The sequence below is a fragment of the Notothenia rossii genome (genome assembly GCF_949606895.1).
Source record: "Notothenia rossii genome assembly, chromosome: 7".
Taxonomy (NCBI): Eukaryota; Metazoa; Chordata; class Actinopteri; order Perciformes; family Nototheniidae; genus Notothenia; species Notothenia rossii.
Window position 1 is genome coordinate 17988997 of NC_136905.1, and position 70345 is coordinate 18059341.

The 70345-nt window shown below is 41.1% G+C and overlaps 7 protein-coding genes and 1 long non-coding RNA gene across 10 annotated transcripts; 1 reads left to right on the top strand and 7 right to left on the bottom strand.

The window, feature by feature from the left end:
* Nucleotides 1–6261: 6261 nt before the first annotated feature.
* Nucleotides 6262–7263, bottom strand: LOC307045473. The gene is made up of 3 exons (XR_013809933.1): nt 7150–7263; nt 6630–6772; nt 6262–6520 (listed from the first exon to the last, which is right to left on the bottom strand). It is a non-coding gene; the product is annotated as an uncharacterized lncRNA (long non-coding RNA).
* A 4900-nt stretch (nt 7264–12163) lies between these two features.
* On the bottom strand, nt 12164–14776 carry s100w (S100 calcium binding protein W). The gene is made up of 4 exons (XM_079693447.1): nt 14630–14776; nt 13350–13442; nt 12856–13004; nt 12164–12724 (listed from the first exon to the last, which is right to left on the bottom strand). The coding sequence occupies exons 3-4, from the start codon at nt 12994–12996 to the stop codon at nt 12536–12538; spliced, it is 330 nt and encodes a 109-aa protein (XP_079549573.1). The 5' UTR covers nt 12997–13004; nt 13350–13442; nt 14630–14776; the 3' UTR covers nt 12164–12535.
* A 2848-nt stretch (nt 14777–17624) lies between these two features.
* On the bottom strand, nt 17625–19267 carry s100a10b (S100 calcium binding protein A10b). Its single transcript, XM_079693448.1, has 3 exons — nt 19162–19267; nt 18003–18157; nt 17625–17886 (listed from the first exon to the last, which is right to left on the bottom strand). The coding sequence occupies exons 2-3, from the start codon at nt 18138–18140 to the stop codon at nt 17725–17727; spliced, it is 300 nt and encodes a 99-aa protein (XP_079549574.1). The 5' UTR covers nt 18141–18157; nt 19162–19267; the 3' UTR covers nt 17625–17724.
* Nucleotides 19268–20590: 1323 nt separating this feature from the next.
* Nucleotides 20591–22627, bottom strand: krtcap2 (keratinocyte associated protein 2). The gene is made up of 5 exons (XM_079693446.1): nt 22470–22627; nt 21706–21860; nt 21431–21494; nt 21225–21291; nt 20591–21107 (listed from the first exon to the last, which is right to left on the bottom strand). The coding sequence occupies exons 1-5, from the start codon at nt 22471–22473 to the stop codon at nt 20987–20989; spliced, it is 411 nt and encodes a 136-aa protein (XP_079549572.1). The 5' UTR covers nt 22474–22627; the 3' UTR covers nt 20591–20986.
* Nucleotides 22628–23217: 590 nt separating this feature from the next.
* Nucleotides 23218–25951, bottom strand: tmem107l (transmembrane protein 107 like). Of its 3 annotated transcripts, none has more exons than XM_079693443.1 (6): nt 25441–25951; nt 24860–24953; nt 24613–24680; nt 24425–24525; nt 23783–23879; nt 23218–23630 (listed from the first exon to the last, which is right to left on the bottom strand). In XM_079693443.1, exons 1-6 carry the CDS (start codon nt 25542–25544, stop codon nt 23561–23563), a joined length of 534 nt encoding a protein of 177 aa, XP_079549569.1. In that variant the 5' UTR covers nt 25545–25951; the 3' UTR covers nt 23218–23560. The 3 variants fall into 3 exon arrangements, with proteins under 3 accessions (XP_079549569.1, XP_079549571.1, XP_079549570.1); XM_079693445.1 differs by lacking the exon at nt 23783–23879 and adding an exon at nt 23944–24040 and having other exon boundaries at nt 25441–25498; XM_079693444.1 differs by lacking the exons at nt 23783–23879; nt 25441–25951 and adding an exon at nt 23944–24040 and having other exon boundaries at nt 24860–25273.
* On the top strand, nt 25282–33703 carry trim46a (tripartite motif containing 46a). Its single transcript, XM_079693442.1, has 14 exons — nt 25282–25381; nt 25942–26014; nt 26913–27171; nt 27676–27826; nt 28697–28895; nt 28980–29126; nt 29202–29297; nt 29776–30029; nt 30119–30240; nt 30338–30667; nt 31511–31740; nt 31855–31922; nt 32409–32817; nt 33218–33703. The coding sequence occupies exons 2-14, from the start codon at nt 25955–25957 to the stop codon at nt 33281–33283; spliced, it is 2391 nt and encodes a 796-aa protein (XP_079549568.1). The 5' UTR covers nt 25282–25381; nt 25942–25954; the 3' UTR covers nt 33284–33703.
* A 6353-nt stretch (nt 33704–40056) lies between these two features.
* On the bottom strand, nt 40057–44574 carry slc50a1 (solute carrier family 50 member 1). Its single transcript, XM_079692044.1, has 6 exons — nt 44341–44574; nt 44069–44146; nt 43844–43967; nt 43574–43735; nt 41231–41350; nt 40057–41115 (listed from the first exon to the last, which is right to left on the bottom strand). Exons 1-6 carry the CDS (start codon nt 44406–44408, stop codon nt 41014–41016), a joined length of 654 nt encoding a protein of 217 aa, XP_079548170.1. The 5' UTR covers nt 44409–44574; the 3' UTR covers nt 40057–41013.
* A 2164-nt stretch (nt 44575–46738) lies between these two features.
* On the bottom strand, nt 46739–57696 carry efna1b (ephrin-A1b). Its single transcript, XM_079641016.1, has 4 exons — nt 57393–57696; nt 48420–48715; nt 48140–48325; nt 46739–47996 (listed from the first exon to the last, which is right to left on the bottom strand). The coding sequence occupies exons 1-4, from the start codon at nt 57488–57490 to the stop codon at nt 47875–47877; spliced, it is 702 nt and encodes a 233-aa protein (XP_079497142.1). The 5' UTR covers nt 57491–57696; the 3' UTR covers nt 46739–47874.
* Nucleotides 57697–70345: the final 12649 nt, after the last annotated feature.

Here is a 70345-nt window from a genome sequence, read left to right on the forward strand (position 1 = left end):
TAAGGTTTTGATCCTTTGTAAAAAGTTATATTATTGGTCATACAGCTTCCCAATTCACATCAATTTTGTCATTATCTGTTGTTGTTTCAATTTGTTTTTTATTCAGAACACGCAACATATATTGCCTGTCAGCCCGACCTTGGAGCTGTTGCTCTCCCTGAAGTTCTGCCATTTTTGCCACTTTTGGTGTATTTTGTGGAGGTTTTTTCATATGCGCTACAATAATCTAAGCACTGAGGGTGTGCGCTGTACAAATTGTAAAGAGACGAATGTGTCTTTTGTATTCTTCTGCTTTGTAAATAACATTTCCTTGATTTAAATAAAAATGTTCTGATTATAGGCCCACAGCGCAGATCAGTAATCACAATACTACACAATAATGCATGAACCATGATACACTTTTTGTATTGAGTATTTCATTTGTATGGCACAAAAGGACAAGGGAAGCTGCTTTGTGGTGCGTAAGTCAGAGTTTTATTCCATGAATCACTGTTTTTTTCTTTGTACAATAGGTGTCGACAGATGTCAGACATTGTGCGTCTGCTTTTGAAAAAAAAAGGAGTTCTCATTGAGTTAGGGTTGTGGGTAAAAAATGCTGAGTCATACAATGGGAATTGCAACTGGAACTGGACACACACAAGCAAGAGGTCTGACCATTAGACAATGCTAACATTTTGGCAACAACAATTTTCTGGTCATTATCTGCATTTGAACATTAACATCACCCTGAAAATGAAGTTAGAAACTCAATACCATCATAATATGTAAAATTAAAATGTAGAAACTGCATTTATGATACTGTCTCACATCCACACAAGCCGGTTAGAGTTTATTTGCATCAATTTGTTTGTAAGCACCAGGGTGGTGCTTTCAAACAAATTGATGCAAATAGGAGCAAACGTACCCTTCACTGAACTGAAGGGTACGTTTATTCATACACAATTTTTAGCTGGACAGCAGTTATTGTGAGACCTGCAGACGCAATGATGTCCAACCGGTCCTGTACGACTCTCTTTTTCTTTCTTACTATGAGCTATATATTTGCTCAGGTTCCCACTGTTTCTGTGCTTTGTCAGTTTTTATTATTACTGCTATTGTAAAGCTTTTGTGGATAATATGCTCTAAAACAAACACATTTTGTATTGGACTGTTTGCAGTGTATTATTGAGTCCTACCTGTATTTTTCCTCCAACAAAGCACCATTCATGCCAGGGCTCTGTTGTGGATGTACCTATTGAGTTTAGAGCTTTTCATTACTCCAGAAGTCAATTACAAATGGACACCTGTCATGTAGCTGTTTCCTTTGCAATATTTTAAAGTTTTTTGGGTGGAAAACCCTTAAAAAAAGAGTGAAAGCTGATTATATTGAGGTGTAATGTGTGATGGAGGGATCAGTAATGTCAGTCAAGCAGGGTTTATTTCCAAATTTGTAATGGATCATAACAAAAAGCAGTTTTTCAGATGCAGCAGTTTCCAGCAGCTGCCTTTCGCCCTGGCACTTAACCAGCACCATTACATCACATCTTAACCTGAATATTATTTATACATATACAAAATACAAATGCATTTTGCCTGATATGTTAGGGTTAGTGAAACAGGCAGGACCCAAATGCAGATTGACTAGGGCCAGCAGTGTGGTTGTAGGGGGTCTGGAAGACGGGTTTTGGGCTGACAGCCCAGGAGCACAGCGGAGGGCCCGGAAGGGATCTCGGGCGGACGGCCCGGGGGCAAGGCAGAAGCCGAGAAGGGGGACTCGGGCGGACGGCCCGGGGGCAAGGCAGAGTCCATGGTGGGGGTCTCGGGCGGACGGCCCGGGGGCAAGGCACAGTCCATGGTGGGGGTCTCGGGCGGACGGCCCGGGGGCAAGGCAGAGTCCATGGTGGGGGTCTCGGGTGGACGGCCCGGGGGCAAGGCACAGTCCATGGTGGGGGTCTCGGGCGGACGGCCCGTGGGCAAGGCAGAGACCATGGAGGGGGTCTCGGGCGGACGGCCCGTGGGCAAGGCAGAGACCATGGAGGGGGTCTCGGGCGGACGGCCCGGGGGCAAATGGAGAGTCCATGGAGGGGCGAAGACCACAGCGGGCGAACTCAGGGGTCCGGGCTCGAGGGCGAAGACCACGGCACTCAGGGGGCCGGGCTCGAAGGCGAAGACCACGGCTCTCAGGGGGCCGGGCTCGAGGGCAAAGCAGGCGGCGACAGAACAACTCCGGAGGACTGGCAGGAAGGCGCTGACGGGACAGCTCCGGAGGCCGGGGAGGACCCGGTGTCAGCCGGACAGGAACCGGAGCTGGTGGGACACGCTTCGGTAGGATCCCCCACGGAAGAGGACCAGGAGTTGGCAGGATCCCCGGCGAGACAGGTGACGGCGGGACCGCCAACGGAACAAGACATGGGATTTGCAGGACTCTAAGTGGGACCTCCAATGGAGCAGGACATAGGGTTGGCAGGACCCCCGGCAGAAGAGTAGTCGGCGGAACCCCCAACGGGACAGGACATAGAGTTGGCAGGACCCCCAGCGGAACATCCGGCACTTGATAAGGGACTTGAGTGGAGACTGGAGAGGGGATTTGAGAGGGAACACGAGAGGAGACTCGAAAGGAGACTTGAGAGGGAACTCGAGAGGTGACCTGAGAGGGAACTCGAGAGGTGACCTGAGAGGGAACTCGAGAGTTGATCTGAGAGGAGACTCGAGAGGTGACCTGAGAGGGGACTCGAGAGGTGACTTGAGAGGTGACTCGAGAGGTGACAGGAGAGGGGGCTCGAGAGGGGACTCAAGAGGGAACTTGAGCGGGAACTCGAGAGGAGACTTGAGAGGTGACTTGAGAGGGGACTTGAAAGGAAACTGGAGAGGGGGCTCGAGAGGGGATTCGAGAGGGAACTCGAGCGGGAACTCGAGAGGGAACTCGAGCGGGAACTCAAGAGGGAACTCGAGAGGAGACTCGAGAGGTGACTTGAGAGGGGACTCGAGAGGGAACTGGAGAGGTGACTGGAGAGGGGACTAGAGAGGGGACTAGAGAGCGGACTAGAGAAGGGACTAGAGAAGGGACTAGAGAAGGGACTAAGAAGGGACTTGAAAAGGGACTAGAGGAGGGTCTTGAGAAGGGACTAGAGGAGGGACTAGAGAAGGGACTAGAGGAGAGAGGAGGGACTAGAGGAGGGACTATGGCTGCTGGGGCCGGAACCAAGGCCGGAACCATGGCTGCTGGGGCCAGAACCGGGGCCGGAACCCTGGCTGCTGGGGCCAGAACTGGGGCCGGAACCATGGCTGCTGGGGCCAGGACTGAGGCTGGAACCATGGCTGCTGGGGCCAGAACTTGGGCCGGAACCATGGCTGCTGGGGCCAGGACTGAGGCTGGAACCATGGCTGCTGGAGCCAGAACTGGGGCCGGAACCATGGCTCTTGGGGCTCAGGCTGCTAGCCTGGACTTGCGACCCCCTCTCTTAGGAGCCTTTTGGAGGCTCCGTGGACCTCCAAAAGCCAGACGAGTTCCAGAGAACGGCTCCTGGACAGGAGCAGGAACTGGGGAAGAAGCAGAGGTTGACTCCAGACGGAACATGCCGAGACGTATGGTGTCAGGCTGGGAACCGGGAGGCAGGGGGACAGCACGTCTGGGGCTAACAGGCCGGGAATCACACACCGAGAGGAAGTCCAAAATCTCTGTTAGGGTTAGTGAAACAGGCAGGACCCAAATGCAGATTGAACAGAGTAAAATACCTTTATTTCAAGGTTGTAGGTGACAAAAAACAGAACACTAACCCGAGAACACAGTCTCAGACAAACGAGGAACCAACAAATAAAGACAACAAAAACAGAACTTAAATACACACAAGATTAATCAACGAAACAAGAGATAGGTGAGGAGGGAGGAGAAAACACAGGGGCACCAGGTGAACACAATCAAGTAAACAGGTAGGAGGGAACAGGCAGGAGGGAACACACACAAGAGGCTTCTCAATACTCAAATTTCCCCTCCTCGACTCCTCGGTCCTCCGGTAGTGACCCGGAAATGAATTTCAGCGCGCCATTTTGAAGGACATCTCATTTCTCTAAATGTACACCGAGGACCGAGGATCGAGCGTCGAGGAGGCTCTCTGGAGGAGCTATAACCGAGGATACACTGATGGTTCCTCCACGGTTCCTCCGCGGATGCATTTCCGGGAACGGTGGAGGCGTGGCGCACGGCCGGACTTATCTCAGCCAATGACAGCTCTGCATGCATTCCCTGGATATTATTTTAGAAACTGCTTTCATCGCGTCGCAATCATAGGTCGCGATATTTCCAGAGAGAACATCTGTGAGGTCCGTGCAGAAAGCAGAGCAGTGTACAATATATATCACTCAGTATAACAGGCCTATACTCTCTTTATTTGCTTTAGTTTAGTAGATAACTACAAACAAAGAGTCGATATTTTTCTAAGACCATTTAGTGCTTCACATAACAAAACGGCTGTAGCCTGATTATGCTTTAGGAGCTGTACTGTAGGTGTGTGTGGTACAGTGTGTAGGTGTGTGTGTGGTACAGTGTATAGGTGTGTGTGTTGTACAGTGCGTAGATGCGGCGGACAGACGGGTCTCAGTTGGTTTGGTGTCCTGCTTACTTTTAATACTTGTAAATACAACTTTTGCCCGTAATTTCAATTCCCCATTTCAGCGACCAGAGAGAGGGGCGGATATATCCAGTCTCTGATTGTGTAACGTTATTATGAGAGTGCTCTCATACTTTAAATTGTATTATTTATATAAATATATTTGTGTGTGTGTGTCCGCATCTGTAGCCTGTTATTGTCTCATTAGACCGCACTCTCAATGAATTCAAAGTAAATATATAAGTCGTTATGAACACATCTGTCCATCAGACAGAGTGCTGCTGTGCCTCCTGTCATCATTAATGGACTTCTCTTTAAAATGACCGCTCAGAGGAGAGGAGTTCTCATTTCTCTAACTGCCTGCTGCTTCCCCTCCTCTCTCCTCGGTTCCCCTCCTCAGTCCTTCGCTCGCATCTCATGTGGGCGGGACTAAGTCTCGAGGATAGGAGTCGAGGAGGGGAAATTTAAGAATTGAGAAGCCTCTACAGACAGGAAACCAAGGACAGATCTAAACAAGACAAAACACAACGCAGACAGAAAACAAAAGACAGATCTAGACAAGAAAAAACACAGATCGTGACATGATAAGGATTAAATCAAATACGTAGTTATAGAAAGATATACATAACAATAATTTTTTCTCACCATGATATTCCATGTTATGACTTTTAGGGATAACCTCATGTTTGCATGTTATATTATTTTTGACATCAGCTTCATGAAATTAATCACATGAGAAATATGATGACTAATGTAATGCATAAATATATATTATTAATATAGTTACTGTTATTCAGTGTAATCCCTCACCTTCTTCTATCCCTATATTGGAGGGATGTAACCCTCTTTAAAGGTCACACATGCAGAGCACACAGCACACAGTGACATTTGGCCTCTGCATTTAACCCATCCTAGTACTAGGAGCAGTGGGCAGCTATTGTACTGCGCCCGTGGAGCAATGGGAGTGGGGGGGGGGGTGTCCGGTGCCTTGCTCAAGGGCACTACGGCAGGGCCCAGGAAGTGAACTGCGACCTCTCCAAGTAGCAGTCCACACTCTATTTAGGTCTGGTCGGGGACTTGAACCGACCAGTTGAACCGGCGACCCTACGGCTCAAAGTCCAAGCCCCTACTGACTGAGCGACTGCCGAACACACGATACGCCAGTGTTGGGCATAATTTATTATTCTATTGTTGACATTTTACAACAACCAGGGCCAACTTATGTAGGCCTCTTTGTTCACGTTTTACTTCAGAATGCCTTCTGTGTTTTTTTTCTCTCCATAATTTACATGAAGTAATTCATCCTGTGTGCATCTGTTTGTTGAGGATTCCATTTTGTTTAATAAAAGCTTATGAAAAGGCGAATAAGAGTTGGTTTTATATCATGCTTTTGTTCGGAATAACATACTTGATATTTGGACAAATTTCAGACCAGCTGTGTTATTATTGTGCATTAAAACTAATTGTTGCAAATAGGAAAAAATAAATGGTTTTGCAATTATGGAAACTAACACAGAAAGTTAGAGAGTTGTGAAGACTTAAATTGAAAAAAATGATTCAAAAATGTATTGTTGACCGCTCAAATGTATGGTAGATGTCAATCATTAAATGTCAATTGATGACATTATAAACTACAACAGTATGCAAGTGATACAAATGAAGACACCCATGTTGATTTAAACTCAATAATTTTTATTTTTTATTTGCCAGTATTGAAGGGCCTTTGAAAACCAATTGACAGTGAGACAATAAACATCACATTCTCGTGTAGGGAGTGTAACATTATGCCATTAGCACTTTTTTGAGCAGTCTTCCCAGTCTTGGCCCTTGCCAGTCTTCTTTTGGTAGCAGCAAACGGCCGCTTGTCCCAGACAACAAGAAAAGTCTCTGAAGTCGCAGGGATTCTTGTCGCATTTTTTAGCTTTGAGCTTTTCCTGGGGAAAATAATATTACTGTTAAAAGCAAGTAGTGAAGAAGAAGCAGGATAGTAAGGGAATGTGTTGGGGCTTGTTCATTGTAACTGTGTGTAAGGGAGGTTCTTACTTTCATCTCAGCGCATTCAATTTCTTTATCCATCATCTTCATCATCTGCTCCTTGCTGATCTTGCCCTCAGCGTCAGAGTACTCCACGAACAACTCCACCATGCTTTTAATGATGTCTTGCAGACGATGAGCCATGGTTGTATCTGAAAAAAAAGGTATATTTTTTGGGTAATTATATAAGAAACAATAGACTTTCTATCATTTTAAAACTGAGAGGATGAACAGAAAATCAAAGGTGTCAGGATTTGTGTAGTGGCAATATCGTCAAGTATTGTGAAACTATTGATATTGTCAAATTAGATTCAATTTAAGTACACATAAAAACAATTTCAAGCCAGAAGTTCAAATGCAAGCACTCTAAAGTCTAAGATTATATAATTACATAGCCAGTTTACAGACTATACAATGTTATGTTCTGTTGTGTCAGGCTACTTGGTACTCGTCATGATCAATATGTGAACATGTGACTCTTACATACAAAACACACTCGCTCTATATATTGCTTGATATCAAGACTCACCTTAGAGTTGAGGTTCCCAGGTAGAGAGAGTTCACTGACTTGGTCCCAGATGAGAGTGATGTTAGACTGAGGGGAAAGCTTACTTTTATAAGGGACTACACACCATGAATGATTTGGCAAAAATCATGCAGCATGCAGGATTTTGCCAAGTCATTCATGTACTGAAAATCTGACCCACTCCCGCCAAACCAGTTCCAGAGCTTTTGTGCAATACTGAGCCAAGATCCATCATTTATCATGTTTGAAAGGGTGAATAAATGTTTGTGTTGGTTTGCATTTGTTGACATTGCTCAAATGGGTGTATAGGTGCGCTACAATGATGTGAAGTGTTTTGGTTACAGATGGAGTTCACCTCACATTACCCTGACAACGATAGAGATACTCTGAAGTAAATGATGTGTTTGAGCAAGTTTTCATTCATTATAAAACCTATTATTGACCATTCAGTTGTCAAATGACATATGATCATTATACTTATTTATGTTGTAATTTTATTTTGTGATTTATTCTGTATACAACATCTGTTGCACTTCTGTCCGACCCGGCAGCCGTTGATTGTGGTGTTTCTTCAGGGAATTTCCAAATAAAAAAAGGGGGCGTATGCTACAGTATACCAAATGTTAATCCCCCTGAGACAGTTAGGCTATATAAATCTAAATTGATTAATTCAAAAATGTTCTCAAGAATAGGCCCCACATGGCAGCTACTCAATAGAAAGAAGGATTTTATATTCTGAAATGATGTAATCTGCCTGTAACCAAAACACTTCACACATGAATGCATGAACTTTCATACAGGATTGTTACAATGTTATAGTCTATCCCTTAATCTCTATGGCATAAAAGGACAGGCCAAGCCGGTTTGTGGGGAGTAGGTCAGAGTTTTATTTATACTTGAATCGGCTGATATTTTTTTATTTAATTTTACAATATGTGTGTACAGATGTCAGACATTCTGTTAAAACAAGATTTTTAGGTTAAAAAAAAGGCTGATTCATGACATGATTTTGCAAAATGTTGTATGTAACATGGCAACAGTTATTAATCTAGAATTTGAGAGTAATTCCTTAAATGTAAGCTTTATTCTGTGCTACTGCAGACACTAAAGATACATCCTGTAATTTACTTATGTTAGATTAGATGGATTTATTTCTGTATAGTATTGAATATAGTATTGAGTATAGGTACTGAGACAACAAACTGGATATAAACACATGCACGTTGTGTTGTCTTCATTCTCTGTTCATTCACTTTGTTTTAAATTACATTACGTTTTCTTTAAACTTTTTAAAATCAATCAACACTGTCGATATGTTTCAGGAATCTGCTATCGTTAAAGCTGTTGCATAAAGAAATCCCTTAAAATTAAGGAAGAACCTCAAAACCATCATAATGTGTCGAACTAAAATAAACAAATGGCATTTATGAACCGGCCTTCACTGACAGTTGCTACTGCTACATCCACTCAAGCATGTTTCAGTTTAAAAGTTGTTTGCAAAAAAGAGTCCATCCAAAAATGGCCGAGACAAATTATAATATAAATGTTTATGTTTTATGATCTTCTTTGTCTTTTAATGGCAATTGCTGCATGTGTAAACGTATTTGCTCTCACTCATTTCCCATTTATTTGCAGGGAAACCCCTGTTTTATCCTATATGCTTTCATTTGTTTGAAAGCACCACCTTAATGAACCGAAGGATTAGTTAATTCTTACAAAATGTATAACCATACACACAAGGAATATCTTTACTTCCTCAGCCAACAATATAGAAACCATGTGTTCTACTTCTAAAACGTCTTGGAAACATACTACATTTGAATTTTGAAATAAATGTTTACATTTAAACTCACTGACAGTTCAAGAGGACAGGACCCAAGATATGGGTCCTGTCACAACTTGAAGTGATTCAAAGGTTATACTTCATATAAATACAACAATACTGAATCACTGAATGTCCCCTATGTTTACATTACACTCTGCAGCTATCAAAGGCTTTGGAACACACATTTTTGTAAATATTAAAATAACTTATATTGAGAAAGTATGATTTAACTTTGTCACAACATGCGTTAAATAATTAAAAACCTATTTGGATCAGTTGTTGTTGATTTGTTGTCAGCCATCATTTTATAAGCTAATCACATAAATGATCAGGTGGTTTTATGAAGTCACTATTTGAACAAATTCCCTTTTGAGATTTAATTTCTACACGTTATTGTTTGTCTATTTGTTTTGCTTTTGGATGTTGCTAGGCTCTGTTGGACACTAATAGTAAACCTGCATTGCCTGTTTTGATCGCTCAACTGTTTTATTCCGGCAGCCAAGTGAACCTGTTGAACCATTGTGCCAAAGCCTGCACTAGGTTCTGTAAACCGCCTTTTTTTTAACCAATCACAAGAGCCTCATGGAAACAAATGAGAACCAATAGAAAGGTGTGTTTGCTGATAAACCAGATGGGAGTGAGTTAACACTTTGTGGAGACAGGACTATTTGATTTAAAATAAGGTAAGGACACATTCCCATTGCAGAGCAAATGTTCGAATATAACCTCTAAAGACATTATTGGGAAATAACAAAACTTAAAAACAATGCTTCCCAAGAATATAATTGTGTGGATACATACAAAAATACAATTAGTGCCCCTTGTCTTTTGCTTATAATACATAATAATCTCTATGTGCAGTGATGGGTTGGGAATTATGCAAATTGACATGATACATGTTGGGATTAGACCATGTTAATTGACATAAACACATCCAAAGAGAGAAAGACGGAAAGACAAAGAGATATATTCTATCAATGATATTTATGAAACAGTCAGAACAAATCTGATATGGGAGAATAATCAATAGTATTGGAAATAATAGACATAACATTTCTATTTAGGAAGCACTGACAGTGATATGTGCCCCGGAAAACATAGCAGGTGATGTCTGTTGAATGTTTGATGATCCCATGAGTGTTTCCTTCAGCAGAAGTGACATCTGATACCTGCAGCTACTTGTACAGTGATTGCCATAAACCGTAAAGGATCTTACAACAACGGAGACTTTTGGAAGTTGCTTTCCAGGAAGGAAATGTTATTTGCAAACAGTTGACAGAGGCATGAAGGCAGTGCATTTCATATTTTGCATGCAAATGTTATACACAAATAACAAGCATGAGATTCATAATGGCTCTGCACATAGCTTAATAGCAGAAGCATCTGTTTTCAGGATCAGGTGTGTCAGAAATAACACAAACCTATTGTGGCCTGAAGGCAATTTAAATGTCATCTTAAAGGCTATTGTTTGGTTTTTCTTCAGGGTGTTGGTGCCTTCTGTTAGACATTAAGGGTTAACCTGCATTATCTGTCATTGCCCAACCTTTCTCTGGCAGCCAAGTAAAAAACTGTCTCATTTTGCTGCCTACGGCAGGTATTTCTTTAAACAGCTTTTATCCAATCACAAGAGCCTTATGGAAACAAACAAGAACCAACAGAAAGTATATTTGTTGATAAACCAGATGGAAGTGATTGAACACTTTATGGAGGGGAAACAAATCCATATAGAATGAAGCTAAATCAATTAATCTTGATATTTAAAGTGGTATGAAAACATTCACACTGAGCAAAGCGTCTTTTAATCAAACTTCTAAAGGCATCAACAACAAAACAAAACCCTAAAACAATGCTTGCTAAGAGCTTAAGGTGCAGCTAAAGATAATATGCAAATACTGCCCCCTGTGTTTCGTTAATCATAAATAATAAGTCATTTTCTAAATGTTTATTTATGGGTTGGAATTTTGTAATTTGACAAGATAAATGTTGGGTTTGATTTATGTTCATTTACACAAATACATCCAAACAGAGAAAGACAGAAAACAGAGAGATATATTCTTAACTCCTTTTATGGCGTAAAAGGATTCTGATATACAAGAAGTCCTTAACCTGTGAGGTACTCCAGACAGTATTGTTGGAAAATAATACAGCAGATACAGCATTTCCATTTAGGAAGCACTGACTGTGATATGTGCACCGTAAAACATAGCAGGTGATGTTGAATGTTTGTTGAATGTTTGATGATCCTATGTTTCCACAGCAGTGACATTAGATATCTATCAACTATATACAGTGATTGCCATAAACCGTAAAGGATTTTACAACAAACCAAACTACATTTTTGGAAGTTTATTTTCAAGAATAAAAGTTATCCGAAACTCAGTGGACAGAGGTGGGAAAGCAGTGAATCTCACATTTTGCATGCAACATAATGGACCAATAACAAGCTTGAGTTTCACAATGGATGTGCATTTAGCTTAATAGCAGCCACAAATGTGTTAAGGGTCAGTTATGTCACACATAACATTAACCTACTGTGGGCTGAATGTCATTTGCAAATAAATAATGGTGCTACAATCAATTCATAATTAAAACATGTTAAAGTTATTGATATTTGATTTTCTTTGGGGTGTTGTTGCCCTCTGTTGGACACTAAAGGTAAACCTGCATTACCTGTTGCTGCGTAATTACCCAACCGTTGTTCTCCCACAGCCAAGTTAAGCACTGGCTATGCTGTTGAATAGCCTGCAGCAGGTATTATTTTGGAAACCGCTTTTCAGCCAATCACAAGAGCCTTATGCGAAAAAACTAGAACAGATAAAAATGGGTGGTTGCTGATAAACTGAATGGGAGTTAACACTTTGTGGAGTGGAAGAAAATCCATATAAAATGAAGCAAAATCAAACAATCTTGATATTAAAAGTAATATGAACACCTTTATATATACAGTCTATGATGAACACCCATCACTCCCATTGATTACACCCAAGTCATTAGTTTTGGAAATAATAGAGCTAACATTTATATTGATGAAGCACTGACAGTGATGAGTGCACTGCAACATAGCAGGTGATGTCTGTTGAATGTTTGATGATCCTATGCATGTTTCCACAGCAGTGACATCAGATACCTATCAGCTACGTGTACAGTGATTGCTATAAACCAATACAAAAATAAAAACACAACAAACCAAACTTAACTTATGGAAGTTTATTTTCTGGAATGAAACTTCCTTTGAAAACAGATGACTTAGGTATGAAGGCAGTGACTCTCAAATTTCGCATGCAACTTTAATACACAAGCTTGAGTTTATAATGTAAGTGCACAAAGCTAATACCAGCCACACCTGATTTCAGGTTAAGTTGTGTTACATAAAATATATGCATATTGTGACCTAAATATTATAATGGATGTGCAAATAATGGATGTGCAAATAGCTTAATAGCAGCAGCATCTGTTTTCAGGGTCAGTTGTGTCACACATAACATAAACATACTGCGGCCTAGATGCCATTTGTAAATATATTATGCATATTATACAAACATTTGTAGGTTTTGCAGGTAATATTCAGTCTTCTTGTTCAGCTTCTGGTTCTTTGCCCTTGACTTTCTTGCCACCCTTCCCTGTCTTCTTCTGGTAGTAGCATCTGGCTAGGACACACACACACCGACAAAACTCTCGGAAGTTGACCTCTCCATCGTGGTTTTTATCCAACATCTCCATTGCCTCCCCGATATCATCTGCATTGATTTTATCCTGGAGGACACATCATAATAGTTAAATAACAACATGAAATGCACAGAAGCCCACCTGAATGGTTTGTCTACAGTATCACTTTTATCTTATGAATAGCATGTCATGCAAAGTAGGTGTTTAAAGTCTCTTACCTTTAACTCTGGGCTTTGTATCTCTAGCTCCAACACCTTCTTCAACTCTTCAATGTTTAACTGGGGTTTTTTGCCATCATCATCAGCATACTCCAGAAATACGTCAACAATGTTTGTAATGACCTGTTCCAGACGAGCCATGGCTGTAGCTGGAGAGAAAGATTGTAAGTAATTAGCAGAGGAAGGAGGAAATACCTTGACAACATAGACAATAAAATGAACAAAATAAACATTGTAGTAGACACTGTATTGCCAAGACTATGAAGCGTTGTGAGTTCGTAAGAGATATGTCATAAGACCAATGTTTATAGACAAATCAGAGGATGCTTAAAGTACTGGCTAAAGAGTAAAAAAATGGGATGAAACCTGAATTAACATGATGAATGAATTTATAACAGTAATGCCATTTATTGACTCTTCCATTGTGCCTTGCATTATCATCATCTAAATGAAATGCTACTGTGTTCTAACAATTAGCTTTAATCAGTACTTACCTTCGAGTTCAAGTTCCCCGGATGAAGAGAGATCACGTCTGTGTTGCCGGCTGTCCCAAGTGAGAATGTTTCAGACTGAGGGGAAAGCCTCCTCTTAAAGAGAAGACACACACACACACACACACACACACACACACACACACACACACACACACACACACACACACACACACACACACACACACACACACACACACACACACACACACACACACACACATACACACATACACACACACACACACACACACACACACACACACACACACACACACACACACACACACACACACACACACACACAGACAGGGGCTTATACACCCACACCAGCAGTGATTCATGCACTGGAAATGTTCCCCCTTTCCAACCAAAATAGTGTTACCATGTCTTTCTCTGAGTATTTCCATAATAAATACAAGACAGTGTTTATGTTTGTGTTTTATAGAGCAAATGTTACCCATGTTGACATGGGTATGTTTGTGGGGCTATGTGTGCATTGGTGAACAGTGGGAGTAGATAATCTAAAGCGACGCTCTTCATTGAGGAGCTGCTCGGTGAAGCCTTCTAGAGAAAATATGTCAGTGAATGGAAAGTTACAGTCAGCACCCTGCCCAAAGTGGTGAGTGGGAAGTCATAGCTGTGTGTGTGTGTGTGTGTGTGTGTGTGTGTGTGTGTGTGTGTGTGTGTGTGTGTGTGTGTGTGTGTGTGTGCGTGTGCGTGTGTGTGCGTGCGTGTGTGCGTAATTTGCCTCCATTTCCTGTTTGCCCAGGAGTTTTTTTTTTCTAAATCTAAGAAGTTTTGCAAATATCGGCAGTGATAACACTATCAAAGAAAAATGCTTCATTTAGGGCTAATTTGTTTTTCAATATGCAATGTGTGGAACCACCAAATGATGTCATGGTTGTATAGTTTAGTCAATTATATAACTCACAAAGAACATGACAGAACAGAACAACAACAGTAGTAGTATTATTCCTGTAGTTCTACTGCAGCTACAAAGTGATTTCTTTTATTTTCTTAAAACTCTTTCTTTTGAAAAGTTAAGAAGTGAAAAAGAGCTATGAGAGCCAGTTTTAAACTTGGCAGCAGTCATAATCATACATCTGCTTGATTAGAGTCTTCAAGTATCTCAATGTGAGTGCCTCGGCTGTCTGTTTTAACATGTTGGATTTCTGGAGCCACTCCCCGCTCATCCTGCTGAACTTTTGCAAAACTCAGCCTCCATTTTCCACTCGTCTGTACACAGGCGGCAGAAGAGAAACATTTCCCTCCTCTCTTACCTGTTTTGCCCCATGCCAAGTCCCTTTTAGATTAAACCATTCAGCACCAGTCTGCTCTTCACTTTGGCCGTATTACTTTCACTTATTGAATACGATCAGATTCTCCTTGCAGGGGAGGAAAAGAAAATAGAGACGTAGGATCATGTGGTGTTAATTACAAAAAAGTTCATCTCTCCACACTCTGCTGGCTGGAGTTACAGTTTCCCTGCTGGAGCCTTTCTGTACCTCTGCAGTCTGCACCATGAACGTGAGCACATGATCTTAAATGAAAGACAAATAGCTTAGAACTACCTTCTAAATATTAGTTTTACCATTAAGTCACATATGTAAATGTTTTCAAGACTTAATCTAAATTATTTATTACAATCTATATGCTGCTATGGCTCTCTTCATTTGAAATAAAACCCACCAGTTAAGCAGAAAGGCAAGCCTCCACCTTTGCAAGTGAAAAAACAACAGCAAAAAGTCGTAAAATATACACTTAAACATAATAGCCATGAATCATACAGCAATGGATGGAATTTCTCAAAATTACCAGATGTGTATACAGGTTTCTCTACATTGTAGTATATACAAACAAAAGGTCCAAAGGAGGTACTTTTGAAAACATTAACCAACTATTTCAACCCACAGAAACAGCATACCCAAAATGCCTTTTCCACATTTACAGACAGACATTGCGACAGATAGCAAGATAAGTCTCCGACACTGCATAGGATGTATCGGAGTTGTTAGGAACACTGTGTTCCTAACAACTCCTATCCTATACATCATCTGTAAACACCACTCTCTGTAAAAAAAAATATATTTTATGTATGATGTCCATTCAACTGATGTTTTGTGTCTTAAGATAACACAACCTTGACTTAAGCTGCATTTTCTTATAAAACTCAAGAGGTGGAATTAGAAAAAACAGTGGAGCAATATCTGAGTTAAAAAGATTGTTTTTAAAAAAGAGTATTCTGACATCTAGTGGCGTGATAAAGTCCATACTTCCTGCTTAAAATACCAAATCCCAGTGATGTTAAAGGCTGATAGACGAGTTGTGACTATCCCCTCGCCAGAAATATATTGAGTACATTTAGCTGTAACTGTCTTTTTGATATCTAACTTCTTATTATATATTGTGACATACTTACTTACTTGAAATAACTTACATAATTGATGAAAACTATACTTATACATTTACAGGGATAGAAAGAGTGACATGATCAAGTAAAAGTACTGACACCTTTTGGCAATTATACTCAGGTACAGTTAATTTACTGGCATGTATACAAATATGTCTATATAATGTCAAGAGCAGGCCATTTAAATTTGGGAAAAGGGAAGAAATGGAAGAACATTTTTTTATATGAGATGAAGTATGAAACTACTATCAAATCAAGATAACCTAAATGACAACATCACAACACAGAGGTCACATTTTTTTGCCAAAAATGTCATGTGGAAACATTTAGTTCATCCTGAAATAATCATTACAAAAGTATTTATTGTTGATTAATAAGTAATTTGCTGATACATGACTCACTGTGATCTGGGGAATAGCGTTAACCTCTGCTCATGCTATGACCTGTAAATAAGTTCCTTGTTTGCATGTTAACAGAAGGGCTGGTGACTCTACCCTGATAGGTAAGGTCATTTTAGAAGTCGCTTATGCTGTTTTTATTGACAAAGAAGTGAGGTTAAATTCGGCTTTGTATACCTTTTAAAAATGTAACGTGACCCACCAGATCACAGTGAATACTTATTTATCATTTATAAAGATTTGTTTTTGAATATTTCATCAAGTATGTTCACTTTCCACTTATTGGTATGTTAATGAGTTCATTATTTAGCCCTATTAAAGGCCTATAAATGACTTATGACCGATTCTATTAAAAAAGTTTCTGGAAAAGCATCGGTGTCACTTATAACAGTAACGATCACATTATCACATTATAGACCCTGCAATCAAAACAGCTAAACAGCCTTCAGCCATCATTACTTTTACCTGTGCTTTTCCTCCAAGTGACAAATACTGCTTTTATTTATTTTCTTGCCAGACTCTCATGACAATGTTATTGAGATACTGCAGCACAGGTGTGACACCTACAATAATTAAAGGCATGTTTCCTTCCCTCTGAAATGTATTTGAGAGTCTGGGTGTGTTCAACAGTGAGATCTCTCTGCTGGTGATGCCAATGTTCCAAAGAACCAGGCAGAAAAGACAGAGAGTGTTTTTGTAATCATTAACCAAAGGCTTTGAAATATTCTTTCCTTGAAAAACTTGGATCACGATTACCTGCTATTCAAATCTCCCTTATACTCCTCACACAAGGTCTATGGTCGATGTGCAATTCCATTTGACCTTCCTTTTAGCTAATACTTATTTTAGAATTCTGTGTTGGTTGGTGCAATGTTGTTTTCAAGGACGTCCATTTAAGTGTGTGTGTGTGTGTGTGTGTGTGTGTGTGTGTGTGTGTGTGTGTGTGTGTGTGTGTGTGTGTGTGTGTGTGTGTGGGTGGGTGGGTGTGTGTGTGTGTGTGTGTGTGTGTGTGTGTGTGTGTGTGTGTGTGTGTGTGTGTGTGTGTGTGTGTGTGTGTGAGAAAAATATAACCAAAGAATGTGCAAGAAAGGAAACAGGATCATGAATTTGGAATCTAAATTAAAGAAGCATGCTTGCAAAACCCTAACTCATTCCAAAACGGAATGTGGTGCTGCACCCAAGTTCATCTGAGCAACATCTGAGTACAGCACATTCCCGTATTGAACCATTTAAATACTGTATAAAATCTGCTGCCTCAAGGGAACATTGATATTTATGGTTAAAATGATGTATCTGAGATGTGAACTCCTCAATATTCTCTGGACTTTCTGAGGTATATGTATCTGGCATTGGGAGAGCTCTTTTTGACTGTAATGTTTTCCATGTATAACCATAAGAGAGATTCCATGAATAAGGTTGGAAAAGTGCTTTGTTCACGACATGCTCAAAAACAGACAGGAGGTAACGTCTTGTAAAAGGTTTTTACTTGGGGATTATGTCCCACATTAGTGATTCATGTTCTACTCTAAAAACGTTCAACATCATAATTCTTCCTTATATTTTCCCATCACTTCTTGGTCTTCTTCTTTTCGTGGAGCATGTAACACTTCTCACAAGCCATTGAGAGGCCGACGACAAGGGGAAGAAACTCTTCAAAGTCCAACTTATCATCTTTGTTTTGGTCCAAATCTTTCAAAATGAAATCCACAGTTTTGGGGTTCTGCTGGGTCTGAAAAAACATTAGCAAAAGAGACACGTTCAGGGTGCAAAGTTAAAGTGAGTACAGTTACATAGGACTACACCAGGGATATAGATGAGATTTGATATGAGGAAGAGGATTCTTACCTTCAGAAAGGTTGGCAACTCATTCTCCATCAGTTTTTTTAGTTCTTTCTTGCTCAAGGTCTTTGCATCACCATCTTCAATAGAATAGCGGTGGAACACCTTGATCAGACTCTCCATGCAGTTCTCTAATTCAGTCATGGCTGCGGAAGTGTGGGCTGAAAGGAGGAAAGATGATACACATTTTGACATTGCACATGAACTTCAATGAAGGATAAGACTGCAGTAAAGCAGTACACTTAATTACATTGTAGGCCTACTTTAACTAAGTATTACATGTTATGCTACGTCACACCCTTCACTACAATTTAAGATGTTATAATGGATCAATATAAGACTGTATTGACCCCTTGTTCAACTTCTCTGCAGTATGTAAAAATAAAACCACACCCCTTTTCCAGCTGCGACATAGTAATGTTCATATTAATGTATCAATTATTATAATTCGGCAATACAGCATTATTCTGAAATGGGCTATTCTGCATTAAGAGTTACATTACATTACATGTCATTTGTTAGACGCTTTTATCCAAAGCGACTTACATACATTCAGTACAAGAGTTATTGTCCTTACTGTTCTTCTAACTAGGATTTTGAATACAGGACTTTTAACAGAGGATTTCTACAGTGTGCTACCTTTGCTTAGAGAAATATATGAAATCTTTGTCCACCACTGAGGTTACTTAAGCCAAAACTAACATATTGGTAAGTGGAAAAGTGGGCGTTGGTCTTACTGGAACTCAGAGCAAATTCTTCAACCATTAGACAATATTTTCTGGCACATAAGCCAAAATCCTTATCTCAAGCCTCCCACTCTTCCTCTCCCCTTCCTTCAATTGAACCATTTCTGGCTGAGTTCCAAAAACAAACGAAACCCCGAAGATCTTAAGAATAGACGAAAAAGAAAAAGGAAAGTCGTGCATAATGCGCCAACAACGCCCAAGCTCACCAATGAAATATGTTGAAATAACAGACTAAACTTAAAGAAAACTAGTTTTATGTAGCCACATTTAAACATAGCCTTAAAAGACATGGGCAACCGAGAAGAATAATCTTTAATCTTCATAAAAGATTTTGAGATTTCGTCAAAACTAGCAATTTAAGAACACGAACAACAGTGGAAGCAGATAAGTACGTTTTTGAGCAATTAAAACAAACTTACCAGGAAATCAAGAGGCAGAAAGTGTAGTTTGAGAGTCAGTGAAGAGTGCAGACGCTCACTGGATATGTGTTCAACAATTTATAGTCCGCTGGGCAACGCCCAATATGATGGGAGGGACAGAGAGAAAGAGGCAGAGAGAAAGAGGGAGCTAACTTAAAAAGCCATGAGCAAATACTATCCAAGTGTTCCCACAACTCTCGCCACAAGAAATACAGAGATGCATCTAGTAATGCTACTTACTGTTCATATATATATTTCCTTTAGATTTTTCAAGATAATGTTATCTTTAGAAAAGTTCAAGTCCAATTCCCAAATCAGGAAATCTGCGTAAGACAATCAGTTATTCAAAGTTGTTGTTGTTTGAATCATGTTTAAGGTGGGTAAAGCACAGCGCAATGACGCAGTTCTGCTGAATGGCACACACATATACTATATTTGCTGGGACATGCTGTGTACGAACAAGCCCGAGCCTCTCCTGCGATGAGTCTTGATCTGTTATTGGCAACATAACGGTATTACGCATTTAAAAAAGACTTACTCGTACTTGTTCTCCTCTGCTTTCGAACAGCCAATTCGCATGAATTAATTTGTGATGACATTGATTAAAACAAGGTAGAAAGTGATGTCTTTAACCATCTCTATCTAAAGCCTTCCGTTTATATAAGGAAGATCCTTCATCAGGCACGCCCTGTTCACACAGTCCAGAAGCACCATCCTACGGTCTGATGGCAACTGAGCAGCTTTACTAGAATTGTTCTTTAGTATAACTTGAGATCCTCAGTGATTTCATCTTTTTTAATTTTATCTTGTCAATCTAATATTTTGTCTAACCTTTTGGCATTGATGGCATGTTGTACTTTTCACCACCCTAAAGAATACCACTTCAATGTTCAACGTCATCACTTACCTGTCTTTGAGCAAACAGTGAAGTCACTGACAAGTAACTACCTGTCCACATGCCAGGGTGTTACACTGTCCCCACCATGGCCATATCATTTCAAATCACAAGTTAGCATTCTCAGTGAAAACATTAACTTTTGATAGACTAAACCATATGCTGTGTCAGCCTGTGTGCATTACAATTACACATTCCATATTTATATTTTGTAATAATACAATTACTCTAAGACTTTTGTGAATCATGGCAGTCCTGACATTAGACATTCACACACATGACAATCATAACCGGTTTACTTATCATCATCAAGCATCGATGGTATGGTTACTTTGTGGAACACTGTTGGCAGAAGACCAAGACAAACTGAATATGTGTCTCTCCCTCCCCTGCCTTTTCTTAAACAGCATGTCAGCTCACAGATGTTTTAGGATACCACCACACCCACCTGAATACATACACTACACTACATACAATACACAGCCATTTTCTAAGTGCACAAATGTGGTTTGACAAAATTAAAACACCTTAAAAGTCTTTTTACAGAGTTTAATTACAAAATGAATTAAACAAAAGAAGCAACTTGATGTGCTGATGAATACACAGGTTGGGATTTTTCAATCTCTTTGCAATCAGTGTAAAACGAGTGCTGAGGAAAAGGTTATCAATGGAATGTTGACAGCTGTTTGGCTTTTTGTTATGACCCTAAGCACGAGATCATTGTAAAAAAAATAAGGACTATGACTGACTTGAAGTCATGGGACTGTTTGTTGATTTCCAAATAATCTTTAAAGATTCTGCTGAAATACACAAAGGGTTATGGATTGAAGACAATACTACAAAATGTGCAACTTCTTTGTTGCACTGGGCCATCAGCACCTGGGTAATATTAACTGATTCACTGGATGCAAGTCGGATCCAACAGATTCATCAGTTCTTCCTTTTACCCTTGCTGGCAGCCTTGGCTGCTGTTACCGCGGGAACAGCGGCTTGGTAGAGGGCAGCAGATACTTTGTTGATGTAGTACACGGCAAAGAGGGAGAATATCAGGCTAGAAGAGAAATAAGAAGAAAAAGCAATATAATCAAATTAATTTAGAGACTACTTTTAACTGTGTTTTATAAAGCTGATTATGGTCTTTGTGATCTGCAGAGGTATTGTCACATACCATGTGGTGACACAGACGCGGTGTACCAGTCCAGAGGCAAACAGCGATAGGCACAGGCACACCAGAACTGGAAGAGATAACACATAACCAGTTAGGATATATGAAAAGAGAAATATTTGGATATGTATTATGTCAGCAAAATAGAAATAGAGAAAGACACACTGGAGTGACGACAGGAGTCTGATTTAAGTGTTGTCATTACTTACTCTCTGGGAATATCTTGGCTTGGAATCCTTTCCCAAAAATCAGATTTTCCAGATTATTAAATGCCTGGATATAAAGTTAAGGGGAATCTCCTCAGTGGTATCTGTGTATGTACATGCATACAGAAAACATGGAACTCAGAGAAATGGTGTACGTTTTTGCTCCAATAGTATTGGGTGATGATTACAAAAAGTTACATTTAAACAAAGCATGAAGTAATAAAGATTGTTGCAGATTAGTCATTGACAACAGGGATTGAAACAGGTCAATAGGATACAGTGAGGGAGCAGATGAAGAGGACTGAGCCCAGGAAACCCCCCACGATGGTGAGCCACTCAGTGGATCCCAGCTGCTTACTGAACATCTGCATGCCAGCAAATACCAGCACTGACAGCAGACTGGACAGCACTAGAGAGGTGCCTGTGTTCACTGCTACAAGACAAAGAGGAATAATTCAAACACAAATGTTAAGACAATAATCAAGGAAGACAATGGCTTATCTAAAAATAATTGGAAAAGTATGCTGGAGTTATACACCGGAAGAGGCAGGACACTTCAGCTTCAGCTAAACTGATTGTATTTTTCTCTGATAGCAGACAAAGTACAGGTAATATCAATACAATCAAAAGTGAAAACAGTACGTAGAGTACAGAAGCATAGCTTTGACTGCTAAACTAGTTCGTTTCAGCTAGTAAAAACACTAATATAATCGAACTCGTTATAACGTAACGCCACGTCAGTGTTCGTTCATAAATGCTTCCGTCAGATTGCTACTAGCTATAAGCTAAACAACCGAGGGTAGCAGCAAATGTATACGGCTGATGCAGCTCTCTACATACATAGTGCAATAAAAAGTGTGACTCATGGCAGACGTATAATAATGCATTCGTTAAATAAATAGCTCCTAATGAAGTCATCTATTTCTAAACGTTAACGTTAGCTAGCTAGCTAGAACACAGAACTAGGCACTAATAAACAATGTATCTTCGAATACAAACGCACTTGTTGACTTGAATGATAAAATAATCATGCAATACATACCCATATTTCAATGTTTAATTAGAGTCCGTGTAAGGAAACAGAGGTGAATTAAGCACTTGGTTGTGCCAGCTAACTTCCCCGGCTCTAGGAACTAAAACCCTCTCCACCCGGTCCAGATTACAGGTGGGACCAGTGGGCGGAGTCTTGAGAGAGGCAAGAGGAACCTGTTGTTGTGCTGGTTAGATTTGTATTGTTTTTATTTTATCTGCTGAATAAACGCCCTGTAAGTCTCGTAACACCTGATTCTTTTTTTTCATATTAACTTTTTTACATGTACACAATCGAAAATTCAATAATGAAAGCCCTTTATTTTGTTTGCTGACACATTTGAACCGTAAATTAAACCATGAATTCCTGCTATAATAGGAAAGCCTGTACTGCAAATGATTGTATTACCATTAGCATCTTCAAAAAGGTTTCGTTCTGCTATTTAGTGGCTTTTTTTTTTATAGGATACCCATTTGCTGTAGGGAAACAGCATATAGAAACTCTGCGTAATTGTTTTTATGAATATATTGTAAAATCATTAATGTGATGCTTTCCATCATTTACAAAAAGGCTCAGGCTGTTTACTATACCAAAAGCTCAACCTTTCAAATGCGTAAATGGGTATTACATTTGAGGGCCTGCTAATTTGGGTGAAGAAAGCAGTATTTCTACATGCTGTGAAACAGATGTCCCAGAGAGGCAAAAATAAACACAAATGCCAAATCGTTTCAGAGCAAAAATTATTGACGACCATCAACAGTTTGAAAAATAATTGATACAAAATGTATTTGGCATTATAATAGCATTCGAGACCTTCCATAGGAATTTGACAGATAGCATGCAAACATAAAACCACATCAATGTTTACGGTTAATGAAAACATAAATGTATAAAAATATAAAACGACAGACAGAGAGTGGCCTGTATATCCCTTTGATGTATGTTGGTGCACTGTGTTCACATAACTCAGTAAAAACACCTTTTTTCAGTTCATTCCTCTGCACATTATCATTGAATCACAGACCCTCTGTAGCTACAGTGTCTGTTGATACAGCGAGGCAGTTGTCCACATCCACACTCATTTGTAGCTTCAGGAGTTTCTTTCATAGTGGCTTCTTCTTCAGTCCAAAAACAGCTATAAACAGAAACATCTCCACGAAGGCAGGTAGCACACTAGGTGGGAGAGAGAGACAGAGAAATGTAGGGAGAAGTGCAACAGTGAGGACAGTGCCTGAAGACATTTATACTTACTGATACTCAATTTTATAGAGACACAATGAATTTGCTTTCTGAAAAGCGGATACATCATCTGAACACACACCAACCTGCAGATGGCAAAAATAACCCAATAGGTCCAGCATTCCCACTTCTCAATTACAAAGAAAGACAGGGATACGGAAGCGCTGCAGTGGACAGCGAGTGCTGGGTGTAGTTACTGTCAGGGAAAAAATACTCTTTTTGGGAAAACGTTTAGGTATACACTAACCTGCAAATGGCAAGGATCCACCAGTAGATGTCACACTCCCACTGCTCAAATAGAAAGAAAAGCAGAGCCACTGATGCACTGGCATGGGCTCCTGTTGCTAATGTAGACGATGAGGCGAATATACAGAGGTTTGAAGTCATGGAATTGTAACTGACAACTAGAATGACTTTTAATATATGACTTGTTCTAGTTTTTATACTTACTTGACACCAATTCGCTGGCTGTCTTTATTTCTAAAATTGCAAAATCCCACCTCCCATCCTTTGTCCAGGAGACAGATGTCAATGCACTTGATGCTGTAATCTCACAGCTTCTATTTTTTGTGTGCACATTATTATTATTATTATTGGATGATAACATTGAATATATATATCTCTCTTTATTTGACTTTCATAAGTATCTATCTTTATTTGAGTATTAGATTGTCTTATCTTATGAATAATCACCTATGAGGGACCCACACTATCAGTGTAAAGGATACACAGGAGACCTTGGCTGCAGTTGAACATGGACACTCCTGAGAAGAACCCAGCCAACTCTACAGCAAAGAGACCGAGGGTGACGGCCAATCCCACCACCAACCTTAGGCAAAGAGAGACATATTAGAGGGTGTGTGTGCATGTGTGTGGCCAGTTATGTCTCTCTTTGTGTATGGGTTTGTCTTATTACTTCATGTCTTCATCGTCATACTGCTCTTGCGTGAAATCCAAAGGCAAGCAAGCCTTCACGTTGTTTTCCTGTGAAAGAACATTTCAGACAACTTAGCATCGAAAAGACTTACAAACAAGTGGAGAAACAGACAGTGGAGAATTGAAAGGATATTTAATGACACACACGCGTATTTGTTATAATTAAAAACAACTAACACTATTATCTGAATGTCAACCAATGTGTTTACAAAAAACGCTTTACTTACCCTCGACCAAAAGATTGTGATAACGATGACAAGGTGAGCTGTGAGAGTCAGGAACCGTGCAGGGACGAGACTGCTGACAGCCGACATGGTGCAACTATAAAACAACCAGTAACTTACACTAAAATACGATGGGCAAACCAATGCAACGTTATTTACCGGTATGTAAAAGTGCCTAGCTAAACCAGTGTTAGGATTAGCTTAGTTTGCTCATTAGCATTTAGCTGAGGTGTGATACTTAATGTAACTTTATCAAAGGCAAACCATCACTACAGCTCGCCACTGAACGTAGACTAATAGGTTTTAACAAACATATCGCTACTTCAACTTATATTTAGCTAAATACATCAACACACCACAGATGCAAACCGACGCTATTGCGCTTTAAAGCGGTTGCTACAACAACCGATATAATCTGGTGCATTCGTAAATACAGTCCGGTTTAACCAACGACCAGCCTCCAAAGGTTCCTGACACGGACAACAATTGAGGACTGCTCGTGTTACACAACACTGCCATCTAACGGTACTACGAAAACTAGGCCACAAACAATTTGGCATTTGGACATGTTAAGAGACACGTACCTCCGAAAACAGCAACCATAAGGTTTATTTTGACAAACTGAGCTGCGTATTAGGATTGCTGTAGTTGGGAGAAAACAAGAAGGAAGCGGAAACGTTTCAAACATTGTATATTTAAACTGTATAAAGAGAAATGGCGTTTAATAAATAATACATAATATATAACCTGTTAAATTAAAACTAGCGATTGCTGTCAAATAAAACTAATAAGATAGCATTTCAACATGTGTATTCCTTGTGCATTGCGGCTGTGATATAGCCTATCTTAAAATCGGACCTTTCCAAACCCCCCCACCCCCCATCCCCATCCTATTCCTCATCGAGCGGCTCTGAGACAGACAGAAACACAGTGTGCGCAACAGCAGCACTGAAACCAGCCACAGCAGATCTGTTGTCCGCTTCACCATCCGAGGCCCAGGGTCGGCTTTTCCGTCTGTACGACTGACATCAACCTGCACCTGCTTTTCCCCAGAGATAACAATCATTTTACCTTTTGTTTCGCAGAGCTCTGGCAGCCATGGCAGAAACGGAGTTACAAAGCTTTACCTCTATCATGGACGCTTTGGTTCGCATTAGTGTGAGTATGACTCTCATTTATATTATGTTATTTATTTAACCCACGTGTGCGTAGTGTAAATGTTTTAAATGTAAAAAGAGCACATCATTTAGCCATATATCCTTTTCGTATCCATATGGATGCACAGGTTGTGTCCGTAATGAAGGAATATGATGCATTTATTTCGTTACAGTATATTTTGGCAACAATCCAATCAAAGAGAGGTTTGATTTTCAGCAAAGCTAGCACTGTGGGTGGAAACATAAAAGCAAGGCCACAACAACATATGCACAAAGCCCAATCTTTGTAAAGCATGGATATTTTAATCATTATTAATCCACAAAATATGTTGCTAACAGCAGTAGCTGAAATGCTTACGTGCCGCATACGATCAGAAACTAGAGATGATGGCGTTGTCATAGAAACGGGATGCTGCGTTTAGTAGCTTTAACACCGGAACAGGGCCTCCTCCACAACCAGCAACACTTAAAAAACGAGGCCTGAGCAGCAACAACCGAGAGATATATTCATTGTGAGTTGAACATTTCCCCTTGAACACGCCTCATAGTCAGCTCCCAAAGCATCCTATGCCAGAGTTTACATATTAAGGGTTCAGAGGGAAGGGGAGGCTAGCTGACAATATTGAATATCAAAGCAGGTGGGCTAACAATTGAAATCAGGCAATGCTATTTTGTCCTTAACATTTGCCCCTTTTTGTCTCTGTACATCGGAAATCCACCTACATAACCATCTGCTTCTGCTCCCCTTCCCGCTCTTGACACCTACATATCTCATATACATTCTTTTCAGGTCACAGCAGGAGGTGCAGAATGTAAATAGCCAGCTTTATTTTCTCTAGTGACTCAGCCTTTATCGATTTAACACCTCACAGTTCTCTTCTTGCCTATTTCCTCTCCAGTCTAACATGAAGAGTATGGAAAAGGAGCTGCGTTGCCCGGTATGTGATGAGATGGTGAAGCAGCCCATCCTTCTGCCCTGCCTGCACAGTGTGTGTCTGCTGTGTGCGGCAGAGGTGTTGGTACAAAGAGGTTACCCTCCTCCAGACCTTCCTCCAGAGCCCAACTCACCGGCCTCAACACCCAACACTCGCTCCCCTCGACAGGCACGAAGACCAACACCCAGAACGCCCGACCGCCTGGAACGAGTCCTCAGAACAGGTGCAGAAAGGATGAGGAGTTTACTTGTATGGGTGTTTGGTACAGGAAGCTGATGGGCATTTCAAATGGCCTTGCAGCTTAACATGCAATTAGCTTCGAAAATGAAACTGAATGATCTCAGTATTAAGTCATATTAGAGTGACATCATCATTTAAAAACAGCAAACCGGGATATGATGCCACTGACCAGTTTGAATCTGACTTAATTGATGATCTTGCTGACAAATCAGTATCCTGCTGTGCATCCAGGGCTTTATGCATTCATCTCATAACTTATTTAAGTGCATGTAGAGCAATGGCCATCGTGGAAAAGAGGGAAGCAGGCAGCAAGGGTCTGTTGAATATAGGTTAAACAGTGTTTCCTCCATAGTGAGCTAACCTATTTATTTATCACTGTGCTCTATTTGTATTTAATTGAGGGAAAATTTAGTTCTGCCCTTTTTTTCTCCTCTATTTATCCATCCATGACCATCTCCCTTCCTTTGCACCTGCGTCCTTCCCTCAGTGTGCGGCACATACCCAGGGCGGAGACGGAAAGAGACGACCCTTCCCCCCATGTTGTTCCCGTGTCCTTCCTGTCAGCAGGACGTGGAGCTCGGAGAGAAAGGCCTGACAGACTGCCTCCGCAACCTCACACTGGAGCGGATTGTGGAGAGGTTCGCTTGCACACAAACATCATAAATCTAGTATATACTGCAGCAGAGAGAGTGTAGTCGGGTGTTGTAGTCAGAGCTGATGGTGCTGGCACAAACATGACTTTTGGTGTGTTGTTATCTCATCCTATGATAATGTTTCGGCCTGAGCTCATTAACAGAAACTATAAATAAAGAAAAACGTTTTTAACAATCCTGCAGGTAATAACGAACGGCAGTGAAGGAAGGGTTTAGTCGATAGTGCTTAATAAACGAGACAGGAAATCACTCGCTGGAAGGAGTTTCAATAATGAATCTTTCCTTTCCTCCTGATTCAAGGCTTACCCTAAGAGCAGAATGCAGGGACAGCTCAACAACTGCAGTGTACTGTAATACAAAACTATGGAAAGACACGCAATTGAACCAAAGTTATGTTCTGGAAATTTAGAAGCAGAGTTTTTCATATCCTTCTTTGATTTGAATCATCCTCTTCTCTTATCAGTTAAAATGTTGGAGATCATAGTGAGAGGAGCTGCTTGGAAAAAAGAAGTCTTCTGGGAAGGGGATAGGTACTTTACCAGTTTCACACACAGCATTTTGATGAGTGCAGCTGCTTCCTCCCCAGACAGTGGTTGGGTTGGTCAGAAAAAAAGTGTGACGGTGCATGTTTTACTGCACAGGATGTACTAACAAGGCAGCTGCTGGGGATGTATCCAGGTCAGGCAGTAAAAAGAGTTAGAATCCTAACTACTAAAAAGAGAGCAGGTCAAACTGTGATGTGCTCCATCTTCCCTTTGTTTAGTTTTAAAGGCTCCTTATTGGCTTTCTATTTTTTCTTCTGCAGCATTGCTTTAGCCCAGTTCTTATCTCCTTGTTGCCCTGTCTGCCCTTTAGGTACAGGCACACAGTGAGTCTGGGCAGCATAGCCATCATGTGTGGTTTCTGTAAGCCTCCTCAGTCTCTGGAGGCTACAAAGGGCTGCGCTGACTGTAAGTCCAACTTCTGCAATGAATGTTTCAAACTCTACCATCCCTGGGGAACCCCTCGAGCTCAGCACGAACACATTTTACCCACCAACAACTTTCGACCAAAGGTTTGTCTGTTTTAGTGTTTTGTGGATCAACTAGTAGCTTCCCTTCTATTGTCATTGTGGTTTAAACCTTTTGTTGTGCTCTAGGTCTTGGTGTGCACAGAGCATGAGCAGGAGAGACTGCTGTGGTACTGCCGTGACTGCCAGAAGTTACTGTGCCCACTTTGTAAGCTCCGTCGTGTCCACCATGGGCACAAAGTGTTGCCCATAGCACAGGCTTACCAGGCCCTCAAGGTGAGTCTGCTTCGACTGTGTTGAGATCTGGAGGTTAGCCACCTTGAAATGTCAACTTCTCTTCTGGTCTTACAGGACAAAGTTAACAAGGAAGTCAACTTAATTCTGGCCAACCAGGAGACAATACAGAGTCAGATCACTCAACTGGAAGCTGCCAACAAACAGATGGAGGTGAACCCCTTTTCAATTATTGCGAAACCCTTTTGTTTGTGTTGGTGCAAGGGTATTCCAAAGAGACTATCCCATGTAACTAGCAGGAACTCTGTGCTGTTGTCTAAACAATCAACCAATACGTTGTTTTTGTATAACGGGGTGAAAGCAGGATGTTGGCTTGAAATGTTAGCTATGTCTCCTTGCAAAATAGCATATGTGTTTAGAACCAATCAACAACATACTGTAGTGGAGAGGAAGCTACTTCTTTTATTGTACTTCAAAACAATAGTGATTCATTCATAGCCTATCCTGCCGGTTTACTGTAACTACAGCTGCAACTATTAAAGGTATAATAAGTTGGCCGTCTAGAGGCCTAGGACTTTGGTGCAATGACACACTTTTGGGCGGGCAATAGCTACAACATTGATTCTGTGTTTATCATTCCAGGTCATTGCTCTTTATCTCAACACGTTCTCCCCTCTCTGTCTCTCTCCAGGCGAACAGCTCAGTGGCCCTGCATCAGCTGACCCACTGTATCAGAGAGTTGGGGGCGGCCATCTCGGAGCGTCAGGGGGCTTTGGCCCTGGCCCTGGAGGGGTCCCGCTTCAGGAAGGGGGAAGCCCTGTCTTCCCAGGTGTCAGAGAGAAGGGGCCTGCTGGAGCATGCAGGCCTGATGGCCTACACACAGGAGCTGCTCAAGGAGACCGATCAACCTTGCTTTGTACAGGCTGCCAGAGTCACTCACAGCAGGTAAAACACACAGTCAGCTGAATCCTACATTTAAGAGGAATGTATTAGTAAGATATGGTTATCTGACATCTGTGTCTCTCACTCTCCAGGTTAGGGAAGGCCATAGAAAACCTTCAATGTTTCACTCTCTCAGCTGATCCCTCCTTCAGACACTTTCATCTGGACACGTCCAAAGAGGTTAAACTCATCCACAGCTTGGATTTCATACATGGTGGGCACCTTTGTTCCTCTGATATGAACTGTGTTAAAGTATAATGAAATGACTGTAAATGACTTAACCTGCCTCTGTTGTTTTGTCTTCTCCACAGCCCCACTGGCTCCAGTCATCGACACTCAGAAGACACTTGCTTACGATCAGCTGTTTTTGTGCTGGCGCCTCCCTCAGGACTCGGCCCCGGCTTGGCACTTCTCTGTCGAATACCAGCGGCGAGCGGGGGGAGCAGCAGCGACATGGGGCGGCACCAGATCCCCCAACGCTGCTACATCGTGGCTGCGTCTGGACGAAGTGAGAGGGACTAACGCTGTGGTTGATCAGCTGCAGATGGACAGTGTGTATGTGCTCAGGGTGAGAGGCTGCAACAAGGCCGGGTTTGGAGAGTACAGTGAAGAAGTTTACCTCCACACTCCACCAGCACCTGGTAAGATGTGAAATCCATTATTTTACATGACCAATGTTTTGAATATTACATTTCATTCAATACAAAAAACTCTTGTTTCCAATGCGATTGATCCTAATTTATTTCAAAGAAGTATCGTGTGGGAGTATGAAAGTCTCAGACATTTGAATTTGAATGTATATTTATTATTTAGTGCATAAAACAAGTTGGTTTTGCATTGGTAACAAAGAAAGAACTGTGGTAGAAATATTTTGAGTTATATTTTTCCAGTAATGCCATTCATTCAATTGATTGACTAATGTTGTTATTTCTTTTCTCTCCATCTCTTTATTTCCTCTTCTCCCACCTTGTTTTTTAATTTAATCTTCTGCACCAACCCTTCCTTTTCTTATTGTCCATTCCAGTTTCATCTCAGTCAGACTCTTTCTACTTCTGTCTTTCTTGCTACAGGTCTGTTATTTTGCGCTTTCATACATTATGCATTGTTTCTTTTTATGGTCCATTTTTCCATTTTGCTGTTGCTCCACGTAAAAGCAGTTTATCTGATTGGTTAAAACAATATTTATGTCAGTGAATGCTACCTTACCTACCTGGTTTCTCGTGTTTTCTTCTGCTGTAGAAGCCCCTAAGTCCTACTGTTCCTCTCGAATGAACTTTTTCTCTTGATCTGCCTTCAAATCTTTTTGCGCTCTTCTTCTGTTATGCGTTTAGGCCTGTTGTAGCCTGCCTGTCCCAGCTTCAGGATCTAACCGCTTCTCCCTCCTGACTCCTTTCCCACACCTCCCTTACTGTACATTTCTCTCCTCTCTCCCCCCTCTTGCCCCCCCTTTCCTTCCCTATATCCCTCTTCTTCCGCCCTCTCAGTGTTGAGTTTCTCCTTGCACTCTCGCTGGGGGTTGCACGCTGACAGGCTGGCTTTGGGTAAAGGCCAGACATACGCCCGCAGTGTGCCAGGCCTCTCCCTCCTGCAGGCCGCAGACCGCACACTCACTTCATGCCACTTGACTTCTGACTTGCTAGTGGGCGACTTGTCTGTCAATCAAGGCAGACACTACTGGGCCTGCTCTGTGGAGCCTGGTTCCTACCTGGTTAAGGTGAGGTGGATGCAGTTAGTTTGGTATTATAATATGTTGTTGTAATCAGCTTTGTAACACATGCAAAATGGATGAGACCAATGATCTGTGTCTTTCTGATCATCTGTCTTACAGGTAGGAGTAGGCCAGGAGGCTAAGCTACAAGAATGGTTTCATCTCCCTCAGGACATGGCCAGCCCTCGGTAACTACATTTTACCCTCTTAAATATTACTACATCTTCGACCAAGATAATTTCTTATGACCACAAATATAATGCCCTATACCACTCAAACAGAATGGACCTCTGTCCCATCAATTGGAAGATCTATTGATAGTATAACACTATCCATCTATATGTTTTGCAGCCAGAATTACACATACATACATACATACATACATACATACATACATACATACATACATTCATACATACTAGAAAAAACCTCCCTGTGTGTTCCCTTACTAATGAACAATACATACTCTTAGTAAAAATAGTAGTGTATACTCAAAACTATATTACTTTTTAACTCACTAAGAATACAGTGGTTCCAACCGATCTCTAGTAGGGTCATTTTTTTTGTTATATAAAAAGGTGTTGAGTTTTCAGGTGTAAAGCTAGAATGAAGGTGTACTTTACATTATTTTACATATCCAGCCTAATGTTTTCCTTCCCTCGGCCTCCCGAAAGCTGTGACCCAGACAGTGGCCATGACAGTGGGGCAGAGGACGGCCAGGACTCTCCTCCCTACTGCTTCCTCACGATGGGAATGGGCAAAATCCTGCTTCCTCAAGGACACGGTCACACTCATACCCAGGGGGACAGCCATAGCCTGGGGGGAGTGCACTCCCATAGTAGCAACCATAATAACCTGCCTCACCCTCACACTGCTCCCCTGCCACCCCGACTGGGAGTGTGTCTGGACTGTGACAAAGGACGTGTCACTTTCTACGATGCCCACTCGTTGCGGATCCTGTGGGAGGCGCACATGGACTGTTCCTCTCCTGTGTGTCCAGCCTTCTGCTTCATCGGCGGGGGAGCCCTGCAGCTGCAGGACCTCGTGGCAAACCGGAGCGTCGAAGAGCCGCCACCACGCAGGGTAACTATCCAAACACGTGCAACAAATCTCAGCAAATAAATAGTGGTGAGGGCAGTTTATGTGCACGGTTCACTCAGTTTTTCTGATGTCTGTAGAGCTAAAGGTGGTTTTTATTCACCACTTAATCTGAGTTCAGAACTAATTGCCTTGAGACCTTTATCTAAATATCAGATGTGCTTTTGCTTTTGCATTTGGCCTGAATATCAAGTCTGACTTTTGGTTATTTGGTTTTCCTGCTTTCTTTATTCTCGATCTTGCCATGCTCCTATGGACTTTGAAGTGATTATAGACTATGCAGAGTTATGTTGGCAGGGTGAGGTAATCCCCTTTAAAAAAGGTTTTTCTGTTTGCAGCATAAGAAACAAATCTGCCCTTTTTTACACGTCTTCTTTTTTTCCAGAATGACTGGACGAAAATGTTGCATGCAAGTGTAACTAGGATTCCTTACTGGCATATATACAGATAAATGAAGCCTCGTAAAAGCACCTCAGATGTACTGTATGTATAATTTTATAACTTGATTGTTTTATGTAGCCTCAACAAAGTGTTAACGGTGTATATATAATCCAGTATAAGAGATTGTGAATTTACTGCGGTAGTTAAATTGTAATGTTCTGGAGGCTCACGCCATTATGTCATGTCTCACAATCTGAAAAGTCCTAGGTAGAATTTTATGAAGTTGTTGTTTTGCATTTCAAAATGTGGCATTTCAATAAACACGCTCACAGTTGCCTCAATGTTCTCAGAAGAGATGCTACACTAACAAAAAGGTTCTGAAGAATAATGTTCTCAAAACGCTGTCCGACTTCATAACGTGAATACTTTCCGTGTTTCAGATTTTGATAATGCACATGGCCTACTGTCCAGTATTAAAGTGTGATGTTTGCTTGATGTGAGATGTGATTTTAATAGAAATGGATGGATAAAGTAGGCTAATGAAAGAGGTCTATTTTATTGGCTCTGAATGACTTCAAAATGTTTTTCTATAGCTTTGTTTTTGCTACTGTAGTTGACATTAGCTTATTATTACTAATACTCTAGCTGATCAAGATGTATTTTTGGAAAATGTAAGAGCCCAGTTATGTATATTTTCAGTGCAGGAGGTTGTCTTTACTGTAATATTTAAAAAGTGTGTGTGTGTGTGTGTGTGTGTGTGTGTGTGTGTGTGTGTGTGTGTGTGTGTGTGTGTGTGTGTGTGTGTGTGTGTGTGTGTGTGTGTGTGTTGTGTGTGTGTGTGTGTGTGTTCTCTTGAACGTGGGGTCTAGACTTGTGTTACAGCACAGCACTTGAACGACTTTAGACTGTAGCATCCCAGAAATCAGAATCTCTTCATTTAGATTAAGCCTTGGCTGGCCGAATGTTTCTATCATATCATAAGAAAAACAATAAATGACTGATATCTCTTATACAGAGTCGCTTTGTTTCATAAAGGACCTGTCTTTTATACAGTAGCAATCCTCTCTTTTCTAATTAAGTCTTTTTCCATGATACAGTTCCGACAGAAACCTTTAATTTACCTAATGTCTTCCTGTTTTGTAATTTTTACAGGCTTTTAATTTGATTCACAAAGTACTTTATTGGTTTTAACATTTTGTTTCTGTCATTCTGTCACATTTCCTGCCCTACAGCTAAAATGACAAACACGTTTTTGGTCGAATGCAACAGTTAGTTTAATTGCCACAAGCTATAAAGCTGTCAGATTTGTATTGACTGTAAACAGAGAACAGATTAATGAAAACAGACTCTCCTTGTTTAAATGTCATGGAAAAACTCTAAGAGTGTGTGGGCATGCCTGCGTGTAAGAGCAAGCGTGCCCCTAATCACTCAAGTGTGCCAGATCTGCATGAACAGCTTAAGTGGATCTTTTGTGCCACAGGGTTTAAATGTAATCAACCCATTTTGTACAAGGCCAACAAACGCCTCCGGACCCCTGATACAGAACGACTGCAACACGAAGGTAGGTGAGCCAGTTGGACTGGTAGTAGAAGAACATAGTCATAACAGGCTATTTTCACCCAGACAGAGTGGCACATAGCAACAGGGTGAAATAGTTCAGTATAGGGATTGTGTAACAGCACAATGGTTGTATTGTGCGATTTATAATTGTCTTTTAACATCAACAAAGGAGCTGTTGCAATCACACTAGTGTTGGAGCTCTGGAAGAATACACTTTATGCTAAAGGAGTATGCAATAATACACATGAACCATCAGGGGGCGACATTGCTTGTGCTTTGTCGGTTTCCTGTGTGTTGTGTGGAAAAAGGTTAGTCAGCAACAGGTGCATCACGCATGATGTGTCAACACCGACTTGTCTGGTCACACATTTGTGATGACAGGTCAGATATAAATTAAGACACTCAACTTCTGTTTGGTTCCTCTGGGCTAATCCTTGCTATTCATTGTTTCACACCTGGATGAATATTTATCTCACTCCCCTCGTTCCTCTTTCCACTATTATATGTAGGCTACCTATTTATATGGGTATCTGACAATGTATGCTATATCACTCAGCATTCATTTCTGTGTACACGTGCTTGGTGCTTCTGTTCATTTTCATCTGTCTATTGAGAAAATGAACTTGGGGCGGGTCATATAATCACGCTATATTGCATTTACAGCCCATAGCAACTCCTATAGAACAAAAACGACATTAACTCCATATTGGACCCTGATTTTACTCTTTAATCAAACCCCAAGATGTGCCAATGAAAATAAAACATTTGTTTTCCCTCTCTTTAGTCCTAAATCCAACTCCTCAGGGTTGCAGGGTGTTGGTGGTTGCATCATTACTTAGCTACAGCTCAGTTTAGTTTACACTTGTTTACCTGCCAAGACTCCTCCCTATAAAAGTTAAGCCAGTGTTTGCACGCAAGTGTGTTGACTTCAGTTCAACCCAAAATGAAGTGTGTTGTGTAATGCTATGGTCCTTGTAAAATGATTCAATGGATGTGTTTATATATTTTTCTAATGATGAACAAGATGGTCAGAAGATAAGATAAATAAGCAAATAAACTACAGTATGTATGGCTACCAATAACGGGGAAAACCTTGGTTCTTCAGAAGAATACAGATGATAGTGAAATAAAGAAATGTTTTACAGTACCTATGTTGCTTCAATATATTTCATATATACCATGAACATTTATATGTAATTTTTTAATAGAAAATCTACTGTCACTGGCTGAGATTGTCTGTTTTAAGTCATTACCTGGGATTAAACCACTGTATTTGAATAGCCAACAATGTTTTTTGTATGTGTTAAAGTTAAATGAAGCCAAAATGCTGCCATGCAGAATAAGTCCCACACACAATAAGATGTAGCACACTTTTAAATGTGCATACAGTGCAGGAAGCTGCAAAAATGTTTGCTAATGCAAGAAGCACAGACTCCAAGTCCCCTGAACAGCTGTGTCTCCTGTCTTTCCTCAGCACCTCTGCACATCACAGTGGACATGTGTGTTCTGCACACACACCCAGACACACACTTCTCCACAACATTTCATCCGCCAAGTCAATTTACAAGTTCCTAGTATGGTCTACACTTTTTCTGTCAGTACAACTGTCAAACAAAATGGATCTCCACTGCTCACTGAGGCTTGTGGACATCACCAAACACATTTCTGTGTGCCACTGCACCGAAGTCCACACACACACTCACAAAAATCAAATCCACCTTATAGTTGCCACTCAAAAACATACAAAAACAAATCTGCAGTATGTGTGTGTTTTGGATGGATGCCAAAGTAAAAAGCATGCTCAGACAGCACCAAATCCTCTCAGGCTCTGTGAGTATTTATGGGTGAGTGTGTGTTTCATTTTTAGACTTGAAATACATTAACTTTCCATAAAGTCCTTATATTCGGAACCACCTGTTAGCTTTGATCGTTAACTATATTTTTGGAAACTGTAACCTGCTTTGTGACTGTATTCATTATGCAAATACAACATGATTTATAGCACATAACGAGAGTAAGAAGAAGTTTGTGATTTGAATGCAAATATAACTTTTGAAGCCAGTTAAATTAAACTTGGCGTTTGTAACATTCAATGCTGTTGTTTTGCGTCCAGTAGTGCCAAGCGCAGTTATTGAACCGCTGATAGGAGGATACCTGACAAATGATTTATATCAAAGGTGAAATGTGTACTGTATGTTCATCCGTGCTGACAGTGTTTTGGTCAATAGCCCGCCTCTGACAGCTTAATTACTAGCTGTCCATATATCACTCCACTCACTGTTCCCATTCTGAAGGGAGGCAGACGCAGAGGGAGGAGGAAGAAGAGAAAGGAGGAGGAATAGAAGACAGAGACAGGACATACTGAACCACACAATATACTACTTAGGACACACCGGAGGGCTGCCTTTAAATCTATTCCCGTACAGAGCAAAGGTCTAACAGCAACAACTGTTAATAGTAAAAGAGCTGAAAAGTCCCATGTTTGAAATTGTTGTGTGTATTAAAAAAAAGTTGTGTGTTACCTTGCATGTCAGCTGTGCAACCACCAGGCTCTGAAGGGGGAAATGCTGTAAACTAAGGTGGGGGAGCTGGTTAAACTGGGAATAGAAAACAACTTGCTACACTGCACATGGTTCCCCATAAATAGCTACAGCAGCAACTGCTTTTACAAACAAGGTGCCTGCACAGACATGTACACCGGTAAAAAGGCCTTAGAGAAAGCTTCAGTGTGAATTTGTATTGGGGACTTTCAGCAAAATCTACCGAACAAGCTTGAATTGAAATAATTCCTGTTTGAGAAAGCTTGTGCTGTAGCTCTGCTTATTTGATCGGCATAAATCTCAGACTGACTGACAGTTTCACAAGACAGACCTGATAATCACTGCAGATGATCTGAGTAAGAACATGATGTGAGACTATTTCACAAGAGAAGAATGGAGGGGCCACCGAGTCATTTGAGAGGAATGCAAGTTAAAAGGGGAATCTGACAGAGAGAAGAGAGGGTAAAAGAAGATATGAGAAGAGATATGATTCAGGATATATAGATAAATAAAAGATATGACAGGGTTCGAGAAGAGGAGCTGACCAAGGGAATAAATAAGATAAGACATTTAAGAGAGGAGGAGCAATGCAAATGGCTGGGAAGGGTGAGGGTCTGACAGGAAAACTGAGGGAAGCACATTCCTTCTTTCCCTCTTGTTCTCTTCGTAAACAGCAGCTGGGACAGGTGTGTTTTTACTGATGGTAGAAAGTGCACAGGCTGCTGACTGCCCCCAAGAGTGCTGTGTGTATCCTGTGTGTTTATATGCTGAGTATGCACACTGTCTGCAGACTGCATGTTAGCAGAGACTTTGTTGTCTGTAATTACGGAGGAAACAAAACCCATAGATCAGAATTTTCCCATAATGAGCACAAATAGACATCTGAATGCACACATGGTGTTTGTGGGTGTGTCTGTAAGAGAGAAGGTAGTGTACATACGGTACATACACAGCCTTTAAGGATGTGTGCAGAAGAACAAGAGTCAGCTGTGTGTGTGCTGTTTGAGGAGACAGTCTCTACTTCAGGAAACAGAGGGATCCTGTTTGTGAGTTGAACTCATTGTTCGGCTGATTGACCACCCCCCTCGCCCCCTACTCCTCCACACAGACTCATGTACAAAACACTGGCCCGATGTTACTATTTGGCTGATGAACAAAGACGTGTACACATCAGGGTAAGGACCGTGCTTTGATTTCCTGCTTAGCATTTAACATGTTGTCTCTTTACAAACCATAGTTGGGAATGATGGGTGTGTCCGGCCAGTCTATCTGACTCCATGCATTGTCCCTCCAACCCTATTCATGTCTGTCTCTTTCAGTAAACATAATGGACAACACCCAATACTCCCTTATCTTGTCCTGGACTCATGATTCAATCATTTTTCTTTTCTTACCGCTAAACTTCCCCCAATTTAGTCTTTCCTCATGTAAGACTAATGTCTATTTACAAGGCCTCCACTTTATCAAACCTAATGAGTCACTTATGTGCACTGTGCTATTCCCGTTCTTTACTTGAACAAAAAATAAATACAAATTTGATCATATTTTTTACAAGAGAACAAGCCAAATCCATAAAATTCCCTTATCCAGTGACATATCTACACCTAGTGAACACCTAGTTTACTGGTTGGATTGATAAACACACAGAGGATTCTACTGACTTTGGGGATCCTCTGACTTTACTCGAGTTCCACCAAAAGGGAAATGTATTGACAAATGTTCATGAATTAAAAGAAAAATGTGGTCTGTCTCAGGATGACCTGTATTCTGTTCACCTGTTTATTTCTGACATTTAATCCAGATCCTTTATCAAGTCAACATTGAAATGTGTTCAATATTGTTGATTATGATCAAACACTTGATAAGCTAATGACATTACCATCAGCTACACCTTTTGCTAAGTGCCAATTAGTATGTCAGCATGCTAACATTCTCAATTCCAGCAGTCAACATTGTAAACATTTAACCACAACAGCATGTAAGCATTGACCTGAGAATTATGTTGTTGCTAGTATTTAGCCCAGCTAACCACTAGCATGACTGTAGTCTTTTGTTTAAATAAACTTCTGTCATGTTACACCAGAACAATACAAAAGCCAAACCTATATTTCTCCTGGATATTATTTTCTTCTTGTCCCAGGTTTTACCGTTTCTACCGCTGTCTCATTTACACATTCTTCCCTTCTACTTCCTCATCGTCTGCTCAAAAGTTTCCCCCCTTTTTTTTTTCTTGTTCTCTCTTTCAACTCTAGCTCATTTATCTCCAACTTCCAGGACGTTTAGCCTAGTTTTTCTACATAACACTCAACTCCAGCACAATACAGTGTTGTGTCCTCTGTCAGGGGCAGGCTCTTTGGGCTCAGGAAGAGAGGCCAATCACACACACACACACACACACACACACACACACACACACGATGAGAACCTCTGGCATGGCCTTTCCCACCACTGCCCTCTCTGTATCAACATACTCACACAAACAAGCTCATTCACACTGCTGCACCATCAAACAGGCTTTTGTCTCTTCTTGTTCAACAACCACCAATCTCTCTCTCTCTCTCTCTCTCACACACACACACACGCTTATCTCCACACATCTGCATGTAAGCTCATTACTGCGTTCAAAACAAAACCAACAGCACAAATCTTCCTACTTCAAAGGGTCAAGTGCAGCTTTATCACTTTGCTGGGCCAAAATAACATTCATGTTCACAAGTAAACAAGCAATAAGAAACAAAAGTCATTGAGAGTTTAGGTAAAAATGTATTAACATGACACCTTTTAAAGATCTTACAAACTTTAGAAGTGTGAATCAGCGCTGACAACCGGCTGTTTCATTTGCATAACATGTCCATATTACAGATTATAATGAGGAGACAAGCAAGACTCCATTACCCACGACAGAAATAAACATTATTCATTCTTTTAAACAAACACTATGGTGTTATTTTTTTTTACTGCATTTGTAATCTCATATACAAATAGCTTATAAAAATAGCATTACTAATAAAAGTAGACAATATTTTATCGTGGACATAATCCAACATACACATTATGTAACAGAAAGACTCTGACATGAAATATATAATAGAAATAACAAATATAACTTACTGCTACTGATAACTCAATATATGTGTCTGCACCAGGATACAAAAGCGAGAGTACCAAATCTAAAAGGATATGAAACCATCATTGCATCACCAGGGAATACTATGAATATACTATATTATTCCATACATGAGTACCAGGGAACAGAGCACAATATGATATTAAAATAGCAGCCAGCAAGTTTCAACTCCACATCTTTGGCTAGTAGGAGGTGAGTCACATTCACCGGATTGGGAACAGATTGCAAGTCTCCTGGCATGTTGGGAGATCAGTAAATGCCATTCATCTTTAATGGCAAACAGGATCTCACATAAGGCACTTGAACGACACAAAGAAGGAGACATGATTAACAAATAGTTGCAGACAAAAAACTGTTGAACCAGACCATCACTCCATTATTTGTGAACACCTCCCCAAAAAGGTAACAAACACACAAAACTGTCTCCACTTCCACAGTGCTCACCCATTAACAGGTTATATCTCTCTGCTTAAAAGTACAAGACAGGTGATGGGCAGGGGTCTTCGCTGCAGCCCTTCATGGAGTCAACAGATCTTTTTCGTTTGTATTACTTCCCCCCTCATTTTCTCATCTCTACATGGACCTATAAGCAGGTGAGCTTTGATTGACAGCCGCAAATCTCCAAAACAGATAAAATCTGATGAGGCTGGTGAAGATCCCAGGCGTGTTTGGAACCTGCAATGAACACAAACATTTAGGAAACCATAGCTTTCATTTGACCTGCATTTCATTTCACTTTTAAAAGGTGTGTTACCAGGTGTGATTTGTGTGCATATTCACTGTGTCTTACCCAAATATATTGGTCGTGTAGCTGGAGGCCGTACAGCACCCAGGAGGTTGAAGTGAAGAAGGTGGCGACACTCAGAGGGAAGGACAAGCGCTGGACATCACGACTACGCACTATCGCTACCTGAAAGGGAGGTGGGAAAGAGATAACCATAGAGATACAGCTGCTGTAATTAAAGTCTTTTATATGGGTCAAATAACTCTGTAATGTGAAAGATATGATTCGCAGAGACAAACAAAGTTTATCATTGACTCCTCTGCAGATCCCCACAGACCAAAACAGAGCTAAAAAGACAATGAATATCAGACTTGCATATGTTAGAGGTCATCTCCGAATGAATAATTATGTCGCTATGTTCTGCTGAATGTGTAAATAAGAAATAACATGCTTATTTGCCCCCCCTCCAAATAAAACAAAATGCTGCTTCAATACACACTGCATTAGGGCTCTATCAAAATTACATTAAAGTACTTGTCAAATAGCTTTGGCATTCCCCTCGCACAGTTACAACGTTGACACAGAAATTCTAGAAATTGGCTTCTACATGTCACTATTTGTGCATAAACAATTCCAACACTATGAATGCCTTTCATAAAGAACAGTCTGAATAAGTGTGATATTATCCCGGCTAATAAGAGCAAACAAAAAGATTATGTAAGATGTAAGGAGACACCATAATGTAACCAAGGGAATAAGGCCCAAACAGATAGAGACAGAGAATAACAGGAAGACGCAGATGAGAGAAAAAAAAGGCAGGAAACTGACTGAGGGTCATTCAGTGCTCTGAAGCAGATGGAGGGAAGGAGACAAACAGGATAGTGGACGGAGCGACAAGATGACACAACGAGACAAAGGAAAGAGAGAGACCAGGGGACTTATCCCTTCACTGGTAAATATATCTGCACGTGCAGAGTTTACCTGAAAGAGGTCAGATACTTAGACACTGATATGCTGCCTGTTGTCTGTGCAGAGGTTCAGTATAGGTACATGGTCAAAAACTACATGTGTTTTTTACAGTTGTTGAAGTGAATATTGTTCATTGTGTATGCACTGTGACACGTACAAAAACACTTTAAGAACACACTAAGTGTTTAAGAATAACATCCTGCCTAAAAACTTGATTTGCAGGTTTCACAGGATGCATTCTTTTTCAGTGACGGTTTCATGTCTTTGGAGGTAAAATATGTAAACTTTGCAGTAGAATCATTATAAAGCCCTGGGCACCACTTTTCTCCAATTCATCATTAGCGCTCCTTTACAGGAACAACATAAATCCACCTAAAGCTACACTTAGACATGAAACCAGCTGTTATTTGACAGGTTTTAAGGGGCGGAAACAAAGAATTGACTAGTAACATGAATGACTGCCTACACTTTGGGATAATTCACTAAGCTCATTTCTTAAACTCTTTCAACTTAATTTTGGTAAATAACTCAGATTTATTATAATTTAAAAAAGAGTGCCATCCAAACAAGATATGACACTAATAAGGGAACGCATATGATCAAATCAAAAGACTATCTTGTTTGCTTTTTCATAACTGGTTTGTTGATAATGTATTAAGTGATTATTTATACTTTCTGGATTTGCACAACAGAAAAAGGAATTAAGAGTGATACAAATTTTTTAAGAGCATTACATTTTCATCTTGGCATTTTATAGATTTTGTTCAAAAGACGGAAGATTTCAAAGTGTATTTATCGGGCAACTGTCTGTCCCTGTGATACTTTGCAATATTGGTAACAGAGGTGAAAGTAGGTCTACTCAAACATTTTACTAAAAGTAGCATTATCATTGAAGAGTACAAAAGTATTGGCACCAAAATATACTTAAAGCACCACAAGTACAAATCTTGATGGTGCAGAATGGACCATTTCAGAGTGATACATCATCTTACTGGAATGTAATAATTGATCTATCAAGGTGTTCTCTACTTTAAGGTTGCAGCTGCCGAAGGTGAAGCTAATTTTAATTAGTTTATATATATATATATATATATATATATATATATATATATATATATATATATATATATATATATACACCCTTCCCCCAGTGAACATTTAAGTCTACCCTTATTTGTATGCCCTTAATGGAGTAAAAAGTAAAATATTGGCCTATGAAATGAAGTAGAGCAGACGTATACATAATCAGAAAATGGAAATACTTAAGTAAAGGACAATTACCTCAACATTTTACCTCAATAAAGTATTTCTGTAAATGACCACCAGTGGGTATTGCATATTGCTAGAAATAGGATACTTTTGAGTCTCCTCATATCTTCATTTGACTGTGAGCATGCACTGTGCGTGTTGTGTTTGTTTGTAATGCGTGTGAGCGTGTACCAGGTCAGTGAGTGGGGACAGGTACATGCTGACAGTGATCACGCTGCAGGTGAGGCCGAGCTGGCTGAGCTGAGAGTCTCCTTCAGGAAGAAACGTGGTGAAGTAGAACCAACCGCACGCCAGCACCATCCCTGCTGCTACAGTCTGGGACATCACCAGCCTCTGACATGAACACAAAAAAACCACAGAGTTGACGTGAGACAGGATTGTGCCAATTTAATAATAGTTGAATCTGCACTGAGTGGCATCCGTCTACCCTTATTGGCTCACCTTTTGTGTTGTGTAGTGGAGGTACGCGATAATGTAGAGGATCTGGAGAAGAGCTCCGATAACGTTGACGAAGACAATCGTCTGATCTTTCTTCAGAAGCCCATAATACAACCAGCCCAGGTTACTGTGGAAACATGATGGGCATCAGATGTGATGACCAGGAGAGCTGGACAACAATACTACACACACACTCACATATCCACACATATACACACACACACTCACTTAAGACATGTGAAGAGGAAAGGTAGAAACTGGATGTTGTCTGCACTCTTGGTTTCTCTCATCTTCTTCAGGTCGGTCCTAAATACACGCACAGACGTAGGCAGAGACAGAGAGACAGAGTAAAGTTTATTTTACAAGTTAACACCCCTGTGGATAACATGGGTTCAAGCAATTATTCTTAATGCACTAATGTGTCCTTCAAACCAATAAAGTAGCATAAACATGTGAATGGAAAATGTGCTATACAAGATTACATTTGCCATTTAACTTACAGTCCAGTCGAGAACATCCCGACTGTAAACACGATGCAGGCCCATGACAGAAGCTGCATTAAATCCATAGAAGGAGAGAAAAAGACTCTAACAGTCTACCTGGTTGTGTGTTTTTACGAGCAATGTGTGCTGGTGCTTAAATTGGTTGCAATAAAAGATAGAATACAACTACGCGGAGGATCTGCTTTTCTCACTTTTTTTGTATTTCCGTGTTTGCAATCAGTGTGCTCAGTGTTTCTGGGCTCTGATTGGCTGTGGGATGAAGCATGTGGAAAGGGTTGCTCCAATAGGATGTTGAAACGATGCCATTTGCACACGCGTCATGACGTTGAAAAAAGCAGTCGGTAGAAGTAAATTAGAAAGACGGATTCAAACTCTTAAAACACAAACCGCGTCTCTTTAAAACAGTGATAAGGCTAAGCTAATACGTTCTGTCCTTCGAGCTGTACCACTTGCATTGATCTCTACCTGAAGCAGGACTGGGGACGAGTGCTCAGGGACCGTCTACAAAGTGCAACACCGAAAATAAATACTGCAAAAATATTCAATAACTTCATTCAGTGAAGTGAAATAGCTTTACACAATAATTGTATCCTATATTTCTTTGAAGAAATATACTTTTGCATGATTTTGGTGATTTCCTGTAGTGGATAATGGTTTTATTAGCGATGCAATTCACCAAAAACACTTTTCACTTCAGATGTTGGATTGGGAAATTAAATTGGTCAAAAATAATAAAATAGAATTATAGAACACTGAGATGAACCGTGTAATGTTCACTGAATCCAAACCATTTTAAGGAATATGTGTATATGATCAGCAATAAATAATTACTTGGCAGATATTAGATGTTTTGAAGGTTCACTGATCCTGCTGATGGATTTTGACCTCAGCGTGTTGTAAATGCAAGACTACCAGAATTACCACTGTTCCCCCTCAATCATTGGCCTTTCGATCAGACGATTCAGGCCGAGCATCATAGCTGCAGAAGTGGGTGAGTTTAAAAAAGGACCATTGTTAACAATCTCTCAAACTTGACATTTAATATATAATGTTCCCTTCTTCACTTTTTTTTATTTTAGCTTTAACAGAAAGAGTTTGCATCTGACATATTATTTTTCACTTTATCTTATAATGATTGTTGTCATTTCTACATAGATGCTCTTTTGTCTCTGGTTCCTGTTATTCAATTGTAAATAAAATATAGACTGTAATTGCAATATCTAAAGCTCTTTCCTAAATGGACCCTTTGTCTTGTCTATACTTTCAGACATGGTAAAAATCTCAATATGTTTCCTAAGTACACGTGGTTTCTTGCTTTCTAGAAGAACTAACTGTATATTTGCCAATATTTTTCGTAAGAACAACTTGAAGTGCATTTCATTGTATTCTATTTTTGCTCCGCCTATGCAGAGGGAAACACTGAATTATTTCTTATTTTCTGCAACATCTGATTGCTGTGGTTAGACATTGTGACAATTAAGATTTTACATACAACATTAACGTAAAAGTATGAAAATATTGCAGAGTACACATTTCTGATTCAAGGCATTTTTGCTACTTCTTTGTCTCCAGTTTGATGGTGTTTTTTATTTGTGATGCTTGTACTGTTTACTTTTGTTAATCTTAGGGATACAGTCTATTTAAATTTCATAATCTCTGCACATTGCTGTATGACATCATGAAACATTATTGAGACAGTATGTGAAAATCACCATGTTTGGTGTGTTTCATCGGGCAGTGAAATTCCTGCTTTAACCTGCACAGAACTATACAGTTACATCAATGTTAGATTTCAGAGGCTGTGTGATCATCTGCGGTGAATTTAAACTATGACGTGAGTATAGAAATATCAACAACTCAGTTTAACTCCTGGATTTGAATGTGTATTTTGCGTGGTTTTACAGGGGACGGTGACTTTTGGCAGTTTTCAGTCAGCTCTGAGGTTCGCAGGTATGAAGGTCAGCGCACTGTGCTCCTCTTCATTCAACATACCGCTGTGTAGATCCAAGAGTATGTACAGAGCAGTACAAGAAAGGGGAAAAAAGGAGGGAAAAAAGGAGGAGGCGAGAGTGACACCTTCACACCCTGTTGTCAGTTTGCTCCTGGGCCTCTCTGGCTGCAATATCCTGTATACCCACTCCTTCATCGTACCCCACTCGTGTTTGGTTTTCAGACTGTGAAATCTAAGCCAGGGCAAGTTGTGCACCCAGGGATGAAAGGTGGGAGAGGGCAGAGAAAAGGGGGGATGAGAATTGAGGTTGGGAAAGACCTGGAAATGTAGAGGAGAGATTTAATCGGTACCAAAATATTGTGTAATTCATAACAATGATGTCAGCAGGATTTTAAGACGCACAATAAATACCACTGGTGCTAATGAAAAACAAAGAAACTATAATTACGTCACGTTTTTTTATTTCACATGTTAAAACAGTTTCTTATAGTTTTCTCTATGTACATATTCACATATATACAGTTACAAAATGAAGCATGATTAACAAGAAAACAAACAACTGTAAATGTAATCTGGGAAGTCCCTTCAGTTTGAGGTTTGACTATGTGCAAATGGAAACACATCTGCACATCAGCCAGTGTACCATGTAGAAATGAGTGAATAACCTTAAGTACTGAAGATGCTCAGCTCCCTGAATCCCATGTTTGTTTTCAAATGTATCTTCATATTTTTGTCTGCTGATCATTGGCTATCTACCTAATGAGAACATGTGATCGACTAGTAAAGACTTGGGACACAAAACATAATACATATTTTTAGGATCCTAATTGATTATGGTGCATTTCTTCAAATCAAATCAAAACACTTCATTAAATGTATTATGTTACTCTAGTGTTTAATGACCCATGAGCCCGTGTTGTCTTACAGCTGAACTGAAAGAGTGTGTGAAATCAGATCCTTTCAGTGGAGTTCAGCTAAACCAGATTGACTGCTTTTGTATCCGTGTGGATCTCACAGTGGTGTTTTGACAGACTTGAAAGATAAAACAGACTTCAGATGGAACAATAGGGAGCTGAGTGCTACACAACAACATGACAAAAATCCTACAGTCCTGGAAGTTGAGGACAACATTTGCAACACACAGACTTAATAACTTCTCTACATGTAGAGGAAGAAAAATGACTAACATTTGGAGATGGGGAGCGCAATGCAAATTTGTACCAAAGTTGAAAACACGGGATAATGAATACAATGTATTCCTCTTGTCCTTTTCACATTGATAATCATCCACAAAGTATTTGATCAGTTTGCTTGAAGTTTTGTTCGTAATGACTTTAAAAAAAAGAGTGCATCTTAAACGATCATAAAGGAGAATTTCCAACCTCGTTATAAACTAATAAAAAAGGTCCTCTTCTTTGGAACGATCCACGTTTCACATTCACACAAATAAACACGCAAACGCACACTCACAGCACTGTCCATGCTCGTATAAAAAATATGTATAAAAAAATCTGTGTTCATTCATGGTCCCAATGACCGGCATTGAGTTGACATTGTCTCTGTTTCAGCATCCTGCTCAGTTAGTGTAGCATCAGCGCTAACAGGGCTGGGAGCAGGGTAAAGACGAGTGAAAAGGAGACCAGCTTTGCTTGTGAACTGCCGACGCTCCTCTGTACTTTTGGCTCCAACGCAGCAGGGTCATCTGAGAAAAGAAAAGGGAGGGAGAGTCAGTATTGGATTTCATCAATCAGGCATGTAAAACACCCCCAGCTGAGCTCTTCTCAGACATGGGACTGCTGTGACTATGTTGCATCTGTCTGGTATTTTAGTTTGAACGATCCTCACCTGCTGGGAGCCGGTTAGAAGGGTTGTGAACTCCTCCAGAGGGTAACTTCCCTTTGCCTCCATCTGAGCTCTTTCCTGTATTTTCTGCCTTGGATTTTTCTACATTGGTCTTTGCGGAGCCGCTATTCCCGGCAACATCCACTTTCAGCCTTAGACAATCCTGGCCATGGTGATGCATCGGCTTGGCTGTGGAAAATAAGGAAGAGAGGACAGTTTTAGTACAAGATACCTTCTGAGGATCACAACAAGTTGATGAAAAGGTTTTATTAATTATACTTACAGATATAATAATAGCTTTCTCCCTGTCTGAATTCCTTGCCCAGGGTAAAGGGGGTAAAACGCTGGAATTTCTCTGAGAATTTCTCGGGAGCGTGGGGAGCGAACGGCCGTGAGCACTCCCAACGCAGCTGGTCGAAGGAGTGAGGCTTGCACACCTCGTAGTCTTCCTTCTCCACCATGTACAGAACGTAGCGCTCAGCTGCATGCGATGACACCTCACCGTGGGTGTAGTGGGGGCAGATGATGTCCAGATAGTCGTTAATACGCACTTCCACTTTGTACTCATCAAACAGGAAGCTGAAGGGAGACAAAAAGAAAGGAGGAGGTTACTCACAAATGTATTAATCGAGCAGGGAATGTTTTCAGTTACCAAAAAAACAGAGACAAATGTTTTTCTAAACACACCCTTACAGCACGGCTCATACAACACCACTTTAATAGTAACAATGAGGGCTAATCACACATTTGCTCGTGCAGCAACAGCAAACAGGCTTACTCACGCGATAACACACTTTCACACACAGTCACAGCTAGTAGGGTGTAGGTCAGGTACCATGTGAGGTTGTTTGTGCTGTACTTGTGCAAAGGAGGATCAGGTCGGACTTGTTCACTTTTTACGAACGAGAAAAAATGCTAGAATCTCACATTACCACCAACCCACTCACACACCTTCATGCTCTCTTCCCCCTGTTTTGCCTTCAGCAGATATTCACTTCTCACTTGTAAGGACAAGATCTCCCATTCTCTTGCTATTCCACTTTTCTATCTTATACAACCCAGTGTCTTTTTCCATCAAGTCTTTTTCAACTGCTTCTGTCTCACTAAATTGTCCACCTGGGTGTCTGTCCATTAATGTGTCAAAGCTCCTGTTGTGAAGCCTGACACTAATTTGCTGTCTCCATCTGAAGATCTGTCTCTTATTTCTCTGGGATTTCATTAAAGACAGAGACAGAGTGGGTGGAAGACCGTCAGACTGTCGCTTTCTTTCTCCCTTTTCATCTTCACCCTTCATTTAGTTTTATGGCTCTTTTCAAGACTCCCCGGCTCCTCTTTGCTCACTTCCTATGCTTGTTTGCGGTCCTAATGAAGTTTAGAGGAAAGATTAACAATTACTAGAAATGCAGCACTGCATATTTGCAGTGACAATGTTCAATCGAAACACGAGTTGTTACATTTGTCCCTCACTTTTTTGTCCCTCACTAAAATTGAATTAATTAGCTATGAATCAGTGATGAACTGATTTGTTGGGGCCACATATTAACCTGTATGTTGAATGACTGCTTGTAGATGCTTGTGTATAGCGCATTGTGGAGATTGAAAGTGACATGAAAACAACTCCTGTATGTCTGCAATTGTTTATGTGTGCTGTTAGTGTGTGTGCCCCGGCATCAAAGCCAGGGACGTGGTGTCCCCAGCCCCCCTTGTCCTGTTGTTGTGGCTCCTGTTAGGACCCCCTGGTCAAGTCACAGACAAACTGGCTCCAATCGTGGGCCTCTAACCCCTCCTTCCTGCCGCTGTACTACAGTGTGTGTCGTTAGAGCTAACCTATACCTGTCAAAACATGCTTTGTTCCCTGAGCACAGCTCTACACTTGTTATCCAGGGCTAACAGGCTGATCAGCCTCCACTTGCAATCACTGCTCTCACATAGAAAAGGTTCTTTGTATGCGTGTGCACTCCTGTGTATGTGTGCACGCCTTTGTTTGTGTGTATTTGCAAGTGCACATGTTTTAGTGAAAGAAAAAAACAGACATAGTCTGTAGCAGCGTAATTGGCAAAAAATATCTCTCGTCTTGTTCCTCTCTGCTCTGTTTTCTTTTGAGAAGGAGCAGTAATAACAGAGTAAAAGAAAACAAGGTACTTGGAGATCTCTAGTTGTTTCCTCTGAAGTAAAGAGTAGTTTCAAATTGTATAGGATACACCTTTTTTCCCACACTGCGTCCTGGTATACCTCCGCTTGGAAACACAGGCTTGTCAAAAGCCAACAAAAACAGACTCTGTTGCTAATTTCATTCACAACTCATGCTTTTAGGAAAACTCTCCTTTTATCCTTCTCTTCACCTCCTCATGTGCCCCCCTCCTCTTGCACTCCACCATTGGTCTGGCTAATTAAAAGCTGTTAGGGGTCTGGGGCCAACGTGTTCTCTTGAAAAGGAGGGGAGGGGGAATGAATGGGGTGTAATTATACCCTTTCCCTCCCCAAAGACAGATTGCCTGAAGGCTGCAGGGCCCTTTCAACCCCTACCTTACCCCATGTGGAGCTTTCACTACCCTGCCTGGTGTGGATGTGTGTTATATGTATGCTCATATCACTGCCAGTGCATTGAAGTTGTTTTAAAGTTTGTGATGTCCAGTTTTGTTCATGCTTGAACCATCATTTCCCCCCCTGGGATTCTGTTATCTTTATCTCACAACAAATCAAGTAGCTGGAAAAAACTCAGGGCCAGAATTGCACTATAGTAAACCTTTGTCTCACTCCATCCGCCTCGCTCCCTCTACTTTGCGTTTCAATCATCAAAGCTCTCCACCCTCGGAGACTCTCGTATCCCTCTACGTTTTCTCTCGCCTCTGACTGACAGTTCTCGGGAGAGTGAGAGTCGCGTTAACGTGATAGCTATGTCGTGTGTGAGAGTGAGAGCCAGGTGTGTGAGATGTTGCAAACCTCCTTTCCACACAGGGTCTACTTCCTGTGTGTTAGTTTGTTTGTGTGTATGGGAGAGGGATTCTCTGAAGACCCTTATTCAGGGCGTCTCATGCTCCGGGCTCATGAGCACATCTGTTTATCAAGGCCTACTGAAGCCTCTTGTGTGTTGAAGTGTGTGTGTGAGTTTTCTTGCATGTGACTGAGGTGTGGGTACACAGCAAGGGTTGAAGGTGGCTGTAGCCGTTCTTCCTCTCTGCGGCAAAGAACTCATTTCTCACTATGGAGCTACTCTTGCTTTTGCGTCAGCGGGCAAGTTGTGTGTATGTGTGTGTGTGTGTGTGTGTGTGTGAGTTTAAGGTTATAAAATGGGTTATGACAGTAGGTGAGTTCTTCAACACTCTGCCTTCTCACTTAGGCTTTGAAGTCCTGCTATTGTCCTTGCACAGCTCTACCACCTCTTTCATTTTCTTTCTGCCATTCCTCTTTCCCTGTTGTCCCGCTGTTTGTCGCCTGACTCTCACTGGCTGCGGTCAAACAACTGACACAGGAACTCTGTCTTTCAACGTTCCCTCTAGGGAGCATTTCAAACTGTCAGCTGGGTCGAGGGGTTAGAGTTCAGGGTCGCAACTTCTCACACACGCTAACATCTGAGTCAGCGCTGAAGATATTCGTTTCACACACTGAGCAAGTCAGCACCGTCAAACACTAAACAGATGATGCATCCCCCTCCATTTGCTTTGCAGGTAATCAAGTAGTAAGTGTGCACACACTGGAATGTTAGATCTGTGGGGGGGGGGGGGGGGGGGGACGCTGCGGTTTGGAAGGTTTACTATGTTTTCACAAGGCGCGCTCATCAAATTTCCAGTCACACTCTCACACACTTTTACTTTGACGTGTACACTTAATACCCTATTAATTTGCTGTGGTATAGCAGCTTCACACCTCCTTCCACACAGGCAGAGGAGCTGTCAGTGGTTCTAATGGGTTTAGCTGCTCACTAGTGGGATACTCCATTACCGAGCCAATCTAATATACACTGTTAGATCTTTCTAGATTAGCTTCCAATGTAATAAAGCCTCATTCTTCCTCTGTCTCATTGTCTTGCAATAAGAAGACAACTCTTCCTCTACTAGGCACCAACACCATTGGCTGTCCCTACTCAGCTTCATTGTAGTAACTACATGCTAATCTGTGTTGTTATATGCATGCACTATAGTTAAAACACTGAGAGTCCTTTTGGCCCTTGCAAGATGAGCATTTAAAATGGTCAGTCCAGCCGTTTCTCCATTATTCAACTCAAGACATCTCCCCTTCCTTCATCCATCACTGTCCACTCTCTCCTCCCTCCGTCTGCCTCTCCTTTATTCTTCCAAAATCAGCCCATCCCCCTTCTGCCTATCCTCTATTTTTCTCTTGTCTGTTAATGCTGACATAATATACCAACGCTCTTCATCCAGGCTAATTTCTCAACACAAATCCCTTTCTCTAGTTCACCCTTCTTTCACCCTGCACCCCGGCCTCAACTCCTCCTCCTCTCTGCCCCCAAAATCCTTTCACCCTGTCTCCGTTATTGTAGCCTCCTATTCTGTCTACCATGAATAGAGGAAGGCCAAATGCTATCATGCGTGGTTTCATATGTTTTGGGGTCATTCAGAGTTAATCTGTGTTCCTCTGTCTGTCTTGATTAGCTGAGAGAGAGGGAAAAAGTTCAGTAACTTCTTCTAAAATTAATTATTTAACTTGTCATATTTGAAAAAAAGTGTTAATTAGCTGAGGCAGAACGTCCTCGAAATACTTGAGCAGGAGTCCATCTGTGAGAAATATTTAGCCAATTCTGCCCTTAGAGGGCGACCGTGGGCTATGAGTGGACAACAGTGCCATGGTATGCCTGAAATGCTATGAATGAGCAGCGAGTGTACACATAGCACGCACACGCATGCTTGCCCACACATACTATGATAGTGCTAGGCAGGAGTAGGCTTCTCTAATGTTAGCAGAGCCAAAGCTCAGAGGTGCTCTGTCTTCCTCTGGTGGAAAACTACTGGGGCCAAAACAGAGGAAGGCCTGTGAGAATGGGGGGGACTGGTAGGAAGTCTGGACCACAGATAAGGAAGCGAGAGGAAGAGCAGAGAGAAAAACAGAGGTGCAAGGATACTGTGACCGGGAATGAGAATGCCCAAAGACCTGGGACACATATGAAATATATAATGTAGTTTGTCTTATTTAGCCAGCTGGTGCTGGGTGGGATGATGCATGAAAGTATGTATGTTCTATAAGCATGTATGGAAAGAGGACAGTTATGTCAGTAGGGAAATCACACAAATCCTTCTGATATTAAATGGAAGTATGCACAGCAGGCTAAATGAAATGTCCAATAGTGCTTGTAATTGATTGTTCTGATGAAGGAAGCATTCCATCAGGGAGATTATGGAGTGAATTATTCCTTATGACATCTCCAGGTTTATTAAGGAATGTACCTATATATATTGTAATGATTACACAATAAACAACCGACCCACAAACACAGACAGTATAGTAAAGCTTAACGAAAATGACAAAAGTTACATCACAGGATCACATGGGCATACATATATATAGAATATAGCCAGCAGGATGATGGTTTTGTGTCTATGGGTCAGATGGTCAGATTACAAGTCATCTGCAATTTATGTAAGTGTGTCTATGTGTATGGGAGTGTGTGTGTGTGTGTGGGGGGGGGGGGGGGAGTGTGTGTGTGTGTATGTGTATGTGTATATGTATGTGTAAGTGTAAGTGTAAGTGTAAGTGTAAGTGTATGTGTGTGTGTGTGTGTGTGTGTGTGTGTGTGTGTGTGTGTGTGTGTGTGTGTGTGTGTGTGTGTGTGTGTGTGTGTGTGTGTGTGTGTGTGTATGCTCTCAGTCTGGTGAGATTAGAGGCCAAGAACCAGACGGGACGTGGGGTGGGGAGGGGTAAATAATGATTGCAACGGGAGACAGATAGAGGGAACAAAATGTATAAAATGTACAAGTTAAATGGAGTTAAAGGGGGGGGAGGGGGCTGGACTCATCCTCCAGGCCAAATCTACGTGTCGAGGCAGGCCTGGCTGCTTCAATAACAGCAAAGCAGACAGAGCCAGACACAGAGGGAGATAAACAGAATATTACATTACACCAAACTCCTGATAAAGATATTTGCACGGATACCAGGGAGCATGGGAAATAAACCCGGGCCACTCTAGATGGATGAAAGCCGCAAATAACACAGAGATAACGGTAATAAAGGAGGCTGTGCTTCCACATCTGTGCTGAAAACTGAAGATATTAAATGCACTTGAATCAGTAAGTAGAAAAAAAGAGATGGAGGGCTCAGGGCCAGCGGCCACTCTGGGAGGAGTCCCAGCTGTTTAAGTGAGTAAAAGGAGTGAAGATGGGGAGAGGAAGAGACAGGTACAGCGAGAGAACACACACACACACACACACACACACACACACACACACACACACACCACACACACACACACACACACACACACACACACACACACACACACACACACACACACACACACACACACACACACACACACACACACACACACACAGTCAAACACAGCTGAGGTGAGTATAGTAACAGCGGGGTGGAATGCTGGCTGTAGCTAATATTAACACAAGTTCTCCCTCTCTTGCCCCCCAGAGTGTGTAAGTGTGAGTCACACATTTATCGTGTCTCGGTTAGGCTGCTTAAGGGTACGGCCACTCCTTATTTTACTCTGACGTTGGAGCAAGCACACACTCACTAGGAGACACACTAATAATCACGTACTCTCCAAAACAAAAACAAAACCACTTCCCGTTAAAGGCTGGTAAAGGGCATCACAAGTTCAACAAGTCACACTCACACTCACACTCACACTCACACGCCCCACACACACACACACACACACACACACACACACACACACACACACACACACACACACACACACACACACACACACACACACACACACACACACACACACACACACACACACACACACACACACACACACACACACACACACACACACACACACACACACACACACACACACACACACACACACACACACACACAGTCGACCCATGCAGAGACATGTAGTCTAAAAACAAGATTGGACCAGACTGAGAAAAACATGCTTTCCACCTGTCAGCTATAGGAAATCTGTAAACATGCACACGTATTAAATCCCTTTAAGACTTGAAGTATAGGATTACATGAAACTGTACTGACAAGTTAGTGAAAATCAAACACACCCCTACACACACAAACACACTCCTCAGCTGCTGTCAGTGTACTTCACATCTCTATATTCAACTACATGAATGGGCAGAATGCTGCCATCTAGTCACTGTCCTCCTACTAAGACAAATCACAGCTTCTCAATCATTAGAATCAAGCATCAATTATCCACGGCCCGGTTCCGTCTAAGCCCTGCTGATGGATCAACATGATCCTTTCGAACAGGTGACTGATTAATCACTGGGGAACGATTTGGGGCAAGTGGGCTTTTAGCTAGCAAGCAGGAGTCCAGAAGATAAAGGGAGATGATGGAAAAAGAGAGGACAAGAGACAGAAGTGAGAGGTAATGTTAAGGGGGAGGTTAAGGGGGGAACTAGGGATTGGAGTTGTGGAGATTAGACTGTACAATGTCATAACATATATAATACAAGTGGCATGTAGGGGTCAGCCGATTATAGTTTCATTTTTGGCTTATATGTCATTATCCTCTTGAGTGAGCATTAGGGAATGGGAAAGTGAAAGGTTTCAACTGGAGTACAAGCAGACATTTGTGGGGAGTCTTAATTGTTGAATGTGAAGTTTATATCTGTCTGTGTCAGGGTCTATATTTAGACAAAAGAGATTAGACTTATGATTTTTCGTTATAAAACTCTCATAAATAGTTCAGGGATGGATTAGAGATGGCGGACCACCCGGGTCTCCATCCCTGCCCTCTTTTTGTATTCATTATCCTTTATTATTTGAACTAAAACTTGAAGCTCCAGTTTCCTCTCTCTCCAGACCAAAGAGCCTCTGGTTTCACATTTCTCTTCTACCTTTTCTTTCTGTCTCACCTAAACCAAAGTTCTTTGCCTCTGTGTGTGGTGACTCAGGTGTAAAACTCAGGTGGGTCCAAACCCAGCCTGTGAGTCACACATGGACTAACCCATGACACAAGCACTGCTCTGACGACAGGACTTCCCATTAGACTCCTCTTATCCAATTATCAAGACAATTGTTTTCCTTGTAGCAGGGGCTATTTTTTGTTTCGCTCCGCGTCTATTGTCATTCTTAAAGGGCAATTAGAGAGCCTGAGCCAGTAATGTAATCAAGACAAAGGCTAAAAGGCCATAATGGCTTTTGCCCTTGTTTAGTCTCGGTGGCGGGTTTTAATCGACCTATCTCGGGAGCAGAGGAGCGGCCGGGGACCGTCCTTCTGTTTCAGCTCAGTTATAAAATAATACTGTATTTCAAGCGTGGGGGGGGATCACTCGCTCCACGCTAAAAGCTCAATAAATCGCACCGCGATATTGCGCGTCTGTCAAGCTCCATCGATCCCACTGAGTGGTAGGATAGCATTACATTTCTGACCTCAAAACAAAGTAATCAGCAATATCTGCCTCTCACTTTGACACACACACACACACACACACACACACACACACACACACACACACACACACACACACACACACACACACACACACACACACACACACACACACACACACACACACACACACACACACACACACACACACACACACACACACACACACACACACACACACAGGTGCAGACCCTACAGACAGCCTCATAGGCCAAGTTCATACTCGTCAGGCTATTTTCTACTATTGGAGTACATGTCTGTGTATGTGTTGCGGTTAAATATAGTGGAGAATCTGTCCATCTGTCTTGGCATCCTGCTCACAGTCTTCTGCTTTTAAACCCCGCTGCTACAGTCTGAGCATAATCCTTTTAGGCGAATTAAAAAGGTAGACCTCACACCTTAACCGTCTCATGCACCTTTAATTGTCACCTGAATGAAAACAACAAAAAGCTTTGCCAGTTGTAGCCTTTAGAGAGTATAAACAGCCTCCGGGCCTTAATGACACAATGTCCACAATATAGAAGCTTCACATGACATGTCAAATAAATCAGATCACTTGAAACATCGGGAAATACACACAATCACACAGACAGAGCAGTGAATGACTGAGACTGAACTACATACAATTTGAGCCACATACACTATCACTCGCACACACGACATATAGCCAAATAGCGCACAAAATCACAGATCCGCACTTACTTTGGGTTCGAGCCGTTCCAGTAGACACTGTGCCTCTCTGCACAAGCGAACCAAGCACCGATGCTCAGCGCCAAACACATCAGATACACCAACTCCATATCTCCTGTTCTCCAAAGGACGCTTGAGTGAAACTAAATAAGCGCTAATTGAAAAAAACGCTTCTGTTATTGAAGTTTTGAATGCGTAAATACGCGCACCGAAAAACCACAACAACAACGGATTGAAAGCCCTCTAGTAACAATGAAGGCAGATCAAGTGATGCAGTTCATCAAATACTGTGGCAACTCTTCAGTGGTTCACAGAAGCGCAACTTGTCTGTTTTGTGGAGCATACACTCCACCCCCCGATATAGTGCCAGCCAATAGCATTAAGACAAAATCTGAATGCCCAGCCTACAGCAGCCACTGGAGACGCTCCTCCAGCTGCTCCCACTCTAAAGCAGGAACATAAAAAACACAAAAACAACTCTACTACGATTATAATATTAACATCTTAGAAGAATAACAAATATATGTAAGCCACTGTGTCATATTGGGCTGATAGGATAAGACATTATGAACAAAAAAAGTGAAAATGTTAATAGATTAAAAAAACAACTGATAGGCTTATCTCTACAGTATGGAATAGATTTTTGAGAGACTTAATAAGCACCAATGATCAACACATTTTATTTATTAAAGGCTACCATACAATAAGGACATTTAAAAAAAATACAATTTGCAGAGGTGAGTGATCACAGAATATATTTCAAATGCATTATTTAGATCAAGTAAAACACATTTTCTTCATTATAAATAGTCTTTTACTAGTCAATGTCCAGCAATCAAAAACATACAGTGTTCAAACTAACATTTTAAATGTAACTTAGTAGTAACTTGCTTTTGTCTAGTGGAGTACAAAGTACAGTATTCACATCTGAAATGTAGTGAGGAAGGATTCATTTAAAAACAAGGAAATTCGTTTTACATTTAAAAATAATTACCTAAAAATGGATTAAAGTGGTTTTCGACAGCCACTGTGTTATGGTGGTGTATTTTCTTGTTGTTATTGTTTTGTTCATGCTGTAACAATGCAATGTTTTGCTAATTAGCTGTGTTGCATTATGTTGTGACGCACTGTATGTCGCAAATGTTTTGTATTGAGTTGTTAGCTTGTTATTGTGTGTTGTAATACAAGTTTGTCAACTACTTTTTTCATTGCAATAAAATGCATTGTTAAAAAATGTTTGTTGACATGGACTTTGGAACCGAGCTGTAAATATGTGGCTGCACTTTCTTCTGTATGACATAACTTGAACATATGACATACTAACAAGAAATGTGTCCCAGTGTTCATTTGAGAATCTTCTGCAATGAGACGTGCGTTCTTGCAGGCTGTTGTTGTGTAGGACCGCTGGAGTGCTAATTACATTTAGCAAGATAATAAATAATTATTACCCTCTTATCAGCCAATCTAATCTTCTGGTCTCTGCTTAGCCGCGTCCCCAGACAGGTACGTTTAGAAAACAACCTCACAGATGGTGTGGATAAAGTCCAGACCACAGGGTGTCAGCGGGATTGAGGCCCCAGCAGGAGAGGGCTTCCCTTGGGCAGGGATGGACCCCAACCTCGGTTAGCATGGTTCATAGCTGCATAGTAACAGCATTGTGTGTGAATGTGTGTGTGAGTATGTGCAGACAAGCTGAGTGTCTAACTGTCCCTAGGCTTCGCTGGGCAAGCAGACACACGTCCTGGCACTCTGAGAGGATCACACACACTCAGACACACACACTCACACAGACCCCGTAGACAGTGGGGGTAAATCACGGCTGAGGGTGATTTTCCGTTCATTAATGTCTCGCCAAAAATGACGGGAAATGAGGAGGAAGAGGGGTGAGGAAGTGATGTGTGATCAAGAGTAATGTGAACAAGCCTAGCTACCAATACATTCTCCTTATCTAAAACCTATTGTTGATTTCATATATACAAGTAGCTATTCCTGTAAGCCCACCTCTTCACTACTGACACCAGAAACTGCTTTAAACATAAGTATTGATTTCCTCTAAGGAATGACTGAAATGCAAATACTGTTACAGCAGCTCCAAAACTAGCGAGTGATTCACGGCCTTCAGACTACCAGCAACAGGAACCCCGGTTCCCACACAGAGGCCGACACAACCAACTAGGAGTCACTGTCAGTTGCTCTCGTTGCCAGCAGACTTCCGCGGGTCTAACATGGGCTCCTCTCATGATACATAACCAGCCCTGTTACAAGACAGAAACACACATTTAGAAATTCACAACCCACAAATACACCTCCTCTCTGCTGCTGCAGCCAAGCGTCAGGTGGCAGGGATCCCTCATACATCTACACACACGCAAACAAACATTTAGGTCTTCTCTGCTGGCTCTTATGATTGTGTTGTAACTATAGAAACTATGATCGACTCTCAGTTTGAAACTTAATCCTCCCACAGCCCATAGATACAGACAGGGAAGACCGGGGCTTCTGCGGATGACAGTAAAGCAGAGAAAACTTGATGGCTCAAAAAAGAAACTCACAGAAGAAAAAGTGTTGGAGACGAAAGGAAAGCTCGACAGCTCTAAAAGTGGATTAAAGGAAGTCTGGGGAAGACCTGACAGCAGGCAGATTGTATAGGTATTACGTGTCCAGGCGTCACAGTTTCTGGCATGAGTTGTTCAACATGCTATGGAAATCCCACAATTACATAACTTGCGTAATTAAGCAGAAAAAACAGAGTGTGTATAGCGCTACCTGTACCTGGCAATACCTGATTTTTTTCTTTCCTACTCTCTTAACCTTGGCAAATACTTTTCTTTCAGATATAGATGAGTTGTGGGGAGTGAAAAGATACATGAAAACAAAAACAGATGGTTTCAGAGGGGGAAAAAATTATCAGCACGGTAAGAAAAAAGGGTTAAGGATATGTGGGAGGCAGCTATTTAGAAAAAAGGAGTCCCCTCAGTCTATTAAATTCTCAGTCTTGCTTATTTCCTTCACTTCTTCCTCTCCACTCATCCTGTTGGCCTCAGGCAGGGATCAGAGTTGGTCAGGGATCGCTGTCTCGAAATTTGAAGTTTTTCTGAAACACACAGAGATATATAGCAGGAGTGTTTAATAGAGACGAGAGAGTAAATCAAACCACGAGTTGGAGTGAAACTTTAAAAGTAGGGTGTTATAGATGAGAGGCTCATGGAAACACATGGGCGTCAGCCACACCTAAACATAACGAGAACCAAACAGGGATGGTAGAGAAACTGCTTAGTGCTTAAGGCAGTTGTATGAACATATACACATGTATGTGCTTGCACAGGCTTTTATTAAAGTTGTAGGTTGTGTAGGAGTGTTCTGATCCCGCTGCTGTCTTTATTGTTGCTGCAGTGGAAAGCAGGAGATGTTGTCCTGTTGAATATACATTTCTGCCTCTTTTTTTGTCCTGACTTATCACGTCATCACTCGTCGTGCCCTGGAGCCTCTGCCTTTGCCTCAGCTGCTGATGTGCAATTGGTGCCCATCCTTCTGAGCCTCTCCCTCAGTGAATAGCCTTAGCTGTTATTGAAAAAAAAGGTCATCGGGAAGATCAACTATTGAAAAGGGTATGAGCCTTAAAGGGGCTAAATCACCGTAATATGCTCCTCATTGACTCTAGTTGATCACATATTGCATTTTAAATAGTTGCCTTTTGTTCACCCAGCCTCTGTCATTACCGCTAGCTTAGGCTTGTTAACACTTGGCATTGTTTCATCTACACATGGACAGCTTGTCACCCTGCTGCCCTCTGTCCCTTTATCCCCGGCCTCCCGTGGGCCCTCGCCCCTCTGGCTCATAGCGGCACACTCCGCCAAGCTGCTCCATCTCTGGCACCACAAAGGCATGTCCCCCTATTCACATCCATTCATCTGCATACAGGTGGTCAACCCATTCAAACACAGGCAGGCACACTTCTGCTTAATAGTGCTCCATGTTTCTAGATGTAGCCCAAATAGGGATTCTTGCATTGCTAAACTTGTAATGAGGTGATGTTTCTGCTCTGACCATTTTAGGAATCTCCATGGCTGACAGGGTATCAAAACAAGCCAAGGACACACATACAAACTAAATAAAACAATGTGGCATGTGTATGTCAGCAGGGGGTAAATGAGCCTCCTCCCTCCCTCCCTCCCTCCTGGAGTAACACTGTGTCACTATTCAGGCCGCAGGAATCATTAACTGGCCCAGTCAACAGGCACACTTTACTCGTTCGCTCGCTCCCTGCTGCTCTGTCCTCCTTTCTTTCTCCCAGGGACTCTCAATCCCATGCACACACACACACCGGCACACAAAAGCACAAACAAACCCCGGTGAAATATTTAACCGCGCTACTCATCTTGCGTTGCCTCGGCCATCATTTGTCATACTGTCTCCTCGTCTGTCTCACTGCCTGTTCTCTCGGCTCATCTGTTGTCTCTGCTGTCTTTCCTTCCTCCCCTTTTTTCTGTTCATCTGTTCAGTTATTTCCACAGAGCCCTCATCAGCCCCTGGCCAGAACTTACTGAGTACATCTCTCCCTGATTACTCTCCGTTCTCTTGTTTTCTTTTCACATTGACTAGTTCTTGAATGTCTCCTCTTTTACTCTGTGTTATGCTCTATTGCTCCCTATCAGTTCCTGCTTCCCCTGTCTCAGTGTTGTCCTTTTTTTCGTCGTTGCAGCCTTCCCCTCACTTTCGATCTTTTCTTATCCCTGCCCTCCCAGGTCTACAAGTACCTCGGGCAGTGCATTTGTTAGTAGAGAATCCATTATCTTCCTCCATCCTCCCACCTTCTGTCCTCTTTCTCTCTCTCTCTCTCTCTCTCTCTCTCCATCCCTCTCTCTGTTTCTTTCTCCCTCGTCTCCTCACATGCTCCTAGCCCCAGCCCTATATTCATTAACATAGTGTGAATGATCCCAGATGGACTGACATGTACTCTATGGGGGCGAGGTGTGAGCTGCTTCTTCCAAGGGTGTGTGTGGGTGGTTTGTGTGTGTGTGTGTGTGTGTGTGTGTGTGTGTGTGTGTGTGTGTGTGTGTATGTGTGTGTGTGTGTGTATGTGTGTGTGTGTGTGTGTGTGTGTGTGTGTGTGTGTGTGTGTGTGTGTGTGTGTGTGTGTGTGTGTGTGTGTGTGTGTGTGTGTACACATGCATGGCTGTTAGGTACACGTGTGCATAATTGTGTTCATATGTGCATGTACTGCATGTTCATGTCAGCATTTGAGTAAGAAAGAGAGTGTTTGCTTCCCTCCAGGCAGAAGATTGCTCGGTTATTATGCTGTGCATCTCTTATGACCTTCTTTCATAAAGCCAAAAATAAAATTGATCAGACTGCAGCTGAGGAGGTCTTAAAGTTCATGCAGAATTTGTTCTCTCTTTGAATATAAAGTGAGTCATAAGCTCCTCCTGTACTATCATTTTGAAAAGACAAATTCAAAATGAGCAGCTCTGAGAGAACATCTTAATCTCACAGCACTACAATACAGAACAATAGCTTTGTCATGTTTATTGCTTATTGGCTACAGTAATAATTTAGCACCTTTGGGCCAAGCGTCTCATTATTGCTTTTACTTGGTGACTCTTGAGTAATTCCTCATATAGAAAAAGCTGCCACACTGCAAAGGCGTGTTGTTTGGTGAAAGACATTAATATATGATGTGATTGGCTTCTCTTTCCTAGAAAATGTTACATTGTTCTAGAAACATCAGTTTATAAATATACCATGGCATTATACATTACAGATTGTAATGTGTGTGCACTCTCTAAGCTAATTTAATATGAATCCAGAATTTCCTCACATTAAAACGTACTAGCTTGCAGTCTTCTTTTAAGATACCTTCATATCTTGGCATGTTACTACAGCTGTCATTAGAATAGTTAGATAACATTATTAGGATGGTGTAACTATGTAACCCAAAAACAGCTCCAACAGGCCCTAAACTTCACAGAAAACCTTTAGGAGTAATGATCGTTTATTGTAATGCTGCACAACAAGCATAATTCTCAAAGTGTGGAAATACTCCTGTAATGGTTTGGCCTCTGTCCAGTGGCGTAACTATCGACGGTGCAGCCGGTGCAACGCACCGGGGCCCAGAGCCGGCAAGGGACCCATGCAACAAAAAAAAAAAAATATATATATATATTTTGGGGCCCCTATGGCATTGACCGGTTCACGCAGTCTTCAAAGTAACTAAGCAACCTAAATTAATTTGTAATTTGTCTGTCCAATGACCTTGCTCCCTTTCATGTCATGTGATACCTTGTGTGAAGAGCGAACCGTTTAATCAACCTGTACTGTACTGTATAGATGCAGCAAGTTCGGTAGCATTATAAAAAATTGTAATATCTTGCATTTATAATGTAGAGCAAACCAAAGCACAAGAGCAGCGCTCAAAAGAGAAAGGACAAGAGAGAACAAGGAGATGTAATAGCTAAACTTGATTTTGGCAGAGCTCAAAAAGAAAACTCGAAAGGGATGAGTTATCGTTATTACAACGTGACTTCACAATTACATAACAACTATTTTTATTGGGTTCTTTTATTTGGGGTTAAGTACATTGTCAGAATAAGTGAGAAATGAATTTAACTTCTGCTAGACAGCTATAATACTGAATACATATTTACTGTGAATGCATGCAAAAATGTATGGCATAAAGCTGTCTAACAGAAGTTAAATTAATTTCTCACTTATTCTGAAAATGTACTTAACCCCAAATAAAAGAACCCAATAAAAAGAGTTGTTAAATAATAGTGAAGTCACGTTGTAATAACAATAACTAATTTCTCTCGAGTTTTCTTTTTGAGCTTTGCCAAAAGCCACTGTGTCAAGAGTCCGACTTGGGTTGCCGTACGGAGTTGTCCAATATGGCGGACCATCTCCCACATGCGCACTGCAGATCGGGCAGGGCTGCAGATCGGGTAGTGACAGCCTGTTTATTCTCCACGGTGGACGGCGTGTGCTCCTGCTGTAAATCTCTCCGGTAGTCCACCAGCAGATGAAAAACACCCACCTCTCCGCCTCTTCCAAGGGACGAGGGAACCATGCGGCAGAGTGTCCGCTCAAAAAATGTTTCTCTATAGAATAATAAACGGAGCCTCTCTTTTCCTCCCCCTCTTCTGACAGCCCAGCAGCTGATCTCTGAGCAGGAGACGTGGGGAGAGGGAGGCCGGGCTATTACATCGTAATCAGAAAATGATTGTATAGGGCGTACACACAGAGCCGTTTGAACCCCCAGAGCGTTCCGTTTGCAGATCTATCCACCTTGGGACCCGTTATCGTTTGCGCGGTCCTTTTCTATCGTTTTGTTTACGGCCTTGTGTAAACGAAAGGGCTATACGCAAGAGAAACTATGCGGATACAACCCGTATCGTGCTCGTGTATACGGGGGTCTGAGACTGTAGTTTGTTTCCAACTTTGTGGCAAGATTTTGGGGAAGGCATTTAGCATGAAAATGCATCTGCAAACAATGAGAAGGCATAAAGAAATGGTGTGTAAGACTTTTACTGGCCTGTACAAAGTCTTGACCTCGATCTTATCTAAGTACTCTAGGATGACCTGGAATTCCAACTGCAAGCCCAACGTCAGTGTCCAGCTTCACAAATGTCTGTCGGGCTGAATGGAAGCAAATCTTTGCATCCATGCAATGTAGTTTATTTAGGAAAATGTTATAGCTACACCTATCAATTTATCAGTGAGTTATCGTCCTTGTCTATAGGCCCAAAGGATAAACAAGTTAGAGAAGGCAAGGAGTTAATAGTCTTCTGTTAACCAAGTTTAGGTCCTGAGGCACACTCACACACACATAAACACACACAGTCTGCTAAGGTTACAATGTTACAGGTGCAAGGCCAAAGTGCATGTACGTATGTGTGTCATGGATACCTAAGCATTCTCTAAATGCATGCACACATTGGCTGACCCCCTCCAAATATAGTGTACTGCATGCTTACTAGTAGCATAAATCCCAACTTGAACACCATAAAAGTTTCCATCCAACAAACAGCAAACAGATAACAAATAACTCAACTTTATCTTGCAATGCAATGCATATTTTTTCTCTCAGTGGTGTTTCTTTTTCTTTTCTCATGAATCCATCCAAACCAGTCACACTGTCCTCTATGCCTCCTGTTCTGTCTCTATGTTCTTTCATTGTCTATCATTGGCATGGTCACGATCATTGCATAATCGCACAGTCGCTTACTTATCAAGAACGCTCAGTCTGGCACTTGTGGGGCCGTCTCTGTTCCCTTCTCCACGTAAACACACAAACCAAAAACTCACACGTACACACACACACTAAATCAAAGACTCCTTCATGTCTTTAACCATTAACTCTGCATCTTTTGTTGCATCCCCTGTTGAGCAGAATTTGTTGCATAATGCTAATGTGCCACTAGAAAAGCACCTGTAGATGTAAATGTAATACAACTTCCAGTATAACAATGGCACATCCACCCACGCTCAGCCACTCATAGACTTTTGAAGCTTTTACATGCGTTATATTTATTTAAGTATTTTCTTTTTTGCAGATTTTTGTAGGTTCACATTTCCTGTAAAGAAGTACCAAGATCACATTGTGCAAATGTTGATAATGATAAGACAAGAGGAGTCACTCAGAAGGGCAGCTCATTTTTGATCATTTAAAAGATTGTCTAATACAAGACTGGGAGTTCATTTAGTGAGCAGAGGCCATTAATAATTGATATGCACTCTAGTCAAACAGGAGATGTGTACTTATTGGTTTGTGCACCTCTTGGCAAAGACTGGTCACCATGGTGATCTCCAAAACGGGGTCTCCTAAGTGACACAAGTGGGTGGCAGCTATGTCCTCAGATATCAAATTACCAAACAAAGGCAAATATACATGAACAAAACATCTTTCTATATGTGTTATGTATTACAGTACAAGTATTACTTGAGGTCATACAGAACATTTTCATTTCTTCTTACAACATGGCTTTTTCATTATAATCAATCCTGTTGTTTTTTTTGTAAGTTTACATACTGTGAGTTGTGTGGATGTGGCAAAACCACTGCAGCGCAAAGACAAAGGTATAAACGTATTTTTTTCTAAATTCTTCTGGGAATGTGTGCAGTTTAATAAAAAAGATTAACATCCTTAATATTAGACATTTTATAAAAGTGATTCTGAGCTTTTTCAATTAAATGTCTTGAAGTAAAAAATCTGCTGCCAGAATCTCTGCCAGAATAACATCCCTGGCTTGGTAATGAACGCTTTGAATCAATATTCTGACAATATGGTAGGGTGATGCAATTAATAAAAGATATAATTTAATAGTTGAATTAATAAATGTAAGTTATCTTTGTAATTCCGTTCTGCTGGTGGTGTGTTAAAATCTTGCTGGATGTGGTTGCAGCTGTGGGAATTTGCACTCATTACTTAATTTATTTCTGAAATCCTTGCTCAACCCTGTGCCAGATGGTCAAGTTTAGCCATTTCAGCTGAACCAAAAAAGGTGTTAATATCATACACATTTAAATCTCTCAATGCACAGAAAAACAATCTAAGTATGATGGCAAAGTGAAAGTTAAATGAGTGGATCTGTAGAATCTTATGGCAAGTGATACAAAGAATTGGTAGATATTAAGGATTTTGTTTTAAACTTGACATTGTTGTCCTAGCCTCACATCTCAAAGTTATATCTGGATAGTTTAGTGTTAATCTAAAACAAAGGGATTACCTTTAATAGTTACATCACAACAATCTGAATCTGTCACTTAACTAAATGTCCTACTTTAGCTCTGGAAACTGCAGGACTCGCTAAAGTGTCCTCATTAGATTAGTGAGCTGTTTAGTTAATCCTCTAGTTATGTGTACAGGAGCTGAACCAGACCAGATGCCCACGCCCACACACACACACACACATACACACACATGGATGTTGTATCTTTGGTAGATGACATATATGTTCCTATTGCAGGGCTGCAAAACCTGATCAGCATGCGGTTCGTCCAAACACAGGTAGAACTGCTTCACTTGAGTGATTTATGGACGTTAGCTGAGTGGGCCATGCAGGTTGTGCGTCCAGTTTTCTGATGACAGCAGGTGATGGGCGGAGGGAAGGTCAGTTCCCATTTTGGAGGTTATTGGAAGAGTTAAAACAGGCAATGTTCGAAAGTTCAGTTAGGGCGGTGGTCTCCTCCCAAGCTCCTAACAGCTAACAGATGGTGTCCTCTACCAGAATGGACTAATGGGATGAAATAGCCTGATTCAGTTAGACATACACAGAAACACCCATTGATCCTGCAAGGAAAGAGGCTCATGGGGATCTGAAGGATGTCTTTTGGATAATTCAGTTGTAAGGAAAGGGAGGTTCTTTTGGAAAAGCCTTTTCATCAGGGACTCTACTCATTCAAATGAAATGTTCAAATCCAGAGGGGGATTTTATAGGACTTTCAAAAGGGCAATATGCTGACAATAAAGACAACTTAGTCATTGTGGAATGATTCATAAACACGGCAGCCTAAAAATATGAATGGGGTGCGTTGTAAGACATGTTGCAGATTACTTGTCTCTTGATTATGTTTGGAAGACTAGACGTGAACTCCAAACTAAATGAACATTGGATAGGTGCGTGCAGGCAGAATGATAATATTGTGGTCATATTTGGCTTTGATCACTGCCATCCCATCTGTAAAGGCTTACTGGCCAAACCTGGTGACATTTTGGCATCGTTCAGAAACATTGAGTCACAGATTGGGTGTAACACTGACCTAAGACTTCAGGTATTGAATTATTATTCACTGTTAGAATTCCTAAAGGCCTACCATGTACTGCTTTAGTAACATTTGAGATTCCAATTTAGAGAGACGTTTAAAGGAAAAACAACACTTTGTGAAAACTCCACTTGAAGCCTATCCACACCTCCTTCTTCCGGTTGACAGCAGTACAGTGTAAGCATGTCATGTAATACAGTAATACAGCCGGAGGTCAGCTTGGATGTGAACGTAAAGAACAATAGAAGAACATCACCGGACGGGATTACCTACCTCCTCTAAGTCTCTATTGCTACTCTTATAGGATTATAATCAATCACATTACTGTGTCCGTGTCCGATAAGGTAAGAAGGGGAGACGCAGTAAGTCTGGTTATAACAGGTTTAAGGTGAAGGGCTGTTAGCTTCAAAGGACTTGGCATCATCTTTCTGAAGTCTCAGTATTTATTATCTAATCTGTTACAGCAATTTCACATCTGTTTTTGGTTCAACTTAAACTGGAGAGGATATTAAAAGGGAGAGATTGAGTATAAGAATGAATCCTGTGGCGTCGCAGAGGATTAATTTTACGGTCGTCTCAGTGTGTGTGGGACCCTCTCTTCTCTTTACTCTTCACCGTCAATGGAATAAAGGATCTAATCCTATTATTGGATATTAAACTTAAGTCGGTTAACGTCTGGGGCTATGCCTATCACAGCGATAAGTACATCTTTGTGAATTGGAGTGAACATTCACTCTACAGTGTATTCGGTACCACTTTACAATAAGACTATCCTTTTAAAAGGTTTATGAATAGTTTGAAATTCATTTATTAATTAGGTTGTGAACACTTTATAAATCATTAATAAGCTTTTATAAGACATGAAATAAACAGGGCAACTGTGACCGGTTGCTTGCCAAATAGTGAGCCCACATTTATCTGTACTGCTTAGCCTTATATTGGCTACTTAGCTTACTTCGTCTTCTTCATCAGCCAGCATCCTTGGTGTCTGTTGCTCACTGAGTTGATTCTCGCTAAGTAGCCAATATAAGGCTTAGTCCTCTTGCCAAATAGTGAGCCTGTGCTGATGTATGAAAACTATGTTAGAACTGGTTTATAAATGGTTCTTAATGATTAATAAAGTGTTTACAACCTAATTCATAACCTAATTATAAACCCTTTATGAATCCTTTATGAGGGTAGTCTTATTGTAAAGTGGTACTATGTATTCTGGTATACAAACACTATGGAGTTTATCAGTGCATTGGCCTGAATCAGTCAAATAAATATGTCAGATTTGGAAGTGATTGCTCCACACAAGAAACTATTTAATGCTCTTATCAACAACACATCAGATGTATTGTCTCGATACTTGTGAGTTGCAAGTGTCAACAAAATGCTCTAACTCTGTTCACTGTTTGTCATCATGTTATCTTTCTAAGGATTTACACAATTTCATTTAATGTATGTTAGATCTGTTATTGTATTTTGTGAAGGTATGTTTTCACTCTTTCATATTTGCAATGAGGCATTCTGTCTCTCTTGTATCCAGAGAAATTATCATTCTTCACGGCAACACATATTACTGTTTAATGTTACTCTACCTGACTAAAGTCAAAATCATTGGGAGCCACAGTTGCATTAAGCATTCATGTGATTCACTGTGCAACACTGAGAGGGATTTCAATAAAATGCCAACTTTTGAAATGGATTTCTACTGAACGCCTGCTCGTCGCACTGTGTATTTTAGGGGCTTTAAATATTGGTGGTAATAAAAATGAAGCTTGCTGGATGATATGAATGCTCAATTAATCAGTGAACCATGACGGCTTGAAAAAGCTCTCACGTCAAGCTCTCTCAAGGTTGTCATTCTGCAAGGTGTGTATGTTTGCTGATAAGCGAGTCCACAGAAAACCGCCTTGGCAATTGCATATTTAGCAGAGACATTTGAAGTGGATTTTCTTTTATAACTAAACAGAGAAAAGAAGTGTCGCTTTGCATGTGCAAGACACACTTTGATGTGTGGTTGTTTAAGCTTCTTGGTCAGCGCAGAAGTTGAGTATATTCTCAGTCAAAATCTTAATTGCAGTCAGCACACTGTGGTCAGCACACTGTGGTTCAGGTTGTGCTCATGTGCTCACACTCTCTCTCTCTCTCTCACTCTCACTCTCACACACACACACACACACACACACACACACACACACACACACACACACACACACACA

Coding starts and splice junctions, on each gene's coding strand:
- slc50a1 (XM_079692044.1), bottom strand. CDS start 44,408: ATGGATTTAATGCAGCTTCTGTCATGGGCCTGCATCGTGTTTACAGTC. Junction 44,147..44,340: donor GGGATGTTCTCGACTGGACT/GTAAGTTAAATG, acceptor GCGTGTATTTAG/GACCGACCTGAAGAAGATGA. Junction 41,116..41,230: donor TACACGACCAATATATTTGG/GTAAGACACAGT, acceptor TGTTCATTGCAG/GTTCCAAACACGCCTGGGAT.
- krtcap2 (XM_079693446.1), bottom strand. Junction 21,495..21,705: donor TCTTCATCTGCTCCCTCACT/GTATCCTATTGA, acceptor CTTTATATCCAG/GCATTTAATAATCTGGAAAA. Junction 21,292..21,430: donor AGCCAAGATATTCCCAGAGA/GTAAGTAATGAC, acceptor TATCTCTTCCAG/TTCTGGTGTGCCTGTGCCTA.
- efna1b (XM_079641016.1), bottom strand. CDS start 57,490: ATGGAGTTGGTGTATCTGATGTGTTTGGCGCTGAGCATCGGTGCTTGG. Junction 48,716..57,392: donor TGGAACGGCTCGAACCCAAA/GTAAGTGCGGAT, acceptor GTCTCCCTTCAG/CTTCCTGTTTGATGAGTACA. Junction 47,997..48,139: donor TTCTAACCGGCTCCCAGCAG/GTGAGGATCGTT, acceptor TTCTTTTCTCAG/ATGACCCTGCTGCGTTGGAG.
- trim46a (XM_079693442.1), top strand. CDS start 25,955: ATGGCAGAAACGGAGTTACAAAGCTTTACCTCTATCATGGACGCTTTG. Junction 29,298..29,775: donor CTGCCAACAAACAGATGGAG/GTGAACCCCTTT, acceptor GTCTCTCTCCAG/GCGAACAGCTCAGTGGCCCT. Junction 30,030..30,118: donor GCCAGAGTCACTCACAGCAG/GTAAAACACACA, acceptor CTCACTCTCCAG/GTTAGGGAAGGCCATAGAAA.
- s100a10b (XM_079693448.1), bottom strand. CDS start 18,140: ATGACTGAATTAGAGAACTGCATGGAGAGTCTGATCAAGGTGTTCCAC. Junction 17,887..18,002: donor AGTTGCCAACCTTTCTGAAG/GTAAGAATCCTC, acceptor ATGTTTTTTCAG/ACCCAGCAGAACCCCAAAAC.
- tmem107l (XM_079693443.1), bottom strand. CDS start 25,544: ATGTTTGAAACGTTTCCGCTTCCTTCTTGTTTTCTCCCAACTACAGCA. Junction 24,681..24,859: donor TCACAATCTTTTGGTCGAGG/GTAAGTAAAGCG, acceptor GTTCTTTCACAG/GAAAACAACGTGAAGGCTTG. Junction 23,880..24,424: donor CTGCAGCCAAGGTCTCCTGT/GTATCCTTTACA, acceptor AACTACACCCAG/CACTCGCTGTCCACTGCAGC.
- s100w (XM_079693447.1), bottom strand. CDS start 12,996: ATGGCTCGTCTGGAACAGGTCATTACAAACATTGTTGACGTATTTCTG. Junction 12,725..12,855: donor TACAAAGCCCAGAGTTAAAG/GTAAGAGACTTT, acceptor TGTGTCCTCCAG/GATAAAATCAATGCAGATGA.